The 61,513-nt window shown below is 42.7% G+C and overlaps 2 protein-coding genes across 5 annotated transcripts in view; both read right to left on the bottom strand.

The window, feature by feature from the left end:
• The window catches only part of LOC122543369 (zinc finger protein 148-like), a 73,930-nt gene extending 71,260 nt beyond the window's left edge, over positions 1-2,670 (bottom strand). For 2 of the 4 annotated variants that reach the window (XM_043682012.1, XM_043682015.1), the window contains exon 1: positions 2,430-2,669. The gene's annotated coding sequence lies outside the window, so the exon portion shown is untranslated. Of the gene's footprint in view, positions 1-759; positions 859-2,429 lie in introns of all 4 variants that reach the window. The other 2 variants (XM_043682013.1, XM_043682014.1) reach the window with 2 other exon arrangements.
• Positions 2,671-6,064: 3,394 nt separating this feature from the next.
• csad (cysteine sulfinic acid decarboxylase) lies at positions 6,065-54,390 on the bottom strand. Its single transcript, XM_043682011.1, has 15 exons — positions 54,239-54,390; positions 46,368-46,525; positions 42,409-42,535; positions 39,307-39,397; positions 35,760-35,866; positions 32,398-32,513; positions 30,334-30,413; positions 28,647-28,701; positions 27,249-27,365; positions 23,237-23,301; positions 21,418-21,499; positions 18,231-18,430; positions 9,973-10,024; positions 8,619-8,708; positions 6,065-7,912 (listed from the first exon to the last, which is right to left on the bottom strand). The coding sequence occupies exons 1-15, from the start codon at positions 54,276-54,278 to the stop codon at positions 7,730-7,732; spliced, it is 1,563 nt and encodes a 520-aa protein (XP_043537946.1). The 5' UTR covers positions 54,279-54,390; the 3' UTR covers positions 6,065-7,729.
• Between the last annotated feature and the right edge of the window lie 7,123 nt (positions 54,391-61,513).

Raw genomic sequence — 61,513 nt, 5'->3', positions numbered from 1 at the left:
TATCCTCCTTTATATTATTGGCCAGTTTACCTTCGTACCTCATTTTTCCTCTGCGTATTTCCTTCTTAGTAATCCTCTGTTCTTTAAAAGCTTCCCAGTACTCCGTTTTCCCACTTATCTTTGCTGTGTTATACTTTTTCTCTTTTAACTTTATATGTTTCTTAACTTCCCTCGTCAGACACGGCCACCCATGCCTCCTCCGAGGATCTTTCTTCCTTTTTGGAATGAACTGATCCTGCAACTTCTGCATTATACACAGAAATATCTGCCATTGTTCCTCCACTGTCATCCCTGCTAAGGTATTGCACCCACTGTCATCCCTGCTAAGGTATTGCATCATTGAACTTTGGCCACTCCTCCCTCATAGCTCCCATAGTTCCCTTTATTCAACAGAAATATTGTCACTTCCGATTGTACCCTCTCCCTCTCAAATTGCAGATTGAAGCTTAGCTCGCTATTATCAAAATATTCTTAGAGGAATTCTTTACCACAAAAGGCTGTCAAGGCTGCATCATTGAGTACATTCAAGGCTGAGATAGACATTTTTAATGAATAAAGAAATCAAGGATTATGGGGGAAAAGGCAGGAAAGTGGAATTGAGAATTAAGGGCTGCGATCTCATTGAATGGTGGAGCAGACACAATGGGCTGAATGATCAACTTATACTCCTATATTTTATGGAGAAGTGTTGGAGGACATGATGTCAAATGTTGCATACTACATGGTGAATGGTCAAAAAGGATGAGGAGAAACATTTACCTTTGTCACAGTCACATAGGATGTCCTGTGACTTTAATAGAAGCCGTTTCTGGATCATGGAAAGGCCCTTTAATATCAGAGGAATTCAAATATGGAAATCTGGGAAAAGATGGAAATGGAGGTGACAACACATTCATGGACTTAAAGGGAGGTTGGAGATAGGGCAGTAGTTTGCAAGTGTCAAGTGGTCAAGCACTGTTAGGAGATGGGTGATAATGACATGCATTTGATGTCAGATGGTTTTGCACAATTCTAGGCATACACTGATGGGATTTTATCTCTGAAAAAGGAAGACACAGAACAGCCTCCAGTTTCATACATCAATGGCCACAAAAACAGTTCAGCTGGCTTGGCCATGTCACCAAAGTTACACAATCACCTCCTATCCATCAGGTCATGCAGTAAGCTCCTACTGAACATGGCAGATGGTGACCTAAAGTGAACTGGCATTGAACTGTCAATAAAGATCTCCAACTGGTCAACAAAGTGTACAGTGAGGCAATGTTGCGACAGGAGGATGGGGCAAAAATAATGACTGCAGATGCTGGAAACCAGATTCTGGATTAGAGTGGTGCTGGAAAAGCACAGCAGTTCAGGCAGCATCCGAGGAGCAGGAAAATCGACGTTTCAGGCAAAATGAAGGGCTTTTGCCCGAAACGTCGGTTTTCCTGCTCCTCGGGTGCAGCCTGAACTGCTGTGCTTTTCCAGCACCACTCTAATCCAGGAGGATGGGGCGTTTGGGCTGCCTCAGTATCTCTCACATTTAGAGATATGCAGATATTTTAAAGACTGAGGCAGTGACAATAGATTGAGAGAGATAACATCTGAAGAGTCAGTAAACCAAAAGCAGAAATCTTAAAAGTTCTAACGAAAAGTTCATGACATGAAACGTTAGCTTTGTTCCGCCCTCCACAGATGCTGCCCGACCTGCCGTGTATCTCAAACTTTTTCAGCTAACATGGGAGACAGGTGGGGAAACTGGACGATCCAAGTTGAAACTTTGGACAGATATGGCGTTTATTTTTTTCAAAAACATATACAGATTTCAGAAAGTAAAGAAGGGGAACATCGCGCAGCATGGGCAAAGTGGTAATTAACGCACAAGTGCCTACGACCCGTCAATAGTTCTGAGAAGTAGGTACATTTAAAAAAATAGTTGAGACTACAAAGCTGTAGAGTCTGATTTAAGGCGAGCATGAACACTTGGGGGGGGGGGAGGGGAGGGGAGAGAAGAGAGGGAAACGGGGCGGGGGTGTGGAGAAAGGCGTGTTTCTATGTAGAATGATTAAAATGAAACTCAGACATCAAAACTTCAGATCTTTGACCAGATCCTCAAAAAAGAAATACCTCAGGCCTATAGAAAAAGTAAAAAGGCCTGAACACCATCTCCGCTTCACACACAACAGAGAGGGGGGTTAAGCCAAACTCCAACTTGGATTAAGGTTGGTAAACCAGGAGTGGTACTTTTAAAGTGGCTTTTCTTCCCTATTCTCCTCGCTTGAGGGCTTGCACTCTGGGCTTATTCTTGAACAAGGTCGCCCTAGAACCCAGGCTGGGGCCTGGCCGAGTTACACGGCCTAAATATCCAGGCCACCCTCCCGCTTCCACACAACCGAGCTCCTAGAGCCTGCTTCCCTGGCTCGGGTGAGCGGTTGGATCGAGTGACTCACCGGGAGACACGCTCCTCACAGCATCCGCTCTGCATCAGCCTCGGGCGGCAAGTTTACAAAACAAAACCCCCGACCGCAGCGCAAATGAGGGGGGAAAAAAAAACACCCTGTCGCGTCTGCCAACAGCACGCCGGGAAATACCGCATCTGTCCCACAGCGGGATCTGAAGCCAGCGCAGCCATGCCTACTGTTGGCAACTAGCGTCGACACTAACTATTCACTGCCGCCATTTTAACTACTGGCGAATTCCAAGCTAGCAAATGTATCTTCCACAAAACTGGTTCGTTCCGCTCTTTAAAATGTCTGGAAATATTAAAGATGTCTTTTATCTTAAAAAAATATTTTCTAAGGCTCTTTTCCCCCTTGTTCTTTGCGTCACTGGCCACCATACTTTTCTGCGAGTTCTAAAGTTATGCTCAAATATCCCAACAGATTCAAAACTCCCACTTCAAATAACTCCTGCATTTCGCCCTACGACCCGAAACGAGACTGTACTGTCAGTTAGTTATATTTTCAGTTTAGTAATCTGCAATTCTGGATCTAACGTTTCAAGGAATGCCAACAGCAGAAGATATTCCTACAAGCACCAATACCAACATGAACAGACAGTTCTGTGATATCTACATTAGAACCTTCAGCCATGAGAAGGCCTCTAGAACATGAATATAATTTACAGCTTAGACATAAACAACAAGGAATTTACAAGCTTAAATAAGCATACCTTATTGAAAGAAGGATGTAGAAACATTGGAAGCAATTCAGAAAAGGTTTACAGGACTAATAGGTGGCATGAGTCGAGAGGGTGGTGCTGGAAAAGCACAGCAGGTCAGGCAGCATCCGAGGTGCAGGAGAACCGACATTTCGGGTATAAGCCAAATACATGACTTGAACAGTTTACTTTATGAGGAAAGGTCAGACAGGCTAGGTTTTTGTCTACTCGAGTTAAAAGTGAGAGGTAACTTGATTGCAAGATAAGAAAGATCATGAGAAACCTTAACAGAGTAGTTGTGGAAAGGAGGTTTCCTCCAGTGGGAAAATCTGTATAAAAAAAAGAGTAACGATTTAAACATTTTTAAAAAAGTGTTGCCCATTTAAAACAAAGGCAAAAAATTCTCAGTGAAGTACATGGCTTTAGAATTCACTTCCTGAAAATATTGTGGAAGCTGTGTCATGGATTTCTTTTTTAAAAAAAGGAGACATGCTTACCAATAATCTATGTAACTAAGTGAACGAAAAATATCATGGGTAGGCAGAAATGTGGATTAGAGGTTACAATTAGATCAGCCTTAACAGCAGACATAAGGGGCCAAATAGCCTGCTACATGTACATACAATATGTGCTGCTCATGATTTAAGCTTGGATAAATTACCACAAGCTACTTTTAATTCAGCTACTTATAATGAATCACAATCAATCAAATACTGCAACAATTATTTATACTTTATTGCATGTACCAACTAAAAAGACAATCCTTTACATAAGTTAAGCCTCACAACCCAATTTTGCCAATTAAATGGTGGAATTTAGCTACAAATTCCAACCAACAGCATCTCTCTGTGGATGTGTCCCGGGTTCAATTTTTGTGCAGTGTTATTCTTCAATATTCTGCTATCGGGAAGTCCTGCAGTTGAATTTTTATACAATGTGTCCTTCAAGACAGTATTGATGATCCTTTAGATTTTTTTTCTTCCACAATATTGCAAGTCTGCAGCTTGCCTGATCACATTTGTTCCTTGTTACATCTGACAATTGACTGTCTATTTGAAGAGACAGCTTTTTTGTGATTAACTCCTTAAATTCTTCTGTAGGTCGATCATATTGTTATGATGTAAGGCAGCTAGTTATCAAACAGATGTTAAAACAGTTTTATATGTGTAGCTTTGACTCCTTTTCCCAGGAATGCTGAATTCCTTTCAATTCCTGTATAACAGTTTGTCTGGAACAAACTGCTAAAAGGACAAGGACAGAATTATTGCTGATTCTTTTAATCCATGAACAGTGATTTAAGTAGTCTACATTATCACAGATTAAAAAAAAAGGTACTCTACAAAACAGTAAAATTTGTTCAGACCATAAGCATGACCCTGACCTTCCTGTTGCCAAGCATTTTAATCTCCATCTTGCTTACACTCCTGAGCTTTCTGGTCTTCGGTGTGCTACATTGTTTTGGTGAAGATCACCACAAGCTTGAGAAACAATCTCAATCTCATCTTTAGGCTCAGCCCTTTATAGCCTTCCAGGCTGTTGAATTCAACAAGTTTAGGCCATAACTTAACTCCATTTTGTTTACTGTTGCTTTTGCTGGTAGTTTTTTCCTAATTTCTTCCACTTTGAATGAGGGGATAGCAATTGTCCAAATGCATTCACACCACATCAGGACACATTGGGAAAAGTAAAGAAATACTCACTGCCTTGACTTCTATTTTTAAAAAAAAAACAGGAAACTTTGTCATTTAGTCTCACTTGCCCACCCCAAATCCCATGACAGAACAAAAGGGAAGACCTATCTCCAAATGCACTTTCCCTTTAACTTACACAGGACCCATTCAATTTTTCATCTATCCTCACGAATGGTTAACTTTATGCATTACTTTAAATTTATTTATGCATGGAATCAAGGCATCACTGGCTAGACCAGCATTTGTTGCTGATCCAGAGTCACGCTCAAGGTGGCAGTGGTGAACCACCTTGAACCACTGCAGTCGGTGTGGTATAGTACTCTTATATTGCTGTTCAGAGGAAGTTCCTGATGAGACTGATGGAGCAGCAATATATTTCCAAGTGAGGATGATAAGTGGCTTGGAGAGGGACTTGCAGCTGGTGGTGTTTCCACGTACCCGGTGCCCTCAACCAAAGTTCTGCTTGGGCCATTCAGCTCCTGACTTCATTACTTTGAGTTCTTCAGGGTAGCGTACTAAACCCAACCATCTTCAGTTGCTTCATCAATGACTCTCTTCTCCCCCCCAGTTGAGTAGACAATATCTATGAACGCGGTGGTCACCAAAGCCAGCCAAAGTTTGGGAACATTTGCTCACATCTGTCCACCATTTACAAGATATAAAAGTTAGGAAGCTGATGGAATAATCTTCCCTGCCTGGATGTCAGCTCTGAGAACATTCAAAAGGCCAGGTAGGCCACTTGATCAGTACTCTATCCACTACTTACTCCCTCCACCACTGACAGGGTGACATGAATTGCCTGTTAAGCCACTTCAATTCACTCAAGTATACTTAGTGGGAGGGTTTCAGGATTTTAACCAACAGGAATTAGACTCAGCACTGGCAATAAATTTGTTTTCACTGTCAGAAGTTCAGAAGTATAGTGTACTTACACTACACTAATAACAAGCCTTAAACTTGCCATGGCAAGCTGTTCAAGTCGACAAACACTCACACCATTTGATATTTTCAAATGCCAAGGTAAAAAAGGAAAACAAAAGTCATTTTTGAAGGTAACAGTTCATGTGGAGAGGTTTCACATCACAGCTGTTCAATATCTGAAAGCAAAGATAGACTTCTCTTCCCCAGAAATTGAGTGACTCTTTACATTTCCAGTATTTTCTGGCTATTGCTCAGAGACCTCGCAAAATTTGGGGGGGGGGTTAAAGCAAAAAAAAAAGGTACTCAGCATCAAATTGAAGGTAGAGTCAAGTCACTTTAATGTTTTCCAGTAATTTCAAAATCAGTTATTGGCACAAAACTATGGAAGTGATGACAACGAGCATGAGAGAGATTAAAAGATGACATCTTTTTGACAAACTAATTAATTTGACCACATGCCCATTACAGCAGAAAACTACCGACATAATACAGAAACAGTCTTTAGTATAAAGATGGTATACTGTAGAAGATGACTAAAAGCTCATTCAAAAAAAAAAAAAAAAAAACACCTTGGGATTTTCCTTTTTAACTAAAAAAGGGACTGCACCTGATCAGTAACCCATCCCAGACACCCTCAACCATTATACAGATAACATTAGATCTCAAATTTATAACTTCACAGGAATCAACTACATTAAAGAGCTGAGCATGCAAACTGCATTTTTTTTTTGGTTCTATACCAGACCGAAAAAAAGAGTTAATACCAGTGCACCAGACAAAGTTAAGGAATGCCTTGGGCTTGTGCACTCAGCAAGATGACATTGACTACTAAGGGAAATTGAAAGTGTCAATAATCTTAAAATAGTATGAAGGGTCATTAAATGGCAAAGTAGATAGAGCTCTCTATTAGATTCAAGCCAGGCCAGACGATGGCACACAGTCCAAGGTGAAGTTCCACACTTCTGCATCATCCAATCATATTGAAATAAATAAATATTTACTGAAAGGATATCAAGCATTATTGAAAGGGACCGGAAGAACATTGGCAATTGTTTCATTGAAGTTACGTTAGAGGAATCTTGCCACCGCTGGCAAACCACCTCACTGCCCTGGGATGAGAAATTGGAGAACTGGAGATTCTGTTGCAGACAACTATTCAATGATACCACCTTATCTCCTTCAACTCTACACTGGGTACAGTCAGAGAGCAAAGCAAAATCTCTCTCAAGAACTCAACCAGGAGGCAAACCTCTGCATGGATTTATGCTGGCGAGGGATGGAAAGAAACAAAAAAGTCACACTTACTCTCAACCTCAAATTATATGTAGTAGTCAACAAATTAAAATGATCATCCCTTTTATAGTCACTCCCCTCCCATTAAACAAGATTTCTTGTTTGCAAAAATATTTATCATTTCAAAGATGTCCCCATCAGCTGAACAGTCAGATTTTTACCAAACAATTCATTTTTCCTTCAATATGAACATCACATTATTAAAATGTATGTCTCATTAAACACTCCCAGGTCAGATACAACATAATGTTAGATACAGGGTGAAGCTTCCTCTACACCAAACACACCGAGAACAGGGACAGCAAAGGATTAAATACATGTTAACATTGCTTCTAATTTGTTCTCAGTAGATCAGCTGACACCCCAGATGAGTTTCCTCCACTGTACTAACACACACAAATGACAAGCCAATGGCATCTGAATAGGACAAGCCAGGTCAGGGACAGATTGATGTCTCTGGATTCATTGTCTGCAGAAACTGGCAAAATATCTAATATGGAACACATACAGTCAGCAGGAAGATCTGTGTGTGTGTACATTAATTGATAGTTTTAATCAAAATCTTCAAAAATTTATTTTGCTCCCATAAACTGAATTGTTCGAGCAAGAATTTCTTCTGGAAATATCCACCGGAGAATGAGAGATCACCAATGGACAGATTACAGCAAAGTAAGAGCACTGATACATTACTCCGGCTGGAAATCACTTCCCAGCCGTTCAATTTCATCCAGAAAAAAGTTGATGTCCTCCCGGCTGACCTGCGGACTGATCAGGACCTGTCGGAAGAAGTTCACTTTGGTTCCATGGTGCTGGTAACCCACCATCATGCTGCCTCGCTTCATCATTCGCTCCTTGATAAATGGGGCAACCTGAAAAACAGATATAGTGGTCAAAAAGGTGAATGAGAAACAGGTAAGCGAACAGGCACAGCCACCTTTTAAAGTCTTTCCTTTCTGCCAACACTCTGCTTGCATCTTCAGGTATTAAAATTCCAGGGAGGTCACGTTTTGGTTCCAAGTAGTCACCATCTAACTGTGAATGGTTCTGGCACAGGGAGTCTTCAACAGTGGTCTTTTGCCGACTGCCTTACTTATACTACAGTAGTCACTAGAGAATGCAAGGTCCAAGTTAAGCTTTGCATTCAAGCAACAAGATAAATGGACTACGCATTTTTACTTAATCTGAAACTGGACTAAAACACCCAGTCTAACTTCTTTGCCTATTTGTTCATGGATACTGCAAGACACATGAACTGTATGAATTACGGGAGTTGGGTTATCCAAGTCATGAGCAATTATAGTGACTGAGTATTGTGGGTCATGACTATACTCCGTACTGGTATAGCAGTGAATATACTACTACTGGGTATAGTCAGTCATAACTCCAGAGGTGGGATGATGGTGAATGGCAGGGGCTCCCCATCGCTTTTCTGACCAAACCGATGACTATAGCTACCCCTCTTACTCTCCTCTAATAGATTATGCTAAAACAATTCCATCATTATAATTTACCCCTCCTGAACAAGTCAGCTGGGAAAAAAAAAAACAAAAACAAAACAACCCAGCACGTCCTTACCTTTCCAAGGTTCTGCCAGAAGTCAGAACTCTGCTCTTTCCCTCGCAGGCTGGGTGGGATATACCAGAAGCAAACATTGACATACTGAGGCTGCAAGAAAACGAGAAATCTGTACTCGTTAAGATGCCAGCTTTCCCATCCTTAAAACTGATCTTTCAAATCAAAGGTACTTCAAAAGATCAGCCAAAAAATAAATAAAAGCAGCCAACAGACCCACTTCACACCGACCCCCTCCCTAAAAAAGGGACGATGTCACTTCGGAATACAAGCCTGTAACATGTATAAACAAGCTGTCACAAAAAAAAAAAGGGAGAAAGTGATGACTGCAGATGCTGGAGTGTCAGTCAAAACATGTGGGACTGGAAAAGCGCAAGTCAGGCAGCATCCGAGAAGCAAGAGTTGATGTTTCAGGCATAAGCCCTTCATCAGGAATCATTCAGAAGAAATGTCAACTCTCCTGCTCCTCGGATGCTGCCTGACCTGCTGTGCTTTCCCAGTGCCACACTGCTGGACTGTTACACAAAGCACTGGGAAAGCGGTTTGAAATAGAAGCTGTAGGGAAAGCTCACACTGAGCCAAGAAAAGCAGAGATAAAGGCAGGTGTAAGTAATGCCGGGGTTGACGAGACATTTGGGTGATGCAACGTAGACCAAATACGGCTCCACGATAGTGAATAGCTCAATGACTGGGAAGGAGCAGAATCTCTACAAGTGAGGAATGTGTAGCTGGGGTCACCAGTAAATAAAACCTTTGGTCATCCTGAAGGTTAGCAAGAAGAAACTACAATTCAATGGAGGAGCAGTCTGTTGGAATCACACTGGACAGACATTAAAAGTGACCAAAACAAAGTGGCAGACATTAAGTGGCACCTAAATTTTGAAAAGAATCAGACTTACTATCTCAAAATGGACTGTTAAAGACCCTCCCTGACAATCCCAACACAAAAAGATGCCTTTATTTCTGCGATCCTCCACATCACACCATGGTGACTACTTCCCATAGTTACCTTGGACCTCGTTCCTCCCCCACCAAACGCTCAGGAATCCTGCCAGTCTCCAACCCAACTAGGAGCACCCCACTCACCCTCCCACAGCAATAGCAAGTAAATCTGTCAGGGACCTGGAGGCAGTGCCATGGGAAGAGAGATATGAAGTATTACTGAGCAGGAGAAGGCAGAGGAGTTTGATGAAATTGGGAGAAGCAGGGATTTTCATCCATTTCAATAAAAAAAAAGGGGGATTATTCAATAATGTTCCATTTTACAACTACAATTATGGAGAGATGAAATCAGAGGCTGAAGTGTCAAGTATGGAAAAGGGGAAAACTTTGAAGTGCAGTTAAAGTGGCATTTTACCTCCATCAGTAGTCGAAAACATTCTCTTTTCTTCATCTCATTGACAAAATATCTGAGGGAAAGAAAAATTCCATGACCGAATGATATTAAAACACAAAAGGAAACCTCAGAATTACATCTAAAAACCAGCAAGTAAAACAGTGCGATGGAAGGGACAGGGGAAAGCAACAACCTCTCATATGCAGTGGTGAGAATTGTAGCCTCCTCATACTAATACATCCTCACAGGGTATTGTGTATGGCATCCGTTATCATGGGTATACTGGTGGTCCAGAGATGTGCACTAATCATCTAGAGATGAGTCTTCAATCTCCACTGTCAATTTGAAGTAAATTAAATAAATTTTGACAAAGAATAAAGATAGGACCATAACTACAAAAAGCATTGAAAATGTTCAAATGGGTTCACATATGCCCTTGTGGGCAAGAATCCTTACACAATCTGGGCTCTGCAACTCCAGACCTGCAAACACAATGGTAGACAAAGGCTATCAAGCCAAGTGACCAATACTCAAACCAACAAAGAACATTCCCAGAGCAGCAACAGGGATTCTTGAGAAATAGGATGACAACCTTCTACAGCAACAGCATAGGTCTACTCAGGATGCAACATGATCATACAGCAAACAGAACAGATAAAAGCTCTTCAACCCTCACGCATGGTAGTAATTAAACAAAGGGCAATATGTCTGCATAACCTTTCCTAATGACAGCTGACTCCAACATAATTGCAATAGACAAGGATAAAGCATTTGCTTCAGGCAGAAGTACCAAATGACTAATCCACCTTGGTCCCCACCACCATAGTTTGCAGTTTTAAACCAATTCAATTCACTTCATAAAAGAAGAAATGGCTGAAGGTACTGAACAGTGAAAGGCTACAATACCTCAGCAGTCATGCTGAAAGGTTGAGTGCCAGAACTAGTCACATCCTCATTAAGCCATTCCAGTAGAGACATTACTGGCATCCACCCAGTAATGTGGAAAATTGTTCAAGTGCACAATGTTGGAAAAAAGCAGTAATGAAGAGTTTCAACTTTAAGACCGCATATTTTATTTTCCTGCAGTTTTGATTAATGACCGAAATGAGAACGTAATAGTTCTAAAAATAGAGGATTGTTCAGAGGCTTTAAGTAACTGGACACTCACTATAAACATTGTTTACACAGCTGCTATTCAAGCAGTAGTTGAAGTGTAGTTTGCAGATGAGTTGGAGCCAAGAGCAGTGTAGGAATGGAGATCCAACCAGCAAACAAGTAGCTGATTGTTATCAATAACTGATCAATAGTCCCCAAAGGCCTTCTACCTGCCAACATGATTGGATGGGTGAACAAGATAGCTTGTCTCTATCAAAAAGGTCCATAGACTCTGAAGCCATCTCTGCGGTAAAAAAAATACCGCAAGCCTGGAAACGAAGCCAATTTATTTTTCCTACAGTAGCTGCTGTGAACTAACTTCTAATTGATAAAAAAGTCAGATAATTGTAAGTGAGGAGCAAACAGAAGAAAGTACATAGAGAAAGGAAGCAGCATTGTGATTGAGCACAAGAATCATCTCACCTAATCCTGTGAACGGGAGCCAGCTGAAGTGAAGTGCTTTTATACATTTGAGTCATAGAATTATACAGCACTGAAACAGACCCTTTAGTCCAACCAGTCCATGCCAAATTAAAATAGTCCCACCTGGCTACCCTCACCCATATCCCACCAAATCTTTCCTATTCATGGTGACATGGTGCAATGAGCACACACACCGCAAAACTAAAGAACTCATCATTGACCTCAAAGAAAGAAGAACATGCCTCCACCTACATCAACAGAACAGAGGTTGAGGGAGTGGAGAGCGTCAAGTTCCTAGGAGTGATAGTAACCGACAACCCATCCTGAACTTCCCATGTAGATGAGATGGTCAAGAAAGCACAACATCTCTTCCTCAGGTGTCTCAGGAAATTTGGTACATCTGTATGGACCCTCACCAACTTAAACAGATACAACATAGAAAGCATACTGTCCAGGTGCATTACAGCCTGGCACAGCAACTGCTCTGCCCAGGACTGTAAGAAACTACAGAATGTTGGGTACACAGCCCAGACCATCACAGAAGCCAACCTCCCATCTATGGACTCCATTTACACAGCTTGCTGCTGCAGAAAGGCTGCCAACGTCAAAGACCCCTCCCATCCTGGCAATGATCTCCTACAACCTCTTCAATCAGACAGAAGATACAGAAGCCCGAACACGTACCAGCAGGTTCAGAAACAGCTTCTTCCCAGCAGTTATCAGACTGATGAATGGACTCTCCAGCCTCAAAAAAATGCCGATCTTGCAAACGTTTGATCTTGTCTAGCGCACATCCTGTGCAATATAACCTGTATGCGTCAAGTATATCCTTGCTTACTATGATCTGCCTGTACTGCTCATAAACAAAGCTGTTCACTGTACTTCAGTACATGTGACAATAAATCAAAGTATGTTTGGACATTGGAATTATACGTACATTCACCACTTCCTCAGGAAGTTCATTCCACACCCAGTCTTTCTACCTCAAACATAACACCAGTACCACCCCCATGAAAGAGTAGTTTAAGGGGGTTAGCATTTTATATAGTAGAGTTACATGCTGTCAGTTTATAATTTTTATCTGTAGCTAGAATTGAATTTTGTAATAAATAGTAATTCTTGTTAAGTATACAAACTTGGTCTGTACTATCAGGGTCTAAAAGACAGAAAATTCCCCCATTTCTGTATTTTTCAAAATACAACTTTTATGACAATTCTAAGAGTAACAGGGCTCGAGTTTTAGCATGCTACTCCAGTGAGGTGTAACAAATAGCACTTGCTTAGCAATAATCTGTTTACTGATGTGCAGTTTGGGTTCCACCAGGGTCACTCAGTTCCTGATCTTATTACATGCTCAAACTTGGGCAAAAAAAAAAAACAAACAAACAAACAGCTGAATTCCAAAGACGAGATGAGATGAGACAGTGACTGTCCTTGATATCAAGGTCAAATCATAAAGTCAGAAGTGGGGGTGCTTGTTTTATGTTCAGCACCATTTCACAACTTTAATACTAAAAGAAGTTCAAGTCCAAATGCAACAAGACCTAGACAGTATTCAGACCAGCTGGTAAGTGGCAAGTCACATTCATGCCACACAGTTGTCAAGCAAAGACTATCTTCACAAAAAAAAAGTTAATCTAAATCACTTCTTCCCCTCCCCTTAGAATTCAATGGCATTACCATTGTTGAAACCCACTAACATTATCCTGGGATTATCATGGGTCAGAAACCCAAAGAACTGTGAAACAAGTGCAGGTCAGAGGCTATGAATACTGCAGCAAATAATTCCCCAAAGCCTGTCCCACCATCGACAAGGCACAGGTCAGGAGGGTGATGGAAGATTCCCCAATTGCCTGGATGGATGCAGCTCCAACTCAAGCAGCTTTACACCATCCCAGACAAAGCTGGCTGCTTGATTGGCACCACATCCACCACCAACATTCACTCCCCTTCATCCCTGATGCATAGCTGCAGCAGTCTGTACCATCCACAAGATGCACTGCAGCAACCAAAGAAGGGTCCTTCAACAGTACCTTATAAACCCACAACCTCTACCACCTAGAGCAATATAACAGCTCAAGCAAGAAAGGGCTGAGACTCCACATTGAACCCCAACTACAAAAGCTCAAGCAGTTGGAAAGCAGCTTGGAATGAGGTGCTCAGAGTGTGGGAGAGGTGGAGTGACTGATTGAAGGAGAAGCAAGAGAGCACGTGGAAGTGGAGTATTGATTGTCCGAGCAAAACCGGTGGTGGCAGGGAGGAGCAGATGATCTACAGATGGGGACAACATTTCAGATTCATTAGGTCAAAAAGGTCATGAGATAGAACAGTATACCTCATGATATTGTGCCAAACATTTATCTTGATCCAAGATCAACCTAACCTACACACTTCAACTTCCTACCATTCATGTGGTTGTCCAGCAGTTGCTTAAATGTCTCTGACTCTACCACCACTGCTGGCAGTGCATTCCACACACCCACCACACTCGGCATAAAGAACCTACCTCTGACCATCTCCCCTATACCTTCCTCCAAACACCTTAAAATTATGACCCCTCGTGACAGTCATTTCTGCCCTGGGGAAAGTCTCTGGCCAACTATTCTATGCTACTTATTTCCTTGTACACCTCTATCAAGTTACCCCTCTCTCTCCAGTGTAAAAAGCCTAGCTCACTCAACCTCTCTTCACAAGACATGCCCCCCATCCAGGCAGCATTCTGGCGAATCTCTTCTGCACCCTCTCTAAAGCATCTACATCTTTCCTATAATGAGGCAACCAGAACTGAATGCAATATTCAAACTGTGGTCTAACCAGGGCTTTATAGAACTGTAACATAACCTCACGATTCTTTAAACTCAATCCCCCTGCTAATGAAAGCCAACACACCAAATGCCTTCATAACAACCCTAAAATCGACCTGGGTGGCAACTTTCAGGGATCTATGGACATGGACCCAAAGATCCCTCTGTTCCTCCACACTGCCAAAACTCCTGCCTTTCACCCTGTATTCTGCATTCAAATTCAACCCTTAAAGTTAATATCTTCACACGTTTCCAGGTTGAACTCCATCCGCCACTTCAGCCCAGTTCTGCATCCTGTCAATGTCTCGTTACAACCTACAACAGCCCTCCACACTATCCAACTCCACCAACCTTCATGTCATCACCAAACTTACTAACCCACCCGTCCACTTCTTCAAAGTCATTTATATATTAAAAAAAAATCACCAAGAGCAGAGGTCCCAGAACAGATTCCTGCGGAACACCACTGGTCACCAAGCTCCAGACTGAATACTTTCCATCTATCACCACCCTCAGGTCTTCTATGGGCCAGCCAAATTTCCCTGTATCTCATGCCCCTTTAATTTCTGAATGAGCCTACCGTGGGGGACTTTATCAAACACCTTGCTAAAATCCATATACACCACATCCATTGCTCTACCTTGATCATTGTGTCTTGTCACATCCTCAAAGAATTCAATAAGGTTTGTTAGGCAAGACCTGCCCCTGACAAAGCCATGCTGACTATGGTTTTCCAAATAATCACAAATCCGGTCTCTCAGGGTACTCTCCAATACTTTGTCCAACACGGACGAAAAATTGGCTGGTCTGTAATTCCCAGGATTATCCCTATTCCCTTTCTTGAACAAGGGAATAATATTTGCCCCCCTCCAAACATCTGGCACTACTCTAGTGGACAGTGAGGATGCAAAGATCATCACAGCAAGCTCTTCCCCGGCTTCCTGTAGTAACCTAGGGCGCATCCGGTCTGGCCCAGGAGATTTAGCTATCCTCGTGTTTTTCAAAACTTCCAGCACACCCTCCTTCTTAACATCAACCTGTTCAAGCATCTGTTTGTTTTACGATGTCCTCACAAACATCAAGGTCCTTCTCAGTAGTGAAAACTGAGGCAAAGTATTGATTAAAGGACTTGCCCTACTTCCTCAGACTCCAGCGCAAGTTCCCTCCACCATCCCTGATCAGCCCTACCCTCACTCTGGCCATCCTTTTGTTCCTCACGTAAGTGTAGAATGCCTTTGGTTTTTCCTTAATCCTACCCACTAAAACTTTTTCATGCCCCCTTCTAGCTTGCCTAAGAATATTCTTCAGTTCCTTCCTGGTTACTTTGTAACCCTCTAGCGTCCTGTCTGAACCTTGCCTCTTCAATCTTAAGCAAGCTTCCTTCTTTCTCTTGATTAGATGTTCCACATCCCTTGTCACCAAAGTTTCTTCCAACCTGCCACCCCTCCCTTGCCTCAGTGGTAGCCATAACATGGAGAGGCCAGTGTTGGACTGGAGTGGAAAAAAGTTACAATCACAACACCAGGTTATGGTCCAACAGATATATTTGGAACCACTAGCTTTCAAAACACTGCTCCTTCACAGCTACTTGATGAAGGAGCAACGTTCCAAAAGCTAGTGCTTCCAAATAAACTTGTTGATCTATAACCTGGTGTGAGATTTTAAAATTTTGCCTCAGTGAGGTAAACCTGTTCAGCACGATCAGCAGGCGCTTCCTAAACAACCTCCACATTTCTATTATGCATTTTCCGGAGAACATCTGTTCCAATTCAGGCACCCCAGTTCTTGCCTGTCATTGCATTGTCATTCCCCCCTCCCCCAATTAAGTACTTGCCCAGACTGTCTGCTCCCATCCCTCTCTACGGATATAGTGACAGAGAGAAAGCAAATGTTATGCCAGTCTTTCCATCCAGTGATAGGGGCTGTCGTCATCCTCCACTGCAGTTAGTCAGGAATCTTTCACGAATGATCTTCAAACAAGAGGCACAACAATGAATATCTCCAGAGAAATAATAGAGTACTAAAAGAATGAAATACAATTAACAGAAGGATATTAGCAATGCAGAGCAAGACAATCTTTCCTCAATGCTGCAGCCTGCAAAAGTCCTGACAAGTAGGAAACAGGCATTCCACTGTAGATTAAACTGTACATTGATATAAAAGGAAGGTACAGAAATAATTTATAAAGAACGGCCCCCAGGATGAGGGACTTCAGTTACAGAATTCAAGAGGTGATTTAATAGAGATGTTCAAAATGAGGAGTTCACAGAAACGGTTCCCACTGAGAGAAGTTACAAGAATTTCAGGACATTTGGGGCGACTGCTTCAAGAAATAATGGCGACATGAGGAAGAACAACTTTGTTGTTACGCAGTGAAATGTAGAACGCACTGTCAAGAGTGTGGTAGAGACAGATTCAGATTCAATCAAGGCTTTCAAAAAGCAATTAGATCATTGTATGAAAAAAAAAGTTGCAGGACAACAAGAAAAGGCAAGAGGGCAAGACTAGTCAAGTTCTTCTTGCTGAGCGCTGGTAGACAAGAGATATGCCAATTGGCACTTTAGTGCTGTTGTGAAAGAGCATGCTCATTCTTTTACAACCTTAGGATATTCCAAAAACAATCAAGTACATTTTGCTTTTTCATGGAACGCAAGCATTGTTGGTAAAGTCAGCATTAAATGATAAAGGATTATAATATTCATTTGGAAATTTGGATTTTAAAGAGTAAAGAGTTTTGGTTACATTTCTTTGAAGGTACCATTTCAGAAAAAGGTCAAAGTCATTTAGGACAATGAACTACAGATATTACTTTTCGTGGACCTCAATTTGCCAGCCATTAGAATTCAGGTAGCTCGTTTCCTCAGTATGAAGCTTCTCATACCATTCAGAAGTTCCAATCAGCACCCACAATCAAGAAGTTTTGCAATGGATATGTACTAGGTAACACAACCAAATGAGCTCTTACCAAAACTAAATGACAACTTAGATTTATATAGCAGTGTAGCACTGCAGAAGTTTATAGATCAGGAGGCAATTCAGTCCATTGTATCCATGCTTGTTGATGAACTGTCCAGCTATCACATCTGCCAGCTCTTGGTCTGAACCCACCTGAGGTGATGGTATCTCAAGGACATAATCCTTTTAACGACAAGATTTGGTTCAGGGTTTCGGACTCTGCCATCTTTTTAGGCAGAGTGTGCCAGATACCCCTCCAACCACCCCACATTGTAACAGTTAAATACAATCAAAATGCCCAAGTCTCTTCATAATAGCATCAAGCCATGTTTGACGCTGGAGATTAGGACTGGTGATCAGAAGCTCATTCAAACAGCAAGATCGGTTTTAGGGGATAGCTTCAGGCCTTGGCATCTGAAGGCACAACCACCAATGGCAGAGAACAGAAATCAAACGTTCAAAAGATCAAAATTGGAGGAATGCAGATATCACAAAGAATTAAAACAGCGGGAGGAAATTATTAGAGATAGGGAAGCAAGAGACCATGGAGGGATTTGAACAATCAAGTTTGGAGGTCTACAAACATACCAATGCGGAGGGGTAGACCATGTGGCCCCTCAAGCCTGCTCCTCTAGTCAATAAGATAATGGCTAATTGGATTACTTCACTTTCCCTGCCCACGACAACCTTCCATTCCCTTGTTAAGATCAAGGGATCAAGCTACTGATGCCTGAAAAAATTATTCAAGGACCCTGCTTCCAGTCTTTTGTGAAAGACTGTTCCAAAGACAAAAACCCTGAGAAAAGTTGTGATCTTAAGTGTGTGACCCCAAGTTGTCAATGCAAGATTTTGCCCAAAATGTCGATTTCAAAGCTCCTTGGATGCTGCCTGAACTGCTGTGCTCTTCCAGCACCACTAATCCAGAATAGTCCTAATACAAACCTAGTGCAGGCAAAGGCACGGTCAACTCTTTCCTCCAGCCCTCGAGTACCAATGGCTTTCCACATCAGCCACAGCTTGAGGCAATCCACTTTCCGGCCACACTGCAGAGACTTGTCACCTGTATCATAACAGACATCGTAGAACTTGTCTTGCTGGAAAAGGTAGCTGGCATTGGCTGCATGACAAGTTTTCAGGAGGTCCTAGAAAAAAAAGAGACAGAATTCACAACAAATTGGGCAAGAAAGGTTACAGCCACAGCATACAGTCCTCTTACACAAATAAAAGCCATGATTGACGTGTTGGTGTTGGACTGGGGTGAACAAAGTTAAAAGTCACAACACCAGGTTATAGTCCAACAGGTTTATTTGGAAGCATTGGTTTTCAGAACGCTGCTCCATCAGGTGGTTGTCTGACACCTGTGTTCCTCCAATTTTGATCTTTTGAACGTCTCATTTCAGTTTTGTCTGCAATTGGTGTTTGTGCCTTCAGATGCCAATGTCTGATAAAAGGAGTGGCACTCAAAGCTAATGCTTCCAAATAAATCTGTTGGACTAGAACCTGGTGTTGTGAGAAATAAAAGCATTAGGTTATTCACCAATTAGTTAAGTAGTTACTTTTTTTTTCTTCAAAATTCCCTCAACCAAATTAGCAAACAGCTCTGACACCACCCACTGGCCCTGCTCCCACATTTTGAGCCGCAGCAGCAGCAGCATTCTACACAACCAAAAACAGAACCATTACAGGGGAAATAAAAGTTTAAAATACACCTCCACATTAGGAGGACCAGGGCTCAACTGGAGCTCAGTCAAAGTCAAAGTCAGAGTCAGAGTCAGATCTACAGCACGGAAACAGACCCTTCAGTCCAACCCGTCCATGCCGACCAGATATCCCAACCCAATCAAGCCCCACCTGCTAGCACCTGGCCCATATCCCTCCCAACCCTTCCTATTCATATACCCATCCAAGTGCCTTTTAAATGTTGCAATTATACCAGCCTCCACCAGCAGCTCATTCCATACACGTACCACCCTCTGAAAAAGTTGCCCCTCAGGTCTCTTTTATATCTTTCCCCTCTCACCCTATGCCCACTAGTTCTTTTCCTGTTTATCCTATCCATGCCCCTCATGATTTTATAAACCTCTATAAGGTCACCCCTCAGCCTCCAAAGCTCCAGGGAAAACAGCCCCAGCCTATTCAATCTCTCCCTATAGCTCAAACCCTCCAACCCTGGCAACATCCTTGTAAATCTTTTCTGAACCCTTTCAAGTTTCACAACATCTTTCTGATAAGGAAAGAAACCAGAATTGCACACAATATTCCAAAAGTGGCCCAACCAATGTCCTGTACAGCCACAACATGACCTCCCCACTCCTGTACTCAATACTCTGACCAATAAAGGAAAACATACCAAACACCTTCTTCACTATCCTATCCACCTGTGACTCCACTTTCAAGGAGCTATGAACCTGCACTCCAAGGTCTCTGTTCAGCAACACTCCCAAGGACCTTACCATTAAGTGTATAAGTCCTGCTAAGATTTGCTTTCCCAAAATGCAGCACCTCTCATTTATCCAAATTAAACTCCATCTGCCACCTCAGCCCATTGGCCCATCTGGTCAAAATCCTGTTGTAATCGGAGATAATCTTTGCTGGCCACTACATCTCCAATTTTGGTGTCATCGGCATACTTAATAACTATACCTCTTATGCTCACACCCAAATCATTTTTATAAAGTGACAAAAAAATAGTGGACCCAGCATCGATCCTTGTGGCACTCTACTGGTCACAGGCCTCCTGTCGGGAAAAACAACCCTCCACCACCACCCGGTTTTCTACCTTGGAGCCAATTCTCAGAATGGCTAGTGGTCAAATGAAGCAACCTGTACAGAGACCCATGCAAAACCGTCTGGGAGCCATTAAAAAGCTACAAAAGTCAAACAGAGGTGAGACAGGAAGGTTATTGAAAGAAAGAAAAAAAAAAAAAGTAAAGCAAGCACAAAAAGGCAGGCTCTGGAGAAACTGGGTGAATGATAACTGTTTTAAAAAAAAAAAAGAGCTTTACTCCGTATCTAACCCCATGCTGTGCCTACCCTGAGAGTGAAGAGGTAACTTTAGCTTCTGCAGTACCCAGCATTTAATGTGGTAGCACAATGGGTTTGAAAATAATTTCCCATTGCAGAGTCTCAATTTAGTGCAACACTATTGCAATAATCACATTGGATGATTAGCCTTTAAACAAAAAAACAAAAAAAAAAAATAGATTTGAGAAAGATCTCAAGAGATTGGCTATTAACATTATTTTTCCGGAGGATGTAACTGATAACTACTCACTCCCCTTTTATTTAGCCTGTCATATACTTGGATTTCCAAAATCATTTGGTAAGGTGGTAAAACAACAAAAGACTGATACACAAGCAAAAGGCACAGGATAGAGAATTGATTAACAAATAGGAAGCAGAGAATAAGGATAAGGTGAGGTATTTTGAACTTGGCAGACTGTGACTAGCAGAATCCGACAAGGGTCAGTGCTGGAGCTTCAATTAATTGCAATCAAAATGAGACGACCTATAAAGAAGGGTCAGAGAGTAATGTATCCAGATTTGCCAATAGAAAGAGAGATGAGAAGGCAAACAGAGGGGAGGAAAAAGAGACACAGGCAGGTTAAATGACCGAGCTACAAGGTGGCGGCTGGAGGATATGACAACTTAAGTTTTGTATAGCACCTTTCATAACCTCAGGGAGTTCCTGAAGTGCTTTAGAGTTTGAAGTGTCAACATCATTGTAATGAGAGAGATGTAACAAAGCTAATTTCCACACAGCAAACTCCCACAGCATGATAATCACAAGGTACTCGAGACACAGTGGATAACCGCCTAAATGAGGGCTGTACTGAAACCACAGCCAGTGGCAAGTACAATGTGGAAGGTGTACTGCAATTAAAAGCCAGCGATGGTTTTTGGAATGTGCATAACTGCAAATCCCTGAAGGCATGGGACAGGCTCAACATTGCACCATCCACTGCTCGAAAAGCCTGGAAGCAAACAAGCATCAAGAATGACCACATAGGTAAGGCAACGGGGACAGCCAATGCCCATAGAACAGGAGCCCAAGTGTCAATAGTACCACTGGGAGCTGGGATGTGTCATGGAACAACCCTTTGTGCCAGGAAGCTAAATTTCCACTCACAGTGTTGTCTTTGAGCAGAAAGGCAGAACACTGCAGCCCTGCCAACAGCATTTTGTGGGGGTTCCAGGCAACAGAATCAGCCCTGAAGGGGGAGAAAAGTGAGAAGTTGATTAACGTCAACATATTCAGGGTGCTCTTAGTTTGTCCCGTTAAAACAGATGTTGGAAATGCACTAAACAACCACCAACATTATAAAGGGGAATGGTGCAAGGATGGGGTTGGATCAATTCCCAGCCTGGTGGAACAAGCCCTATCCAAACCAACATTCCCCCTCAGGCAACCTCCAAGTAATGACTTAGCTGCTAAATTTTCAGGTTTTATTTCAGAATCACCACCATTCACAGGCGTTTTTAAAAAAATTCCAATATTTTGCTTACTCACCCTTATTTTCACACAACACAACATTTTGTAGCCAAGGTAGCAGACAGTAATGTAGGTCAGGCCTCTCAGACAGAGAAAGCACCCTTGCTCCCAGTGACTACAGATCACAAACCTGGACCAGACCACAGGCAGCAAGAAAAAAGACATAGATCTCAAAGTGGAACTGAGGAATGATTCTCTATTTGGCACAACTGGTCAAATGTCATTTTGAAGGCACAGGAGTCACATCCTCATGATTTCAATGCAGGTACATTGGCTGTACACCCTCACAAACAGCAGATCAAATTAAACAGCTTGATCAGTTTTTCATAACAGGTCAGGGCTTCCCCCTCAACACCATCCAGGGCCCCAAACAGTCCTTCCAGGTAAGATAGAGGTTCACCTGACTCTCTTCCAACCTAGTTGATTGCATCAGGTGCTCCCGATGTGGTCTTCTCTACAAATCAGTGAGACCAAACGTAAACTCAGGGCACGTTTCACCAAGCATCTCAACCAGGCCCGCAAGGGCCGACCTGACCTCCCAGTCACTGCCCATTTTAATTTGCCTTCCCACTCTTTCCGACACGACCATCCTGGGCTTCCTCCATTGCCACAATGAATCAGACCACAAATTGGAGGAACACCGCCTCATCTTCCACCTGGGCAGCCTACAGCTTGGAGGACTCAACATGGAGGGCTCCAATTTCAAATACCCTCCCTTCCCAACTTCCGACACCTCCCCCTCCCTTCCATACCTCTGACTTACCCTTCCAGCTACCAACTGGATTCATTCCTCCCATCCACCAACCAGGTCATACCCTCTACTTATGTTCACCTATCCCTACCTCACCATCTCACAGCACCACCTCCCACACCCCCTAAACAGTCCTCAAGGGTTACACCCGAAACATTGACTTCACCTCCTCATACTGTCTGTCTTGCTGTGTTCTTCCAGCCTCCTGCTGGTCTACCTTGGATTCAACAATCTGCAAAGTCCTAACCACACTTCACTTCCAAATCCAGGCAATTATGCAAAAAACCTGAACGTTTAAAAAAAGTCACTATGTATCCAAGCCATTGAATATCTTTTCACCACAGTCTCAAGGGATAGGAGCATAAAATAAATGGCATGCCTGACATCTGTTTAAAAAGTAAACAAACAGTATTTTAGCCATGTGGCGATAAACACTAATTATCACTGACCATCACAAATCATTTGCTCATCAGAAAGCAACGCGGTCTTAAAAATGTTTAAAGATCAAACAGTACAAGAACATGACTTCTCATTGAGCAGTTAGCCCTGCCCACAAACTAATGGTAACATGCTCTTAAGTGAAAAGACTATAACAAAAATCAAATCTTGGACATAAGAATGCCCATTAATGTGCTGGCATCTTTTAATAAACGTACCCTTTAGAAAACAGAAACAGTGTAGAAAGTACAGAATTACAGTTCACACCTCTCGATTCCAGTCAGCAAATCCCGATGTTTCCTGGAGACGAGGGCACTTCCACCCCAGGCTGCCTATGAAGATGGGGAGAGAGAGGGGGAGGAGAGTGAGAAACAGCAAAAGGCAAGAGCACTACATTAAAAGGCATTCACACTCTGGGCAGCTGGACAAGGGATAGGATCAAACCACATCTTTCAAGGTAACCAGTGACACAATTAAGATTAAAACAAAGAACTGCAGACGCTGCAAGTTTGAAACAAAAAGAAAATGCTGGAGAACTAAACAGGTCTGGCAGCATCTGCAGAGAGAAGAACACAGGTAACGTCGAGTCCAGTGACCCTTTGTCAGAGTTAAGGTATTGCAGACACTCCTGCCTATGTAGAAGGATGTCAATCTCGGACAACAATTTGTTTTCATTTCAGATTTCCAACATCCACGGTGCTTTGTTTTATTATGGTGACGATAGTGTCTCAAACAAACATTGTCAAAAAGTGTGGTGCTAGAAAAGCACAGCCGGTCAGGCAGCATCCGAGGAGCATGAGAGTCAACATTTCAGGTACAAGCCCTTCATCAGCTCTTCTCCTGCTCCTCGGACGCTACCTGACCAGCTGTGCTTTTCCAGCACCACACTCGACTGATCTCCAGTCCTCAGTCACATCGTAGGAGAAAATATCAGGCTGTTGCTTGACTAGAGTCAGAGATGTACAGCAGGGAAATAGACCCTTCGGTCCAACTCATCTATGCTGACCAGATATCCCAACCCAATCTAGTCCCACCTGCCAGCACCCGGCCCATATCCCTCCAAACCCTTCCTATTCATATACCCATCCAAATGCCTCTTAAATGTTGCAATTGTACCTGCTTCCACCACTTCCTCTGGCAGCTCATTCCATACATGTAGCACTCTCTGCGTGAAAAAGTTGCCCCTTAGGTCTCTTTTATATCTTTCCCCTCACCCTAAACCCTCTCGTTCTGGACTCACCCACCCCAGAGAAAAGACCGTGTCTATTTATCCTATCCATGCCCCTCGTAATTTTATAAACTTCTATAAAGGTCACCCCTCAGCCTCTGATGCTCCAGGGAAAACAGCCCCAGCCTGTTCAGCCTCTCCCTATAGCTCAAATCCTCCAACCCTGGCAACATCCTTGTAAATCTTTTCTGAACCCTTTAAAGTTTCACAACATCTTTCAGATAGGGAGGAGACCAGAATTGCACGCAATATTCCAACAGTGGCCTAACCAATGTCCTGTACAGCCGCAACATGACCCCCCCCCAAACTCCTGTACTCAGTAACACCTTCTTCACTTTCCTGGGACACTTTCAAGGAGCTATGAACCTGCACTCCAAGGTCTCTTTGTTCAGCAACACTCCCCAGGACCTTCCCATTAAGTGTATAAGTCCTGCTAAGATTTGCTTTCCCAAAATGCAACACCTCGCATTTATCTGAATTAAACTCCATCTGCCACTCCTCAGCCCATTGGCCCATCTGATCAGGATCCTGTTGTAGTGTGAGGTAACCTCCTTCACTGTCCACTACACCCCCAATTTTGGTGTCATCTGCAAACTTACTAACTGTACCTCCTATTCTCACATCCAAATCATTTTGGATAAATGACAAAAAGTAGTGAACCCTGCACCACTGTCACGCCACTGGTCACAGGCCTCCACCACCACCCTCTGCCTTCTACCTTTGAGCCTGTTCTGTATCCAAATGGCTAGTTCTCCCTGTATTCAGTGAGATCTAATCTAGCTAACCAGTCTCCCATGGGGAACCTTATCAAACACCTTACTGAAGTCTACATAGATCACATCTAATGCTCTGTCCTCATCAATCCTCAGTTTCTTTGAAGTAGGAACAATCAAGTTTGAGACATGATTTCCCACAAACAAAGCCATGTTGACGACCCCTAATCAGTCCTTGCCTTTCCAAATACATGCACATCCTGTCCCTCTGGATTCCCTCCAACAACTTGCCGACCACCATCAGGCTCACTGGTCTATAGTTCCCTGGCTTGTCCTTACCACCTTTCTTAAGCAAACAGTGGCACCATGTTAGCCAACCTCCAGTCTTCCGGCACCTTACCTGTGACTATCGATGATACAAAGTTTTAGACAGTTCTCCCAATGATGCACTAGCCTCCAAAATGTTAGTAAGAAGCACTTTACAAGGTCAACAGGACTGGTTTGCTTGGAACTAAATCCTGAAACAGCACCTTTCAGACTCACGGTAACCACCATGTTAAAAAGGAAAAGGGCAACAGATAGATAGGAACACTGCCATCTGCAAGCTCCCTTCCAAGTCACTCACCAACCTGACTGAAATATCCTTCACTGTTGGTGGGTCAAGATCCTGATATTGCCTCCTGAAAGGCATTGTGGGTCCAGCTACAAGACATGGACTGTAGTGGTTCAAGGCAGCATCACATTACCCTCTCAAAGGCAGCTAGGGAATTAAACACTGGCGCAGCAAGCCACACCAGCATCCAATGAACCACTGTTGGCTCCCAGTCAGTCAACATTCTGAGACTCCCTCCCTACCAGTATAGTGGGCATATCTGAAGACAGCTCAGCACAACCTTCTGAACAGCAATGAGGGATGGGCCCAGCCAATGGCACTGATATCCTCCCAGAGTTTTAAATATTCAAATTCAAATAAATAGAGCCTTTGGTTCAAGTTGTTGCTTATACCTCTTGACTGAGCAGACAGACCAAAACTGCAGCTGTTGGGTTAGGTGTAAGTTTGGAGAGTACCTGCACTTCAACTCAAGGCTGCAGAACAAATTGTTTAAAGTATTCCTTTATTCACCAAGTAGTGCTGATCAATGCAAGATTAAAGATTATGAAAGCAGTAAAAAAAAAAATAAAGCAGGTAATAAACAACACAAGTTGCAATTCCATATGAAATGGCGTACTGCAGTTTCAGAGTACTGCCAGTTTCTATGCTATGAGTAAACCTTTTTATGAAATAGACAGAAATAAAATTTAGACTCGTTCAACCTCTGGACTAGAAGGCCTGGGTTGAAAGACTCATGTCAAAGAGAGACATCTCAATAGGTTGATCAGAAATATTTTGAGCATACAGCTACAATTATTTTTGGAGAAAAAACAAACCAGTGGATCTTCAGTCGATCCATATTAGCATTCCTCAACCAGTCCACCCCAGACTAAAGCAGAAGTTTCTTCAGAAAATTTGCAAAGAAGTTTCTCAGTGTTAGCTAAGTATTAATGGCATCAGAGGACGACAACTGGAGAGAAATATAGCAGAGTCTTCAAGTTACATGGATAATTTGATCACAACCTCCATATTCTGCTCAAAAGATGCAGCTGAAGTAGTAAGTGTATACGAAGTCAATAGAGAGATCAGCAAGTGTGAAGGTTGTAGAGCTTTAGAACATTTTAAGCCTTGCATTAGCAAAAAGACTTCACTGAGGCAGTTGCAATGGATCTAAAAGTATGGGCAAAGAAATATTTGCTCGAGTTATGGGGACAGGGGAGTAAGAAGGAAAATCATTGCAGCAGCCGCACAAGAGCTTAAGTAGAAGTGCCAGCCAAACATTTTTTAGGTCGGGGAGAGGTTTGCACTTATTGCTTTCATTCTCGCAATAGGCAAAAATCAGCCAGTTAAACCTTTAATGTCTGCCACATCCCACAGCTACTGCGCCCTATTGCAACACTTAATGGCCAAGAGTGCATGCCCACTACTTGTGCCCAATGCTCCTTAGATGTCAAGTCAATAATACATTATCCTGGCATCTATTTGTCCCCCTTACTTAGGCAGAGGCTCTATTTTCCCATTACTTCCAACTGAAAAATCCACAAATTGATTTTGCTGGCAACATTTATGGAGCAAAACCCACGAACTCCCCTCACCCAGGAGATTTGGTCAAAGACCCCTGACAAAAGACAACTGGTAAATATCAGGCTGATCAGACAGAGAACATGACTGTTCAAAATTCACTCAAATACCAGAAATATTGAATGATCATCCAGCTATAATCACTGGATCCATCATCCAACTTACATCAACATGAAGCCAGATTCCATAATTTTCACAGACATCAGCAATTTCCGGCAGGGGATCAAATGCTCCAAAGACAGTTGTTCCAGCTGTAGCACTCACAAGGAATGGAACTGCTCCCTAAAACCAGAAAAAGAGTATTGGGTGAGTTGCCTTAGAGTAGCAGTGGCTTGTCAAACACAGGGGTCCCTGCAACTGTAGTGTCCCCCACTAACGTGGCTGGGTGAATTTCATAATACCAGAGAAACAGCTGGACATAAAAACCGCCCACCCACAGAGCGCAAGTCATGTTTCAGTGGTCGCTATAGGAGCCCTACTAATCATTGATGTCAGCGCCTCAGAGTCTCCGCACTCCAATCATCTGTGGTAAACTCCCACTGGACATCAGAAAACATGGATTAACAGAAAGAATAAAAATGCCACTGAAGAGGAAATTTGTTCAATTGTAACTATTATGACACAGGGTAAACTCTCCTGCTTAATTTAAACCAGCAACAAGATTTTTCTCATACAATAACCTGTGAAAATTCAAGAGACAAAGAAGTAAAAATTAACAAGTTTCTGAATGTATAACAGAGAATAATTAGTGTTTACAACTCCTTCCTCTCACCTATCTTTTACCTTCCCCCTTCTACAATACTAGCCCGATAAAACCCCTGATTAAAAGATTTACAAAATAAAAAAAGTTTCTTCTCAAAACCAGGCAGCTTTCAGTTTTCTCCGTATTCCTGTCGTCTTTTCTTCTTGGGGATTCTCCTTCACAGGTTACTGATCGATAAAAGATACCTTTAAGAGCTATTTTTCTGGACAGTGTGCAGATGTCATTGGCTTGGCAGTTCTCCTCCCAACTGTTCAATTTACCCTAGTGTTATACCCCCCCCCCCCCCCAAAGCATCAGATTGGCGTCATTGGCTTTTAAAAGATGGCCAATATACCAAATCCAAACTGGATTAGAGTTAGTGTTTGTTTTGGGGTATATTTAAACTGATTGGCCTAATTCAAATCTGTTTCGGTCTCCAGGCAACTAGCTACCCCAGTAGCTGAACCACATATTTCCATTCTATCTTATTTGAGAACACTTTGTGCCGTCACTGCTAGCTTTTACTCTTAAAACTGCAGTACACCCACATCTTCATAAGATTACAGAAGGAGAACTCTGCAATTCAGGGTCCCACATAATCATGTCCCCTAGTCTGTGCTGGAGTCATAGGGTTATCACTACTGGCTTCAATGCTCATGGGTGGGACAGAATTCCCTCTACATTCACCCAATGAGTTGGACTAATTGGGCAAGATATGTGGAACCCAGATGTCAGGAAACAGGGGAAAATGGGGCAGGGAGAAATCAAGACACCAAAACAAAACAAACTAGCATTGCCCATTTAATGCAAGTGGTACATACCTTGGACTTGGCTGCAGAAATCTGCTTTTCCAGTTCTTCTGGAATCATCTTGCCCCTATTCAAATGTTAACACATGAAAAAACATTTTTAAAGAATGATACAGACCTCCCACACCAACAAGCTTAGCGGGTAACAGTGAGCCAGCATTAACAGGTACACAGTCTCCCAATCATCTCTACCAGAGTCCAATTTCCAACCAACCACTCTTCTCAAACAGTATAAGATGTTCTTCCATCACCTTGGCATTGTCACAAGTGTCTTGACACATGCAAGACAAAAAAAAAGTGGATTTATTCCAAGCAATACTCTAATTTGTACTACCAAATGACAATACTAAAAGTACTGGAGTAAACATTGCATAACACGCCATTTCCTCAAATGAAATAGTTAGAGATACAAGACAAGACTCCGTAGATAGCACACATGCCTTCACAAGTCATTGTGTTTAAGAACCATTTTGGAATCTGGAGCACACAATCTATGCTGTTATTCTGGTGCATTGTTGTCAGATTCAATCGTTCACATGGGACATGAAGCCAAGGTCCCATTCTGCCCTCAAAAGGGAATGGAGGACAAATAACTATTTAGACAAGGACCAGATAATGCATACGTGCTGCTGATGGAGGGATGAACATTGTGCGCAATGTCATGGGAGGCCTCCCTTGCTCAAAACAGTAATCTTCTACATAAACCAGCAAGAGATGGAGGCTGCAACCTCATTGTAGGTCTGAAAGGTGGTACCCCTGGAAATATGACACTCCCTCACTGATTTGCAGATTCTGATGCTTAAGCCCTTGACACAGACACACACACGCTATTGCCCGCTCCCAAAAGCCTTTGAACAGAATGGCTTGTTAGAACATTTCAGAGGGAAGTTAACAGTCAACCTCATTGCTGTAGGACTGGAATCACATGTAGGCCAGACCAGGTAAGGATGGCAGATTTCCTTCCCAAAAGGAAATGAGTACCAAGCTGCGTTTTTACAATACTTGGTGATAGTTGGTGACAACTATCAGAGTAACCTTTAATTATAGAAATTTAAAATCCATTAGCAGTCATGATGGTATTTGAAGAGCATTAGTCTGGGCCTCTGGATTACTAGACCAGTGATATTACCATCACATAACTGTCTGTCTCTCACCTTCCTATTGAACTTTTCTTCATGAGACCACTTGAAAAAGGAATAGGTCATCTCTGTAAGAGTACAGTACAGGAGACTTCCTAACAAAATCTTAAATTTGCAATGAGCATGGTGGTTTCAAGTGTTCTGTTGCAGTCAGACTTCAGCAGGTAATGAAAGACCCACTGAAGTTTGGAGCTTGGGACACATCCCCAGAAAAACAAAAAAAAAAGTAGAAGTTGGGAATAGCACAGCAGTGCAGGAGAACACCAAGGTTGTGGCGGGGGAGGAAGGGAGGGAGGGACGACGACGACAACCACCAAATTTTGGTTTTAAAACATATGGAAGGAGCTCCACAAAGAGATCCTAAGAGAAATCAATCCCGGAAGGAGATGGCTTCCCTTTGACCAAGCTGCAAGTCATTTCTCCTGATATTTTCTTTCTCCGAGAGCTATAGCACTTCTGAGAAATGCTTTGAGACATTTTTGTGTAAAACGTACAAGTTCTTGTTTAGATCCTTAGGAGGGATATAGTTACTTAAAAGCTAACACCACACCAGTGACTCACCGTTGATCAGCTTTTACCAAATAGACATTGTCTGTACCCAGACCCTGGAATGCAGCTCCTTTAGTCACAGAATAATGGCACTGGGAATGAAGGAAATCATACCAGTTCATTATTTTATGCAGTTTTCAGCATGATGGCATAAAACAAAAAAGGTCTTCTAAAAGGAATATTAATGGCAAAAAAAAAGGTCATTGGAGGAGATCAGAGGCTGATTAGAGAACAAACCTTGGTGAAGGAAGGCTGTGCAGTGTTCACTGAGGTGCAGGGCACTTTGCCCAAGATATTCTAAAAGAAGGGAGGGCTATCCTTCAAAAATTCAGAAGGAAGAAGAACAGGGACTGATTAAAAGAGTTTTGTAAAAAGGGAAAAAACGTCAGGAATTTGATGCAAAGCGAGAGAGGGGTTGCTTTGTATTCCTATTCAAAACACTTGGAGCAGCTAAAGGGGGCTTATCTCTAATCTAGGAAGTGAACTGGATATTGCAGTAAAATTATTTGGCACATATGGGACGAGGAGCGCGCCAATTGGTCAAATATTCCAGATAATCACAAGATCCACATAAACAATGTAAAAACAAATAAATTTAATGCAGAGGGTATACAGTTATACTTTTTGCTTTCAGGCATTGCATTGTTATAAGATACTTACCAGCAGAGAGCCTTCTCAGTTGCACCTCAACTGACTACTTGGATGTCGCAGTAGATTGCAGTATTTGAGGAAAAATTGACAAACCTGTCGATATTTCATGTGGCCATTCGATTGAACAAGTTTGATTGCATTGAGGTAAATATTTTTAAAAACACTATCATAATTGGACAGAAAACAATATAGAACACTTCAGGGTATTTGAGGCATATAATTTGTGTTGGGTTATCAAGCATACCAACTCAAAGGTGTTGGTAAAAAAACGTTTGGTATACTTCACTGAATTAAAAGCTATTTAATCAATAAAAATCAATTGATAGACATCAGTTGGTGTACCATAAGTGGAACATCACAAAATTTGTGGAAAGCATGACCGCCTATCTACTGAGGAGGCCTGTAGCCAAGGAAATTTGGGCTCAGAGTTGCTGAGCTAGAATATAATTTGCAGATACTGTGGGACATCAGGCACGGTGTTAATGGAAGACATATCTGGACAGTTGTTTTAGAAGGCAGTCACACCCATTGGGTGCAATAGAAAACTTACAGTTGGCTGCGATGAGGGACAGCACATAACTTTGATCGGTAGGAGGAGACACAGACACAGACAAAAATGGAGGAGATGCTATCAGGGAGACAGGTACTGATCACCACTTCAGCAATGAGAAGCTGTAATTTGCCAGCTACCAGCACAAAAGGAATGCACTTCATTGCTGGAATCGGGCAGGCTTAGAGCAGGAGGGAGCAGATCCACAATGGAACTCAGAATGACATTTGAGGAGAGCTGAAGAAGCTCTAGTCCAAAGTAGAGATGTAAACTGGGTTGTTACTGGAGCTATGCATCAAGGGTGCCAGAGGAAGAAGTTCCACCTGCTCCAGAGATTTGTAATAACATCACTGAACAGGGGGATTGAGAAAAAGGCACTCACTGAGGACTGAGATCAAGACAAATATCTTCACTCAAAAGGGTTGTGAATTTTTGGATTGGTCTATCCCCTGGGATTGTAAATGCTCCATTATAGAATATATTCAAGGTTGAGATCATTGGTCACTCATGACATGTAACAATTTGAAGGGGAGACAAAGTGAAGTTAATGTAGTAGATCAGCCAAGATCATATTGATAGTACAGCTCAGGGGACTTACTCAGCTTACAGTGCAAGATAGGAGAGATATAGACAAAACAAAATATTGTGAGAAAGACATCACGCACTCAAGATGGAGGCGAGTGAGGCTTTTTCCAGGGGTGGAACAGTATTAAAGTTCTGGAGAGGTTTAGGTTGCAGACTGCAAGAAGGAATGTTAAGGAGAAAACAAAGATTTATTTCAGAGGCTAATTAAATGACAAAAATCATTTCATTTTTTGTTTTAAAAAAGGCCATAGAAACAGACCAAGCTACAAGTCAATCCCTAAAGAACTCACTTCTTCAGAGGTGAAGACGGCCAATCTCGGCATCTCCCATAGGCCACATTTTTTAATTTCAGGGAAGAGCTTGTACCTGGCCAAATTCATAGCGTACATATTGGACATGGAGCCTCCTGTGGATAGAAGAATCATTCCAAAATATTGTTAATAAATTCACCGTTACCAATTTCTCTAATCACTGTTACAAAACTCTAAAGAGAGTTGTGATGATACTGCTCCTTTAACAAGGTTATGCTGTCCTTGGGGTTTTTTCCCTCTCCAGAGAGGTTATAAAAGCAGCGATTCCGAAAAGTCTGGCTTGGATGGTTTTTAGGGCCAGTTTGATTATAACTAACAGATATTGCCTCACACAAAAGGCTCGAGTTTTTAAAAAAAAAAACACTTGCACAACTAAAGGAAAGTGGCCAGTTCTCCCAGCTCAGCTTGTCTCTGGTTTGGTTTGGTTTCAGGAGTTTGGCTGTTCACAAAGCAGGCAGTCAGTTTGAGGCTGCTGATCCAGGAAACAGCTACATGGAAGGTAGTGTTCATGCTGAATCTCACAATCTCCGCCTCCCCCTCCCTCCCCCGTGTTTGATCTTATCTTTTGGGCCAAGGGGTGTTTATGGGGATTGATACAAGTATTGGGAACAGCATAATTAAGTTGGGATAATCTATTCGGATTTCAGATAGATTAAGTTATTCTATATTCTGTTCTCTTTTGTTGGTATTTCATTTGGTAATCTTGTAAATAAATTTCTGTATTGTTTGAAACTAAGTGGTTTGACCAGCAGCATCCCTCCTGTAATATCTGCGTTACACCTGCTTAAAACAATGAGCAAAGTTAGGGTCTGGGCTACTTTCTTGAAATGTTTTGAGGTGGTCTGGCCTGGTCCATAAACCATAGAGCTGTGTTTTAGGAACTGTTAAGAAGAAATCCATCCTCATGCCTGAAGACTGTCAATTTCTTTTCCCTTCCCAATTGCTGCAAGCTGTAACTTTTAACTGGTACATCAAAAGATCTTTAACAAGTGGGAAGTAGCTACTCTGTACCTCATACAAACAAGAGGAAGTATTGGAGAAGGAAGATAAAGAAGTAGCGTTCTAATCAGCGCAAGAACCATTTCAGCAAACCTAGCACTGAACTGCTTTCCCAGTCTTTCCTCTGCCCATACCCACATTTCTTTTCATAGATGTACATACAATATTTTCTATTAACTTTAACTTTAGTGGCAACTCCAGAAATGGCAAGGCTTAACTTCCAGTGCACTGCCCCAGTGAGGTATAACAAAAGTTCAGGATGAGAACTAAAGGCAATGGTAGAGCCCATTAGGGACCAAAACACACTTGTGGATGATGTGAGTAAGGCTCTTCACGACTAGTCCAAGTTCACAATGGAGGGGACAAAGCAGACTTGGTTAGCAGCAAGTGTGAAATAATAAATAGCATAGTGAGGTGGGAAGCATCAAAAAAAAAGTTGTGGATCTTTGAACATGGATGAACCTCTAGTCCCACACTTAAAATGTATCCCAGACTGCTAAAAAGAGGGGGAGGAAGTAACTGACCATTGTCCAACATGGGCACAGTGCCAGAGAGGACTGTAACACAAGGGAGGAAGGAATCATAGGCCAGTCAACCTAAAAATTCTGTCATGGCAAACTACAGGCAGCAGAAATCATTTGGAGACAGAGGAAAGGTGGTGTCTGACTAATTGAACTTAACATTTTAAAGGGCAAAAACAAGGATGGTTGATAAGGTTCACATGTTTTCTGTCAGCTGTATGGATTTTACTAAGGTTTTTGACAAGAGCATACATGGCAGACAGTTCAGAAAGTGAATAGCTCAAGCAATTCAAGTGAAAGTTAGATTCAAGGCAGGCTCAGCTAAAGGAACCAAAAGGATAATTAGTCCTTCTTCATATCACCTCCACTTAAATCTCTAATCATTATGTGTAGATGTGTTTCCGAATGCAACAAAAATTGACTGCATGGTTAATAGCAAAGGAGAAAGCTATCAACTGGAGGAAGACATCAATGAAAGGTGGAGAGAAAAGTGGCCATTGGAATTCAATCCAGAGAAGCAGAAACTAATGCAGCTAGGGGAGGGCAAACAAAGCAAGGGAACCCACAACAAAAGGTGGAAGCTGTAGAGCTAGTGGACCTTATCCTCAGGAGTCTTGAGAGGGTGAAAGTGAAGAGGATATTTCCTCTTGTGGGAGAAACTAGAGCTCAGGTATCACAGGGTTAAAAATAAAGGGATTGCCCATTTAAGACGGATAAGAATATTATTTTGTCCTCAGAAGACTTCGCTCTCTACTTCCACCAGCTTCTGAGGAAGAGAATCTTCAAATATTTTGAAAGACAGGGGTGGATGGGTTCTTGGTAAGAAGGGGAGGGGAAAAAAAAAGTGAAAAAAAAAGTTATTGGAAGTATGCAGGAACATGGATTGATCAGATCAGTCATGATCTTATTGACTAGTGGAGCAGGTTTGGGTGGCCTACTCCAGCTTCTCATTTGTAGAGGCACTGGTTATGGCTTGCTAAAATTTCCTGGATTCAACCAAGAAAAGAGGAAGGGAGAAAGTCATTGTAGGCCAGTTACTATTACAGGAAGGACCTGATCCACTCGAGAGGTTAAAGGGAGATTTCAGAATGTCACCAGGACCAGAGAACTCGAAGTCATCAGGAATGGCTGGGGTTTATGCATTTGGAACAGATGAGGCAGAGGGATCTTATGGAGGGTATATTAAAATCACAATGGGTCTGGATAGGAAGAACATAAATTTCTTTAGGAAGTCAGTGACTAATGGACACAGATTTGAAGTCATTGGGTGGAAGGAGTCGGAGAATTATTTTCCACTTGCACTAAATCTCTACTAAACTCTGGTCTTAGGGACACTCTGGACATACCAAGCGTTTTGGAACGGTTTTGCTCGTTCACAACAAACTGCAAATTTTATATAAAATGGCCATTTGATTTTGGATTCTTTCACCAAGGAGGGAGAAGGAGAATCTTTTTCACTCAGCAGGTACAGAATTTTTGGAAACCCCTGCCTCAGGATTGTGGGAGCTCAGTCATAGAGAACACACAAGACACAAATGGATAGATTTTTTACATATTGAGGCATACACAGGCCGATGGGGACAGTGTGGGAAAATGGCAGTGAGGTAGATGACAGCCATCATGTGAAATGGTGCTGCAGACTTAAAAAGGGGCCAAATCGCCTCCTCCTACTTCCTATATTCCACAGCTTGCTGCATAGAACATTGGACAAGGATGGCATGTTATCCACATGGGAGAAGAAACATTGAAAAATTGGGATTTAAAATTTAAAAAGACACCCAATCTGACTGTAGGCCAAATTCCTCGAGTTGTGGCACTAACCTGGGCAAAAGATTCCATCGCCACACTCCCATCCAACAAATGCACGAAGCTTCTTCAACACCACTTCCTCCATCAGTACAAAAACTGGTGCAATCTCATAGGTGTATCTGCGGGCGAGAGTGTTTCAGGGTGGGGGAAGAAGGGGGAAAAAAAATGAAGAGAAAGAAGCATGAAATGAGTGTAAGACATTCCAATGAAAGAATGAAGGCAGCAAGGCAAGAGAGAAGCAGGAGAGAAGACGACTGGCAATGGTATAGGAGGGAGTGGGGAAGAAGAAAAAAACATCACAAGACAAAGGATGGGAAGAGTGGTAGCATGATAGAAAGAACAATCTATACCCAGTAGAAAAAAGTGCAGACTGATTGTGAAACAAAAATGCTGGAAAATCTCAGCAGGTCTGGCAGCATGTGTGGAGAGAAAATCAGAGTTCATATTTCAGGTCCAGTGACCCTTTGATGGACTGGAAATGTTCACTCCTTTCTCTTCACGGATGCAGCCAGACCTGCTGAGATTTTCCAGCATTTTGTTTCGCAATCAATACAGAGTGCTGGTACCAAATCCGAAACTGCAAGACTAATATTACTTAACAGCCCAGTCAGGGAGGCAAATGCCAAAACTGCCCACATTAACCTCGACAGAAGACCTTTGCAAGACTTGAGGCACCAGCAGCACCTCAGTCAAGTGGCCATTCCTTATCTACAAGTCCAGACAGCAAGTATGCAGGCCATTTGACTGAAATAATACTCAGTTGGTCACAAACAATAGCAGAAAATATACTAGGCACCCTCAACCAAACATTTGGGTTCAGTACTCACTGATATTCCGTTTTAGGATTGAAAACTGCCAGTAGGCACAAAGTCCCATTGCAGTTTTCCATTAACATCCCATATTGGCCAACTTCAGATTCAGCCTGGAAAGTGTTTTTCTGAAGGTGGAACAGAGCAAGTTGACAGGATAGTAGGAGTGCGCTTTACTCTATATCTAACCCCATGCTGTCCCTCTCCTGGGAATGTTGATGGGGACCATAGACAGGGAGCTTTGCTTCCAGTTTAAAAATAAAAAGTAGGGGCGCATTACCCTGCATCTAACCCAGTGCTGAAATTGTCCTACTGGGATCCCAATATTGCTTTTTCTTAACACCAATAATTCATCACAACCAAGAGCAGAAAATGTCAAACAAGGCCCCTTCAAATCTAAAACAAGGATGACTGAACATTTCAGGTAGTTCAGGGCTTCCTGTGCAGAAGTGGGAATTGGAGACTGAAACATTCATGGAATTATATTAGTGGAGAACTGAATGCAGAAGATTAACTCAAATGGGTAGATCAGAGGAGAGGTGGTGGTGGTGGGGTAAGTTGGGGTGGAAAGCCATTAAAAAGGAGACAGGATCTCAGTGTGCCCCTTTCTATTGAAAAGGTTCAATTTCCAAACACGTAATTCTCAAGAGGGAAACATGAGCATGGAGACCGGATAAACAAGAACTCTTATAGGAGGGTTTTTGCTGGACAAAGTGCAAACTTGCCCTCAGGGTGCCATTTGGCCATACTGTGCCAGGAGGGCACAAGTGTAGACATTATACACACAGGATGCTTTTAAAATGGATAACCACATAAAAGTTCCTGTTCTATTGTACCTATATGGGTTTTTGACCATGACAGAACCAGATGGACACGTGTGGAATGTCTGCATTGTCATAAAGCCACCACAAAAGGTCTGCACAACAAATGGTAGCAAAAACCTCAGCATTAACAATAGTGCACGTCAATCGTCTACACAGAAGTAGGGCAGTGTATGCTGCTATGTAATGCCATATTTTGCAGAATGCACTGGAACACTTTGGGGAACAATCATACAGTCCTGCTGAGGAAAAACAATCAAGGCACCACTTGGGATACCTGAAGGAGTCCTTGACAGGAGAATAATGGGACCTCTCTCTCATGGAAGGTTTTAACCATCTTATTTAATTTGTTTAATAGAAATGACTACAACCCAGATGTGTCAGTGTTTGCAAGTCCTCGAACGTGCTTTAGAGATAATGACAAATCAAATTTTAAAAAGATAGACTTGCATTTCTGCAGCACGTTCCAGCCCCAGAATGTCCTTTAGGGTAGGAAATCTGCCTCCTGACCCAATCTGGCCTACACAACTCCAGATCCACAACAATGTTTAACTCTTAACTGACCTTTGGGCAAACAGGGATGAGCATAAATGCAGGCCCACTAACAAAATAAATAAAATAAAATACAAAACAAATACATAGACGAAAGTCACCTTTCAGCCGGTAGAATACTTTTGTAAGTGTGGTCACCATTGTAAAGGCAGGAAACTCAGCAAATTCTTACGACAATGCGATAATGACCGAACTGTTTCTTGTAATATTAGTTCAGGGATGAATATTGGCTAGAATAGCTCCACTGCGCGCTCTCTCAAAATAGTACTCCCTCAGTGTAACACTGAAGCGTCAGCCCAGATTTTTGTAAAGTGGGAGTCCCTGGTTTCCCTGACGACCCTAGTACCCATAGTTTTGTGCTTCAGAAGAGAATTCGGAATACTTTTTCTCTTTGGTATTTTTGATTGTGGTCTGAAATGGGAAAAGGACAGTGGAAAGAATGGCTGCACTTTTGAAAAGCAAACTAAGACGTAACGTAAGTGCTGTTTACACTGTTGTTTCTTCGTGGGGGGGGGGGGGGGGTTAAAAATAACTGGCATTAAGGGATGCATACAAAATGAGATCAGGCCAGCAACAGACAACTGATTAGGCTGTAGAGTAACCATTTGTCAGTGGCAAAGGCTTCTGCCCATCAACAATTGTGATTGGTTCCCAAGAAGCTGAACAGCTTGTGGATATGAATGATAGCCAGAAGCCTTCGGACTATGGGAGGTCTCAGAAGAAAATTACCTAAAGCCTGCAGAAAACCAGTTTATTTTGCCTTACTTGTTGCTGTATGCTCCTGCTTTCATACAAGTCATCAGAATGCACAATTTTATACAGCGGGCTAGAGACTTAACTGTTAGAAAGCTTATGTGGAATAGTTCATAATTGTTTACTTATAGCTACAATCTATTTATTTGAAATAAATAGGCAGTCATTCTCATTAAGTACAGGACCTTGGACCATGCTGTTATCCTGGGTCTAAAAATACAGGGAACTTGGAGAATTCTGCATATTTGCAGAAAATCTTGAACTTGTGTGGCAACCTCAGGAATAGCAGAGGCATGATTTCCAGCCCACTACCCCCAGTGGAAATGATAGAGTGCTAGCAACTGAGCCACGGCTGACACAATATTCTACAATACCACCATATAAAGGAAAATGGGGGTGTATGACTTGTATCTGTATGAACCCAATAGAAGAGAAAGAGAATCCAACGTGCACCTTAACATTGGCACAAACCTAGAGACACCTCAGCTGGAGGGCAAGGGGGTGGGTCAAAGGAAACCCCAAAAAAAAAAAGGGGGGGCTTTGTTCTCCAATTTCTAATCAAATGGCATTGTTTAGAATACCCCTGCAAGTGCTTGGATTGGACCATCAGTAAATGTTGCTCACTGGCTTGTATTCAGGGTTTCTGTTATATAACGACCAACCAAGGAATGATGATCCAGTCCTGCAAACAGCTGGTTGTAAAATCGAGGATGAGCTGAAGGGAATAAACAAAGATACATCTCAGTTTATTTAGAAACAATGTCAAGAAATCCCTTCAACTCAAGTTTCAGTCCACTTCAGCTGCCTAGGCTTCTAGCACTAAAACCCCCTCTCCCCCTTCAGAGGCTCCTTAAAAGTTTACCTCTTTGACCAAGATTTCAGACATGTTTGAATATCTCTTAACGTGGTTGTGTGTCAAACTTTGTTCACTAGTGCTCCTGTGAAGCACTACAGAATATTTTACAACATCAAAAAGACTCAGTCACTTCACCGAGTGAGTTGCAGTCCTGACTAACAGCAGACTGAACAGGGATCTTTCACCTTGGACACCAAGTTCTACATGCTGGCTGAGTCAGACTTGATCTCAATCCCGGTAGGGAAGTGTTCAAACAGATGCCAGAGTCTGATGTTTTCCATTCTCCTCAAAATCTTCAAGGGTTGCTCTGACACGATCAACATTGCAACAAACTGAGGCAAGTGTGGCGCTAACCACAAGGCAAGTGCTCTCAACAAGGAAGGGAGTTCATATATCTATTTAGCAGAGGCCGACCCTTCCTAAGCCCCACAACTCTCAGCCTCGCCCAGTGAGATGGAGCTTGTACAATAACGCCATCATATCCGAAGAGGATGAACAGAAAAGGTTAGCAGTCCTCCATGAAAAGATCTGGATGGGATGCATCCTAGGTCACCAAGGGAAGCAAAGTTGGCAAGGTTGTGGCCACAAACCTCTGACCATACTTGGTTAAAAAAAACAATAGTGTCAGAGGACTGGAGGATTGTCAGTGTTTGAGCCCAATTTCAAACAAAAAGCAATTCCCGACTCAATACGTGGATTTGCCAACTAGAGGGGAGACCTGTATAATGAAAGGGAAGTGGTCAGCTCTCTAGCTGAGCACTACTGGAGGATTGTCAGTGTTTGAGCCCAATTTCAAACAAAAAGCAAGGAGATCAATTTGCAGATCACAGGCCAGTCAGGCCAATGCTAGTAGCAACGCTCTCATTAACAACCTGGCCTTGTGTATACAAGGCAGAATTTCAATGTCTGCTGAGGACAGAACTTGGAATCATACTAAATAATGAGAACAACAAACTTCAAGAAAATAGACAGGCTGACAAAACAGACTGATGACAAAAATGAAATTTAATGCAGACATGTGTGCAAAGTGATATAGAGAAGCATAGCACGGAAACAGACCCTTCGGCCCAACTGTCCATGCTGACCAATCTAGTCTCACCTGCCAGCACCTGGCCCATATCCCTCCAAATCCTTCCCATTCATTTACCCATGGGAGATGCCTTTTAAATGTTGCAATTGTACTAGCCTCCTTTGTTGCCTGTTCAGGGATTTCGATGTTCCAACTTCCCTAATATTGATTGGAACCTCCTTAGTGCCAATAGTTTGGAGGGAGCGAGCAAATTTTGTCAGGTGCGTCCAGGAAGGATTCCCGACTCAATACGTGGATTTGCCAACTAGAGGGGAGACCTGTATAATGAAAGGGAAGTGGTCAGCTCTCTAGCTGAGCACTTTAGTGCAGTCCAGAACTGGTTGGCAGTTCAACAGTGAGTGGTGTGGAAACTCTTCAGCACTTCTACTTTCAGCCTGTAAGTATCTGACCTATTTTGTACTGTGTTTTAAAGGGGATTTGCTTATTGGGACTGTTGTGTATATTCGGAACAGTATAATGAAGTCTAGTTTAGATAGACTGAGTTCTGTAGGGGTTCTTTACTCTGTTTGGTTTCATTGTGTAATTTTGTGAATAAATTTTTTGTTTTAAAATCTATTAGTCAACCTAGCTAGCTTACACTGGGTAATTTTCACTATACACTTACCAAAACAAATTGCAAAGTTATGAGGTCTGGGCTGCTTGCTTAAGAATGTTTTGAGTGGTCTGGCCTAGTCCATAACATCAATTTACTTAGTAATACCAAATCAGACATCTTGATGGCACAACCACAATAAACACCATGTCATCTAAGCTGGGGCAAGGTGAACAGCCAGGAGTTGTGGTCCACATTGGGAGGAATGACTTGGGTGGGAGGGGGAAAAAAAAAGAAAAAAAAAAAAGTCCTGAAAATCAGAAGTTAGGGAACCAAGTCGAAAGTTAGCAAGCAGAACAAAAAAGTAGTAATCTCCAGGTTGCTCCCTGTGCCGCGCACGAGTACAGAAATAGCAAGATAAGGCAGGTGAACGCATGGCTGGAAAGAGGGTGCAGAACAGAGGGCTTTAAATTCCTGGAATACTGGCCATGGCTCTGGGGAAGATGGCACTTGTAGAAGCCATCTACGTTGTACCCAAACAGAGCTAGGACTGAGGCTGTTGTTGGGGCATTTGGCTAGTGCCGATGGGGAGAGGTTTAAACTAACTTGGCGTGAAGTGGAAACCACGAGTGTATGTTGGGGGTGAACAGCAGGACTCAAAATGCAAGGATACAGCTGGCACCAGCCGAGAAAGAGTCAGATAATAGGTTAGATTAGAATAGGGCAAAGGAAAGAAAGTACTAAAAAGAGTTAACATGCATATTTGTAAATGCACAAAATATACTAAATGAGGTTGGGGAGTTACAAACCCAGATTGCAGTGTGTGGAATTATGACGTTGTAGCAGTGTGTGTCCTGACCGAATCAAGGGGAAGACAGGGCGTTAAATATTCCTTTGTACAAAATTGTTCAGGGGAAAAAAGGTAGAAAAAAGCAAAAAAAAAAAAGAGGGATGGTAAGAAAAGACAGCAACGAGCATAAAAAGGGAAAATTGCAAAATCTTCAAAAGGCATATAAAAACAGTAGGACTTCAGTTTAAAAAAGAGTAAGACTAGTTAGAGACCAAAAAAAGGAAATACGATGGTGCAGGGACATATGATATTTGACAGTGATTTTACGAATTTGAAACAAACTTTGAAAACGTACAGCTGAGTTAAAAAACCAAAATGCTCCACCTGCCTTTTGACATGCACAATAAAATACAGGACACTTTAAACCCCAAGAAATGACAACAGATGATGTCACTGACCAGTTTTGACACTATATCGGATGATGTCTTGGCACCGCTCCAGGAGTTTCTCAGGGGGTTCACCAGCATCAACTAAGTCAAGGTCAAGAAGATCCTGTAGCTCATCTGGTCCCTTCCATTCGCATACCTACAGCCAAAATAAGTAGGAACAGAGGTTACCACATTGCAAGAGGTAAGTAACATGCTTGAAGGAATCCTTTCAAGGCTTCTGGGTTTTGTTGCACAGACCAACATTTATCACCCAATCAGAATTGCACTTGAACAGACAGACTTGCTGGGCCATTTGAGAGGGTACTCATGAGTCAGATGTACAGCAGAGAAACAGACCCTTCTGTCCAACTCATCCATGCCAATCAGATATCCCAACCCAATCTAGTTCCACCTGCCAGCACCTGGCCCATATCCCTCCAAACCCTTCCTATTCATATACCCATCCAAATGCCTTTTAAATGTTGCAATTGTACCAGCCCCCACCACTTCCTCTGGCAGCTCATTCCATACACGTACCACCCTCCGTGAAAAAGTTGCCACGTTTCACAACATCTTTCATAGGAAAGAGGCCAGAATTGCACACAATAATCTAAAAGTGGCCTAACCAAAGTCCTGTACAGCCACATGACCTCCCAACTCCTATACTCAATACTCTGACCAATAAAAAAGGAAAGCATACCAAACACCTTCTTCACTATCCTATCTACCGGCAACTCCACTTTCAAGGAGCTATGAACCTGCACTTCAAGGTCTCTTTTTTTCCAGCAACATTCCCAAGGACCTTACCATTAAAAGTATATAAGTCCTGCTAAGATTTGCTTTCCCAAGATGCAGCACCTCATTTATCTCAATTAACTCTGCCACTCCTTGGCCCACCTGATCAAGGTCCCATTGTACTCTGAGGTAATCTTCTTTGCTGTCCACTACACCTCCAAATTTTGGTGTCATCTACAAACTTATTAACCATATCTCTTATGCTCACATCCAAATCATTTATATAAAAAAAGTGACAAAAAGCAGTGGACTCAGCACCAATCCTTGTAGCACACCACTGGTCACAGGCCTCCAGTCTCAAAAGTAATCTTCCACCACCACTCTCCCAAGTTTTAAAAAAAAAAAATCTCAACACCAGGTTATAGTCCAACATGTTTATTTTAAACCTGTTGGACAATAACATTGTGTTGAGATTTTTAAACTTTATCCACCCCAGTCCAACACCAGCATATCCACATCACTTCTACCTTTGAGCCAGTTCTGTATTCCATGTGATCTAACCTTGCTAACCAGTCTACCATGAAGAACTTGTCAAACGCCTGACTGAAGTCCACATAGATCACATCCACCACTCTGCCCTCAAGCTTCTTTGTTACTTCTTCAAAAAAAAAAACTCAAGTTCACGAGACAGGATTCCCCATGCACAAAGCCATGCTGACTGTCCCTAATCAGTCCTTGCCTTTCCAAATACATGCAAACCACACTCAGGATGCACTACCATGTGTTTCCTGAGTCACATGCAAAAAAATTCCAGCACTAGTCAAGACTTCAAACAAAAGCTGCATACAGGTCTGTCTCTTGTAACATTTGGGAGACAGGACTAGTGGGTACAGGTCCTGCAGTGAGAGCAGGCACAACTCGACGAGATGAATTAACATCAGACTGGAGGAACAGTTGCCAATTAAACTAGTTATAAAAACATGGTAGAGCATGGTTTGGGAAGTACCTTCTTTCATCAGGTCTCAGTCCCATGTTAGCAGATGTTATGACATCATTCCTTCAACACATGCTTTATGGAGATGTATAGCAAAGAATAAGAAAAATAAAAAATAAAAAGAGACCCTTCGGTCCAACTTATCCATGCTGAGCAAAACTGATCTAGTCCCATTTGCCAGCACCCGGCCCATATCCCTCCAAACCCTTCCTATTCATATACCCATCCAAATGCCTTTTAAAATGCTGCAATTGTACCAGCCTCCACCACTTCCTCTGGCAGCTCATTCCACACACGCACCACCCTCTGAAAAAGTTGCCCCTTAAGTCCCTTTTATATCTTTCTCCCCTCACCCTAAACCTATGCCCTCTCATTCTGGACTCCCCGACCCCAGGGAAAAGACCTGGTCTATTTACACTATCCATACCCCTTGTGATTTTGTATAAGGCCACCACTCAGTCTCCGACACTCCAGGGAAAACCGCCTCAACCCACTCAGCCTTTCCCAATATCTCAAACCCTCCAACCAGAGCAACATTCTTGTAAATCTTTTTGAACCATTTCAAGTTTAGAGACTAGAATTGAATGCAGTATTCCAAAAGAAATGGCCTCACCATTGTCCTATACAGTGACAACATGACAACCCGACTGCTATACTCATGCACTGCAAAACAAATACCTTCTTCACCACTGTCAACCTATGACTCCACTTTCAAGGAATGTGCACCGAGGTCTCTTTGTTCAGCCACACACCCCAGGACCCTACCATTAACGGTATCAAGTCCTGCCCTGGTTTGCCAGACTAAAACACAACATCTCACATTAAACGAAGCTTCATTTGCCACTCCTCGGCCCATCGGGTCAAGGTCCCAGGCATTATTAGGAGTAGAGGTATAGTTGACCCTTCACTGAGAAAGGGGCGTTTAATCTTAAGTGCAATTTTATTGTTTGCAAAGTAGCATCAACACATGAAATATCAGAATGACCCAGTCTCTGGGGTATCACTTCACCGAATCCCCTACGATCAGCATTCCTTGGGATTTACAATGGATTAGAAACTGAACTGCACTCGCCGTATTAGGAATCCTGCAGTAAGTAACTCATCTGACTCCCCAAAGCCTGTTCACCATCTACAAGGCGTAAGTCAGGAGTGTGATGGAATACTCAATTGCTCAGATGGGTACAGCTCTGACAACACAAGCAGCTTGACACTATCCAGAACAAAATGGCCTGCTTGACTTGCACCACATTCACCAGCTTCAACTTTCATTCCCTCCACCACAGATGCAGCAGTGGGCACCATCTACAAGACTCCTCAGACAGCACCTTCAAAACCCAAGACTACAACCAGTATCATTGTTTCAAAGTCCTGAAACTCCCTCCCTCACTGCATTGTGGGTGCCCCTACAACTACACAGTAGAAGAGTTTATGGTAATGATTCACCTCCATTTTCCCAAAGACTATTAAGGACAGGGAAAATAAATGACAGCACTGCAAAGAGCCCACTAATGGAAGAATTTTAAAAACAGATAGGACTCTTCCTTATCACCAGTTCAGGCAACACAAGTGAGCAGAGACTGTTTCATATTGCCATAATGGACAAGTAATCCAGAGGTCCATACTAATGTTCTGGGGACATTAGTGGAATTCACCCTCATGCAGCTGGTCAAACTCAAATTCAAGGAATAAAATCGGAAAGTTTGTCTCAAATGACGGTGACCATGAGCAAATGACCAAAGGTAGTGAAGACCCATCTGCTTCATAAAATATGCAAAGAAAATCTGCCCTCTTTACCTGGTCTGGCCCATGTGTGACTCTAGACCCACAGCCATGCGGTTGACTCAACTGCCACATGGATTGAGAGGCCAATTCATTCAGTTCAAGGAAAATTAGGAATGGACAACGAACGCCTGTCTTGAGAGCAACACCCACAACCCAGAAAAAGGATAGTTTTTTTTATTAAAAAAACTAGGTTGACATTCAGGAGTACTTGTGTTTGACATAGTCAAGAGTAGACAGGCTCCTTTAGCCTCATTTCCAATCTTCATGAGGAAGATGCCTCAATTTTAAAAAAAAAAACTCTGGACTAAGTGGCAAGCAACCTCAAAACTCTTCCCTTTGCCTGGAGAATCACATGGGATTCTCAATCCTAGATGTATCACGCCACCAACAAGACAACAACTGCATGGAAATGGCCAGCGTGCAAATGACTTGATATCTACTTGCTGAATGTGCGATGATTAATTGAGATTGTTCTTACCTTCTCATTGACATTTGTCCCCTTCTTGATGGCCTCCTCCAAAATGATCTGAAATGCATCTTGTACAAATTGTTCGCCTGCTTCAGGGTCAGTCAAGGGTCCATCCAGTAAAACACTATCAACAGTATTGGGATGTTTCCTCGATAGTCCACTGAACTCTAAAACAAAGAGAACGAGAGAGAAGACAATCCAAGAAACACTTTGATCACAGGACAAGGAAAATAGAAGGCGCCAAGTTGTGAGAGGTCTGCACATTGCATTTTAAACTATTACCCTTCAGACCATTTTTTTGTGATGCCACAGGTTTCAGAGTAGAAATGGATAAGGTTGGAGGAAGGCCAATGGGGCGTTTGGACATATACACAACTGATGCGTTACACTTGAAAAGAAATGGTGAGCTATGAAAGGAGAAAGAAACAGAGGGATAACAAACAAAAAGAAATCAGAGGGCAAAAATCAAAAAAGGAGGAGACAGGGAAAGAGGTTGAGAAAGAAAGGAGGGGAATAGAAAAAAATCCTGCAAGAAAATTTGTTCACAGAATGTGGGCATTACTGACTAGGCCAGCAATGATTACCCATCCCAAACAGCCTTTGAGAAGGTGGTGATGAGCAGACTGGTCATAGAATTCTTAAAATCCCTACGGTGTGGAAATAGGCCATTCAGCTCATCGAGTCCACAACACTATGAAGAGTATCCCACCCAGACCACCTCTTTCTTCTCCCCCCCCCCACCCCACACACCACCACCACCACCACCACCCTGCCCTTCCAATGGCTAATCTACCTAACCTGCACATCTTTGGACTGTGGGAGGAAACTAGAGCACCTGGAGGGAACCCACGCAGACATGGGGAGAATGTGCAAACTCCACGCAAGCAAAATCACCAGAGGGTCCCTGGCACGGAGGCAGCAATGCTAATCATCTGAGCCACCATGCTACCCCGGAATTGCTGCAAACCCACCATGCTGTGCCAGAGGGAATTGCGGTATCCGGATTTAGCTTACACATGGGAGGCCATCTGATCTGGTATTGAGCCAGCACATCCATAATTTGACAAATGCAACACTTTTCTCCCCTTAATCTTATAGCCTGGACCCTTGCAAAATTATTGTAGCAATCCAACAGAGTCTACTTCCACTGCACTTGGGTAGTGGGCTCCTGACCTGAACAACTTGCGATAAAATAAAATTTTCATGTCACCATTGCTTTTTGCCAAAAAAATAAACAAAACTGTAAATCGATGCTCTCTTTGTTGACCCGACCCACCAGTGGCACCAGCTTCTCCCTACTTTTACTCCATCCAAAGCCTTCATGATTTTGAAGGCACTACAAAACTCTCCTCTCAGCCTTTTCTCCAAGGAGAACAGCCAAAGCATCTCCAATCTAACCACGTAACTGTAGCACCTAATCCCTGGAACCATTGGCTGGAATCTTATCTACACCCTTCTGATGCCTTCACATCCTTCCTAAAGTGTGGTGCCCAGAACTGGACACAATATGCCAGCGAAGGCTGAAATAGTAGGTTATCAGAATAGTGTTTCTTTTGTACTTTACACCCACAATGACCATTAACGCCCAGTACATGCTCTCTCAAATGACCCTTTCACTTCAATAATATTTTCACAGATATCCCACGTCCATCTGCTCTCGCACAATGAGGGATGAGAAAAGGAGAAAGAGGTGTAAGAAGTTCTCATTCTTCCCCCACTCCCCAGCACCTCCTTGGGCTGAACAATCAGGTGCCATATTTAAAGGCCACCTGCACAGCCTTTTACCCACCATGAGCCTGTGTATCACTGGATTAGGTGCCCCCACCCCCACACACTGAAGATTTCTCTGATGAGACAGAAATTGAGCACTTGTTAGAGGGTCCAGTCCAGGCCATCCATGAGGTTTAAGGGGCTTGTCTTCCTGAGAATACCAAAATCCTCCCACTCGATCTGGGCAGTGTGGAATGAGGTCAGAGTGCAGTTCACTACCTCTGGCCTGCACAGAAGAACCTGAATCCGGTGCAGGAAGAGAATAAACACTCCTCTCCACCTCAAAATTGCAAGTGGCACCATCCACTCAAACTGTCACTCCTGTGGCATAGCTCAATGTAACAGTGCCACATCTGTCAGAAAATGATCACCTGCACCTTAGCACCACATGCATGATGTATACTGGCTGATAGCTACTTCAATATTCTATACAGTCAATGTTCTACCAGGTCCAGGACCCATTACAATCACACTTGCTTAATCCTTCATTTTCTATTTTCCAGGACAAGGTGATATTTTGATGGACCTTCAGCCCCCCAACTATTAGCAACTTAAATGGGACATTGATCAAAGTCCTCACACAAATACCGCAAGTGCCATAAAAGTATATCACCATAAGAACAAATCAGGTAACATATTTACATGAAGACCAACATAGGCTGACGTCATGCCTGTAAATATGTAACTATCCTACCGATAAGATACAGCAGTCAAGTCGATTTTTTTCCCCATTTATTCAACATCTCCTGAAACACATTAGTGTTCTCTTGTTTGCTGCATTATTGCATCTCCAACCTTAATGCTTAGTCCCACAAGAACAGTAGTAAGGGTCAATAAGTAGCCCCAGGCCTGGTTTAGTCTTCCCTTCTCATTCATGGGTGCCAGGCTCCCAACAGCACTCCAGCCTGGTGGCCATTCGTTATGACCATTGTTGAATAGCCCACCAACAAACTCCCATCTTCTCTGCCCTATGAAGCTCCTATCACTTTGACAGTTGCAGGGTGTCACCTAGAGAAAATCGCTGAGCACCAAATTGAAATTGCTGACTTCATAACATTAACAATTTCAAACCTATTGCACTTGGGAGCTCGGGCAAAGGTTGCTCCATTGAGTACCAAGTATATTCTGAGAATTCAAAATGACACCTGGATCCATAAATCCATTTTTAGTGACTGCTCCCCCAATCTCACCTTCATAATGACAGCTGCAGTAACAGACAAAGCCAAGGGAGAGACTTGACTTTGCAGGGACAAGAATGAAGAGACTTGCTGACCTGCCTTGTCCAGTAACACCAAAACAAAGGGTCTATGAAAATGCAAATATAAATCAATGACAAGAAACACAACATTTCCTTCACTCTTTAAAACACCTATTTCCCTTTGAGAAAAAAAAACTGTCCCCATTTTGTGTTTTGCATGACAGCTACACTTTTTTTTCCACTTTGGCTCTCAAAATCCATTTTTTGACTATTTATTTGTTTCATTAAGGCTTCCAGACTTGCACCATGAACCCTTTTGTCATTTAATCTCTCCTACCCTCCATCTTATCACAGTCTATCCTTGTGCGTCTTCCATCCCCTCCCTCTTGTACTTAAATCCCGTGACCTTTCCATCTTTTGACAGATCCGATGAAAGGTCACCCAGCTGGAATGTTGGCACATTCTGTGTCTCCACAGACTTGCAGCATTTTATAGCTATATTTTAAAGATCTTTGGCATGCATTTATCCCTTTGTTGTTTATTTAAAAAGCAAGGCATGTCCACAAATCTTGCACAGGATAAAGCAGAAGCTTTTTATTGCTCTTAACTCCAAGCCATTTCAAGAGAGCAGTTATTAAATGTCAATTAGGGATGGCCAATAAACATTGCCCTTACCAGCAACATCCAGATCACAAATTAATAGGAACTTATACAGTGATCACAAAGATTTTCTTACTTGTCATTTTCATCCTGTCCCTCCATAAAGATTTCATAGCACAAATTACAGAATTGCTAGAAAACAGGGAGGTGGTCATTCGGTCCATCATGTCTATACTGACTTACTGCAACTCCATTGGCCCAATTCCATTATTCTGCCTTTTCTCAGCACCACAATTCTCTTCAGATAACAAATCTATTTCTTTTTGGAAAACCTCAATTGCATCTGCCTCTACCACAAACCTCAGGTAGTGCATTCCCCTTCCTGTTGCTGTACGCTCAACATCTTGCTAATGGCAGAGTACAGAGGTACGTCATTTGCAAAGGGATGCAACAGAACCATGGTCAGTAGCAGTCCTTGAGAGTGTCATTGACCTATGGCATTGCTTTCTCTGCTGGATGGACAATAGGTTTGTAATTGTTAATATACTGGTGCCAGCAACATGGGTCACGAGGAGCAATTTCAATTTGATACTCAACAATTTCTCTAGGTGACACTCTGCAACTGTCAAAGTGACAGGAGCTCCATAGGGCAGAGAAGATGGGAGTTTGTTGTCAAATAGCCTGTCAATGGTCGTAATGAATGGCCACCTGGCTGGAGTGCTGGTACCCATGGGTGCAGAGGGAAGAGTAAACCAGGCCTGGGGCTACTTATTGACCATTACTACTGTTCTTGTGGGGTTAAAGCATTAAATAATACAGCAAACAAGAGAACACTAATGTTTCAACAGATGCTGAATTAAGGGGGGGGGAAGAGACTAAAATTCAACTTGACTTCTGTATCTTATCGGTAGGATAGTTACATATTTACAGGCATGAAGTCAGCCTATGTTGGTCTTCATGTAAATATGTTACCTGATTAGTTCTTATGGTGATATACTTTATGACACTTGTATTTGAGAGGAGACTCTGATCAAATGTCCCATTTACATTGCTTCATAAATGGTTGGGGCTGGAGGTCCATCAAAATATCACTGTTCTGTAAAGTGGAAAATAAAAGGGTTAAGCAAGTGCAATTGTAATGGGTGTGTCAGCAGACATAGGCAGACCAAGCCATGAGACCTTATGTCGACCTGGCAGAATGTTGACTGTATAGAATATGGAGATAGATGTCAGCCAGTATACATCATGCATGTGATCACTTTCTGTAACGATGCCATATCTCTGTCAATGAGCTATGCCACAGGAATGACAGCTTGCTGTGAGTGAATGGTGCCACTTGCAATATTGAGGTGGAGAAGAGTGTTTGTTCTCTTCCTGCACTGGATTCAGGTTCTTTTGTGCAGGCCAGAAATGGTGACCTATATTCCAAACTGCCCAGATTGAGGAGGAGGATTTTGATATTCTCAGGAAGCCCCTTAAACTTCTTGGATGGCCTGGACCAGACCCTCCAACAAGTGCTCAATTTCTGTCTGGTCAGAGAAATCTTCAGTGTGCGTGAGGGGTGGGGGTGGGGAAGCACCTGGCTCAGTGAGTAAAGGGCTGTGCAGGAGAATGAAAACTTCCTGTGTGTGTCATAAGATTTGCTGTTCAACTACAAAGTCGAAATGAGCAGAATCTGCAACGTGTGATACCTTACCCAAGGGTCCATAATGGAATGCTGAACCCATTGAGACCAAGCCAGCATTTTACATCACTTTCTTGCTCAGTTAAGACTGTCTCTGCCTATAGAACTCAGCATATGTGCTTCATTCACCACCTTCTCAACCTGTCCCACCCCCAGTGATTGTGCACATATAGCCCCAGGTTCCTTTGATTCTATACCCTGCACTTGCTATTTTATGTTGATTTTTGGAAGAAAAGGAAGACATTCATTGCACAGGTCTGTACTAAACTTCACGTGAAACCCGTTTGCTTCTATCCTCAAAAATAAAAGCCCATCAACATGCCCCTCAGTTCACATTTAAGTTGTGTATATGAAATTTTGAATTTGTGTCCTACTCAAGTCTGCATTATTCATATACATTAGGAAGAACAAGGGTCTCAATATATCCCCGCCTTCATTCTGAAAATGAACCATTCACTGTTACTCTGTTTAATATCATTCAGCCAGTTGTTGTTGTCCCTTTTATTCCATGTGCACCAAGTCGAAGCAAAACCCTTTGTTTTTGTGTTTGTTTCGGACAGTGTTGCTCATTAAATGTCACGGAGCCTATCTTCATTCTCAAAATACCCAAGGACACCAATTATGTTTTTAAAAGCAGCAACGTGGAAACAACGTCAAAGCCCAAGTCAGCACTGATAGTTAATGACTCGGGTCAGTAGAAGGAGAGAACTCAGATTGGGATTTAGAATGTGTTCAAGCGTTTGCAATTTTTTCCGCTAATGTGTGGAAACAAAAAAGGGGAACCTGCAAGAAGCCTTGGGAATACACAACATGCACAGCAATTGGCAAAGACAATGGGATGCTGAAATACAGTACAAGCAGTAAAATATATAGCCAAGAGAATGCCAGGATCCACCCACATAGAGCTCCATTCAGACCCACCTTACCTAGTGTTCAGTTCTCCAGTCTTCATTACAAAAACAAACCCAAACTCCAATAGTCTGACTTTTGCCCATTGCTAGATTCGTAACACAGAAGCAAATACCAAGGCCTGAGCGATAGGAATTAAGCCTAGAAAGTGGAGAATCGCATACAGCTCCTTGCCTTCAATTTTACTCCAGCTTGGAAAAAGGCACTCGAGTAGCGATCTCGATAACAAATCGCAAAACGTTGTTGTGGTTCTGTTCACCGAGCTGGGAATGTGTGTTGCAGACTTTTCGTCCCCTGTCTAGGTGACATCCTCAGTGCTTGGGAGCCTCCTGTGAAGCGCTTCTGTGATCTTTCCTCCAGCATTTATAGTGCTTTGAATCTGCCGCTTCCGGCTGTCAGTTCCAGCTGTCCGCTGCAGTGGTCGGTATATTGGGTCCAGGTCGATGTGCTTATTGATTTGAATCAGTGGATGAGTGCCATGCCTCTAGGAATTCCCTGGCTGTTCTCTGTTTGGCTTGTCCTATAATAGTAGTGTTGTCTCAGTCGAATTCCCATGACAAGCAACATGAATTCGACTGGGACAACACTACTATTATAGGACAAGCCAAACCGAGAACAGCCAGGGAATTCCTAAAAGACATGGCACTCATCCACTGATTCAAATCAATAAGCACATAGACCTGGACCCAATATACAGGCCACTACAGCAGACAGCTGAAACTGACAACCGGAAGCGGCAGGGACAGGCCACTATAAATGCCGGAGAAAACACCACAGAAGCGCTTCACAGGAGGCTCCCATGCACTGAGGAAATGTTTGCACAAAATCTTCCAGCTCGGCGAACAGAACCACAACAACGAGCACCCGAGCTACAAATCTTCGCACAAACTTTGAATCACAAAACGGTTACACAGCACGGAGGGAGACCATTCAGCCGATCCTATCAGTAACACCTACTCATCACAAGAGCAGGCCACCTAGTGGTGCTCTGCGTTCCCGCTTTCTTCAGACAAGCATCTATCTCCACACGTTACGGCTCTCTTAACTGTCCTCTTCCTCATGTTACCATTGGTGAAAGAAGCAACTACTTTAAATCTGATTCCTGATCTGTCCACCAGTGGGAAACAGTTTCTCTTTGTTCACTGTGGCCACTATTTCCCCCTCCAAGAGGAGCATTCCCAACTTCTCCCATTTATCCTCCTAAGAGGAATCACTTCATTCTCATAAACCTCTACTACAATCATCTCCGATCAAAAAAAAAGGAGCTCTTTAACTAAGTGGCTGCCATCTCTATATCACTATCTTGTGATCACGGCGGCCACTCTGCTCCCACTCCCCTGGATTGGAATAACAGTACAAATCAAGTGCTACATCTTTCATCGACGCGGACGTGACAACAAGGTAAAACAGGCGGGGAAGACAAGCCACACCCTAATTACAAAAGAGTGGGGCTTGAATTTTAATAAGATTACACTGCAAAGAGAGTACCGTCCTTCACCACTCAATATTTAACAACTGCTTCCATTTGAAATGCTGGATTCAATTCAACGAGTAAATATTAGTGATCTGGGGAACAGGCCCTTTCCAGCTCTGATTTAGAAAACTTATGTTCACATGTCCTCGATTTACAATAACTCAACAAACGATAAATATCTGCAACAGTGCATTTGTAAAGTTACTATTATTGTGATTACAAGTAGAAAATAAATACAACAGTACCACTTTCCCTCGGTCTCTCCTGCTGTTGGTTAGTTGCCATTCCTAACGAACAAAACGTGTCTGTTAAACTACCGGGAATTTAAAAGTACCAGTTCACATTCGCTATTCTCTGAAGGCACTAAAATGACAAAAAGTCAGTAACAGTGATCACTAAAACCTCGCGTCAATTACAATCCCGCCTCCAATCTGCAGAGCACGCCCCTATAGTCAGGGTCCACCACTTACAACGCGGCAATCCCTCGCCACGGGGTTAATTCATCGACACATTTAAGTCAAGCAATTGTATTTGAAGCAAAACAACAAAAAAAATTGTTTGACAACCCCACAAGGGCCCTGAGAGAATAATTACGTTAGCATTTCAGGTTGGTCACAACAAATCAGATCCAATTGAACAGTCTGAACACAAAGTAAAGCTACCAAATGTGGCTTCTCAGCAAGGAAGAGTCACTCCTCTGTTAATAATATGCTTAACTATCGCTCTTTTGTAGCAAATATCTAATTTACCTTTAGAAGATCTTGTGACATACATACACAGCCACTGGTGATTTGGGGACATCTAAGAACTGCTGCTGGGCCCCCTTTGGGTGCAGTGGGATTGTGGGAAAGGAAGAAGGGGAAAAAAAACAGGAGATTCAGAGAGTCTCCTCATTCTAGGCCCTGGCTCTGGTCCAGCTGGTCAGAGTCCATGTACTGTACACATGCAAATAAAGGGTGACTTGATCACAGGATACCGGCCTCTCTCCAGTTATTTCAGGCTGCCTAAAAAATAAGGTCTTGTGGCACTGTGGGTAGTGTTGCTGCCTCTGAGCCAGGAACTCCAGGATCAGGTCCCAAATGATGGAAGATGTATCACAGCATGGTTAAAGAGACTGGTGCAGCCACACCCAGATTATAGTGTACAGTTCTGGTCGCCCCATTACAGGAAGGATGTGGAAGCATTGAAAAAGGTGCAGAGGAGATTTGCCAGGATGTTGCCTGGTTTGGAGAGAAAGTCTTATGAGGAAGGCTGAGAGACTTGGGTCTGTTCTCATTGGAAAGAAGAAGGCTAAGAGGGGATTTGATAGAGACATACAAGATGATCAGAGGATTAGATAGGGTAGACGGTGAAAGACTTTTTCCTAGGATGATGATGTCAGCTTGTAAGAGGGGGCATAACTACAAATTGAGGGGTGATAGATTTAAGACAGATGTTCAGAGACAGATTCTTTACTCAGAGAGTGGTAAGGGCATGGAATGCCTTACCTGCTAATGTAGTCAACTCAGCCATATTAGGGAGAGTTAAACAATCCTTGGATAAGCATATGGATGATGATGGGATAGTGTAGGGGGATGAGCTGAGAATAGTTCACAGGTCGGCGCAACATCGAGGGCCGAAGGGCCTGTTCTGCGCTGTATTGTTCTATGTTCTATGTTCTATTATCAAACTGTAAAATCTTTCCGATATGCCTATGGCAGGTATTAAGAGTGGGAGAGTCTCCTGATCAGCCATAGTCATGTGGGAGCACATGATTGCACACACAGATTCTTACAGTGTTGAGAGCTTTGAAAGCAAGTAATCTGACACCCATTGCAAGCATGGCCTAAACAACTGTTAGAGCAAGCAGTAACTGAAGTTTGGGTTGCAGACAATTTGGAGCTTGGGGGGAGGGGAGATGATGCAGCTTTTGCCAGCAAAAAGAAATTGATTGATCTATGGACCAGTGACCAGTTAGAGACCCTTTTGCCTGTGCACTGTGTGAATGCATCTCAGGTCACTGAGCATCTTGGATCTAGATCAAGCAAGAGAAAAGTGTTGAGTTCTTCCCCAGCTCAGGAGCAGTCTCTCTGTTCTCTGCCATCAAAACTGTAAACCTGAAGAAAACCAGTCTATCCTCCCTGCAACAATTGTTATATGCAGTGACTTTCAACTGATCAGTCAGACACATTTTATGAGGGAACTGATCACCTTAAGTCTCTTACCAACTTATGGAAGCATCCGAAGAAAGATGACTGAAGCAACGTGTTGGCCAGCAGAAGAATCATAAGGGTCATCTCAACAATAGACAATAGGAATAAAACTACTGAACTATTCTGCCAGTTTCTCCACTCTGCCCATAATGTTAGAAACGAAAATCGCTTCTCAATAATCGCTCTAGACAAATTCAGGAGAACAAAGTTTTATTAGCAAGTCTGCAGAGTTGGGCACCCTTCTGAGAAAAAGGCGCGCCAGTCTGCAGTATATGTCTCCCTAGTTGTTTTTCTAGCCTGCAGTCTTATCAGTCAAGGACTTATTCTTCTCTGTCAGAGTTAGTGGTCTTATCAATCAAGGACTTGTTTTTCTACTCTGTCTCGTCCTTTATTATAGAGAAGCATGTTTTACCCTACCCCTATGGCTCTATTCCCCTTAGACTCTGGGGTCATGCACATCTCAATTGTTTGTACCGAAATCGTCTCTCACAATAATCCTGTTTGTCTGTCTGTGTGTAGAGAGTTTAGATAGAGATTAGAGTTTTAACTAGCAGAGGTGACCATTAGTAACTGTTTACTTGTAGCTAGAGTCTAATTACTTCTAATAAATAGTCATTATGTACAGAAACCTGGACCATGCTTTCAATCGACCTGGGTGTAAAAGACAGGTAAATTGGGGAACTTTTGTGATGACTCCTGGAATTGGGCCTGATTTCCAGTTTGCTATCCCAGTGAGATGCTATGTTGTCCCCCATCCAAACTCATGCCTCTTCCATGCCTCCCATATATCCAGCTTAGCCACTCTCCCAGTATTCATTATGTACAAGAGCTGTACAATAGCGATGGGAATCATTTTAAAATCATTGTTAACAAAATAAACCTCTAACAATCTCATAAAATCCTGAATCCAACCTCACTATCATTGAAACAAAAGGAAGAAAGACTAACGCGTAAAAACTATGCAAGTAAGTACCGTTAAGTACCTTAGATCTGTAAACACACAAAAAAAAGATATGTTCAATTATTATAGCTTCTGAAAAAATATTCTCCTTGGATCAATAGACTATTCATTGATTTGAAGCCAGATCTCGCTTTGAAACCCATCCAAGGATTCATAGTGGCCATAACTGCCATCGAAAAGCTTCCAGCGACATTGCCTGAAATTGACAATAGATGGTGTCCTATTTCCATTTCAAAACAGGGTGCCTGTCAAAAACTAGAGGGGAAAAGGTGCAGAGGTTTTTTTCAACTTGTAAATCAGGGCTTTCTTACAGCCAAAGTGGTCAGTCAATTTAAATCACAGCAGAAAACATAACAGCAGAGACTGACAAGACTCTTGTTTTACATTTTATATTAACAAAGTAATAAAGAAAAATTATACCATTCAGTACCTCAATAGCTGAAGAGTTCATTAAGTACATTATGGGAACTATGAACTAAAGTTGGCAACAAGGGACAAGCTCAGTCGAGTTCTCCTTTTTTTTGACAGGGGAAGTATTTTATGGATGTCTATCCCTCAGTTAGTTTGAGGGTTTGCAATGTCGGGGTGTGATTCAGGTTAAACATAGGTCACTCTCTCCTCCAGACATCGGAACAGAAATTAGGCCATTCAGCCCATCGAATCTGTTCCACCATTCAATCATGGGTGATAAGTTTCTCAATCCCATTCTCCCACTTTCTCCCCATAACCCTTGATCCCCTTGATATTCAAGAACATCTTCATCTCAGTCTTAAATATACTCAGTGATCTGGCCTCCACAGCCTTCTGTGGCAATGCATTCCATAGATTCACCACTCTCTGGCTGCAGAAGTTTCTCCTTATCTCTGTTCGAAAAGGTCTTCCCTTTACTCTAAGGACTATCTTGATTTTTATGACAAACATAGAGCTCTCATCTCTCTCATACCTATTTTACTTCTGCACTTCATATTAATTGGCCGTCGACATGAAGGAACGCCTTGCTGTGACTGTTTTATTGAGACAACATCTGGAATCCTCTGGACCACTTTCATCTTCAGACCGACGATAAATAGCTCATTGACGACAATTACATTGCATTTGAATCTGGATATCGTGTCTTCATTCTGGTAGCTATGCAGCTCAGCGAGCTCTTATAGTTCTCCGTCTCAGTCCCTGTCTGTTGGTTTTTTGTCTCCCTTTGACCTCTCTCTCTCTCTCTCTGCTTGCCTCTGTGCTCCTCTCTGTCTCCCACCAGCCTCATCTCTGATAATTCTCTGACATGGAATTATATTTTGAGTCATAATATAATGTAGAAACTTATTGATTTCCAGACAAAAACATCTCAAGGTATAATCAACCAACATAACCCAGCTTAGGACTGTAACATGTTTGACTTTGCAACCCAGCCATGGTCTGATGTGGTTGTGAGTATTATCCGTGAAATAGATGCAATTGCTCTTAATGCTTAATAAACGATGAATGATGGTCTCAATGTCCAAGAACCTTCTAAGGAGCAGAAAGAACATCTAATCGTATATAGAAAACTGCCCGCAAGCAGTTTGGTGCCAAATACTGAAAGTATTCCAAATGAGGTCTGTCCAATGTTCTGTAAAACTGAAGTTTCACTTCCTGGTTTTGCATCTCCATCAACCATGAGTTCAAGCCCAACACGCTATTAGTTTTTTGATAATAGTTTGCTTGTGATTTGTGCACATGGCTCCCTTAATCACATTATTCCACCACTAATCATAGACTCTCGCTATTAAGACAGAATTCAGAATCAACTTTATCAGCTCCAAAGTAGGCGTTCTCACACTTCACCACCTTGACTCCCACCTGGCATACTTTAGTCCACTCACTTCATCGGTGTACAGACTGCCTCTTTCTAACTTCCTGTTCCTAACCACAATGATAGATTTTTGCTAGGTGAGCATGGTAAGGATTATGTTACAAAGGGGGATAGATGGAGTTAAGTCATGGTCTAACTGAATGGTGGAACAACCTTGAAAGGCTCAAAGGTCTTGTCCTGTTGCTGTGTTGAGCATAGAGTCATAGAAATGTACAGCACAGTAACAGACCCTTCAGTCCAACCCGTCCATGCTGACCAGATATCCCAACCCAATCTAGTCCCACCTGCCAGCACCTGGCCCATATCCCTCCAAACCCTTCCTCTTCATATACCCATCCAAATGCCTCTTAAATGTTGCAATTGTACCAGCCTCCACCACTTCCTCTGGTAGTTCATTCCGTACACATACCACCCTCTGCATGAAAAAGTTGCCCCCTTAGGTCTCATTTATATCTTTCCCCCCTCACCCTAAACCTGTGCCCTCTAGTTCTGGACTCCCCCATCCCAGGGAAAAGACTTTGTATATTTATCCTATCCGTGCCCCTCATGATTTTATAAACTTCTACAAGGTCACCACCCAGCTTCCAACGCTCCAGGGAAAACAGCCTCTCCCTTTAGCTCAAATCCTCCAACCCTGGCAACATCCTTGTAAATCTTAAATGCAGCACCTCATATTTATCTGAATTAAACTCCTTCTGCCACTTCTCAGCCCATTGACCTATGCGATCCAGATCCTGTTGTAATCTGAGGTAACCCTCTTCGCTGTCCACTACACCTCCAATTTTGGTGTCATCAGTAAAGTTACTAACTATACCTCTTATACTCACATCCAAATCATTTATATAAATGATGAAAAGTAGTGGACCCAGCACCGATCCTTGTGGCATTCCACTGGTCACAGGCCTCCAGTCTGAAAAACAACCCTCCGCCACCACCCCCATCACTCAACAAGCCACTAATGCCTCCTAATTTAGTGTTATTTACAAACCTGGGCTATAGAACTCTCCACTCTTTCATCCAAAGCATTGAATAATAGTGTTTTTTGTTGAGAACCCAGTATGGTCCCCTGAGCAAGATGACAAGTCAGATTCCACCAATCAGAATTTTTCTGTGTTCACTCATGAGTGGTGGGCATCACGGGCTGGGCCAGTGTTTATTGCCAATTCCTGGTTGCCCTTGAGTAGGTGATGGTGAACTGCCTTCTTAAACTGCTGTAGTCCATTCGGTGCAGGTACACCCACAATGCCATTAAGGAAAGAGTTCTATGATTTTGAACAAAAGACACTGAAGGAACGACAATATATTTCCAAATCAGGATGGAGTGGAACTCGCAGCTGGTGGTGCTCCCATATATATGCTGCCCTTGTACTTCGAGATGATAGTGGTCATGGGTTTGGAATTTGCTTCTCAGGAGCCTTGGTGAATTTCTGCAGTGCATCTTGTAGATGGTACACATTGCTGCTACTGAGCACTGGTGGTAGAGGGAGTGAATTTTTATGGATGTGGTGCCAATCAAACAAACTGCTTTGTCCTGAATGTTATCATGCTTCTTGAGTGTTGTTGAAGCTGCACTCACCCAAGGATGTGGGGACTATTCCATCATACGCCTGACTTGCGCCTTTTAGATGGTGGACAGACTTTAGGGAGTCAGAAGGTGAGTTAGTCGCTGCAGTCTTCCTAGCTGCTGACCTGCTTTTATAACCACTGTATTTATACAGCTAGTCCAATCCAGTTTCTGGTCGATGATAATCTCCGGGATGTTGATAGTGGAAAATTCATTGATAGCAATGCCACTGTATGTCAAGGGATGATGGTTAGATTCTGTCTTGTTGGAATGGTCATTGCTTGGCACTTGTGTGGCGCAAATGTTACTTGACAAGTCTGGTTATTGTCCAAGTCTTGCTGCATTTGGACATGGACTGCGCCAGTATCTGAGGAGTTGTGAATGGTGCTGAACATTGTACCATCATCGGCAAACATTCCCACTTCTGATCTTATGATGGAGGCAAAGTCATTGATGAAGCAGCTGAAGATGGTTGAGCCAAAGACAGTACCCTGAGGAACTCCTGCAGAGACGTCCTGGAGCTGAGATGACCAGTACATCAGACTTCATTGCTTTTATCCCTACCTCCCAACCATTTCCTAGCTCATGCAACAGGGTTACCTCCAATTCTGTGTAAAATTCTGCAATTGGTTCACTACTAAAATCTCCACAAAACAGGACGCTAGCAGATTCTGGATTATTGGTGCTGGAAGAGCACAGAAGTTCAGGCAGCATCCAAAGAGCAGCGAAATCGACGTTTCGGGCAAAAGCCCTTCATCAGGAATAAAGGCATTGAGCCTGAAGCGTGGAGAGATAAGCTAGAGGAGGGTTGGGGTGGGGAGAAAGTAGCATTGAGTACAATGGGTGAGTGGGGGAGGGGATGAAGGTAATAGGACAGGGAGGAGAGGGTGGAGTGGATAGGTGGAAAAGGAGATAGGCAGGTAGGACAAGTCATGGGGACAGTGCTGAGCTGGAAGT

The sequence above is a fragment of the Chiloscyllium plagiosum genome, chromosome 43 (genome assembly GCF_004010195.1).
Source record: "Chiloscyllium plagiosum isolate BGI_BamShark_2017 chromosome 43, ASM401019v2, whole genome shotgun sequence".
Taxonomy (NCBI): Eukaryota; Metazoa; Chordata; class Chondrichthyes; order Orectolobiformes; family Hemiscylliidae; genus Chiloscyllium; species Chiloscyllium plagiosum.
This window is presented reverse-complemented; position numbering and strand designations above follow the sequence as displayed.

Excerpts from the sequence above, each read along its gene's own strand:
- csad (XM_043682011.1), bottom strand. The coding sequence starts at position 54,278 with ATGGCAACTAACCAACAGCAGGAGAGACCGAGGGAAAGTG. Across the intron at positions 39,398-42,408 it reads CCGATATAGTGTCAAAACTG|CTCATCCTCGATTTTACAAC; the intron begins GTCAGTGACATC and ends TATTCCCTTCAG. Across the intron at positions 27,366-28,646 it reads TTTCTGCAGCCAAGTCCAAG|GGAGCAGTTCCATTCCTTGT; the intron begins GTATGTACCACT and ends TTCTGGTTTTAG.